Source organism: Gossypium raimondii, chromosome 4, assembly GCF_025698545.1.
Source record: "Gossypium raimondii isolate GPD5lz chromosome 4, ASM2569854v1, whole genome shotgun sequence".
Classification (NCBI taxonomy): domain Eukaryota; kingdom Viridiplantae; phylum Streptophyta; class Magnoliopsida; order Malvales; family Malvaceae; genus Gossypium; species Gossypium raimondii.
In genome coordinates this window covers 44868132-44928161 of record NC_068568.1, presented here as the reverse complement: position 1 = coordinate 44928161, position 60030 = coordinate 44868132, and the positions used below count along the sequence as shown (strand labels likewise).

At 31.4% G+C, this 60030-nt stretch overlaps 4 protein-coding genes across 6 annotated transcripts; 2 read left to right on the top strand and 2 right to left on the bottom strand.

Annotated features, from left to right (window-relative positions):
• Positions 1-11080: 11080 nt before the first annotated feature.
• LOC105778882 (uncharacterized) lies at positions 11081-11857 on the bottom strand. Its single transcript, XM_012602634.1, has one exon. It carries the CDS (start codon positions 11855-11857, stop codon positions 11081-11083), a length of 777 nt encoding a protein of 258 aa, XP_012458088.1.
• Positions 11858-18065: 6208 nt separating this feature from the next.
• Positions 18066-27365, top strand: LOC105779977 (ferrochelatase-2, chloroplastic). 2 transcript variants are annotated; one of them, XM_012604015.2, is made up of 10 exons: positions 18067-18379; positions 18480-18753; positions 19334-19477; positions 20202-20303; positions 21790-21893; positions 21987-22113; positions 24428-24580; positions 25998-26098; positions 26486-26687; positions 26807-27365. In XM_012604015.2, the coding sequence occupies exons 1-10, from the start codon at positions 18267-18269 to the stop codon at positions 27029-27031; spliced, it is 1545 nt and encodes a 514-aa protein (XP_012459469.1). In that variant the 5' UTR covers positions 18067-18266; the 3' UTR covers positions 27032-27365. The 2 variants fall into 2 exon arrangements, with proteins under 2 accessions (XP_012459470.1, XP_012459469.1); XM_012604016.2 differs by lacking the exons at positions 21790-21893; positions 21987-22113 and having other exon boundaries at positions 18066-18379.
• Positions 27366-39111: 11746 nt separating this feature from the next.
• On the top strand, positions 39112-39574 carry LOC105781007 (defensin-like protein 1). Its single transcript, XM_012605573.2, has 2 exons — positions 39112-39235; positions 39328-39574. Exons 1-2 carry the CDS (start codon positions 39142-39144, stop codon positions 39489-39491), a joined length of 258 nt encoding a protein of 85 aa, XP_012461027.1. The 5' UTR covers positions 39112-39141; the 3' UTR covers positions 39492-39574.
• A 606-nt stretch (positions 39575-40180) lies between these two features.
• On the bottom strand, positions 40181-54699 carry LOC105780658 (uncharacterized). Of its 2 annotated transcripts, XR_008195373.1 has the most exons (16): positions 54551-54699; positions 53676-53826; positions 53053-53150; positions 49924-49985; positions 49724-49815; positions 49517-49640; positions 48827-48913; positions 48073-48181; positions 45488-45595; positions 43361-43461; positions 42712-42777; positions 42541-42628; positions 41297-41357; positions 40793-40857; positions 40633-40696; positions 40449-40534 (listed from the first exon to the last, which is right to left on the bottom strand). XR_008195373.1 is itself a non-coding variant. In XM_012605114.2 (15 exons), exons 1-15 carry the CDS (start codon positions 54627-54629, stop codon positions 40409-40411), a joined length of 1416 nt encoding a protein of 471 aa, XP_012460568.1. In that variant the 5' UTR covers positions 54630-54699; the 3' UTR covers positions 40181-40408. The 2 variants fall into 2 exon arrangements, 1 of the variants encoding a protein (XP_012460568.1); XM_012605114.2 differs by lacking the exon at positions 40793-40857 and having other exon boundaries at positions 40181-40534.
• Between the last annotated feature and the right edge of the window lie 5331 nt (positions 54700-60030).

The window sequence follows — 60030 nt, the reverse complement described above, 5'->3', positions numbered from 1 at the left end:
TTTTATCTCAATTCGGTACCTGAGTTTGTTGTCTCAATTTAGCACCTAAATTTAACTTCAATGTTCAATTTGGTGACTGTAATTTTTTTTTCAATTTAATACTTGAGTTTTTTATCCCAATTAAGTATCTAAATTTAACATCAATATTCAATTTGACACTAAAGGGTATATTAAACCTAACCTAACCATAAAAAATGATACAAGCCAATAATGTTAGCTCGATTAATCAATCCAAAATCGCTAAGAGGGAATGAATTCACTTTTAAAAAAATTGTGGAAGCTTGAAAGAAAAAATAGAACAATTGAACACAACGATTTAGAGTGGTTCAACCCCAATTGCCTACTCTCATATCTTACCTTTGAAGACAAGGTTTAACCTTACAACTTCTTAAGTTTTCTACCCAAACCTTAAGATATAACTCTCTCAAAGAGTGAAACAAATAAACAAACTAAAAATTAACCCTTACAAGATTGGATTGTTTGCCAATCGAGCACAAATGAAACAAGAAAACACTTGAGCTAAATGAATAACAATGAAAGCTCACAAGTGTGTACAAGAAAAAGTATGAAAAGTTAAGCACAAAGGTTGTTTGATTGAAATCTGAGCTTGGATAATCTCTCTTGTTGTTGTAGAACTTTTTGAAAATGGTATTTATACTACTAAATTGATTTCCAATCGTTGTGATTGTTGGAATATTGAATAGAGTAGTTAAGGATGAAATAACTTGTGCATTAATGTCACCTGCAAAAATAAGTATCAATATTTTTTCTACAAGTATCGATATTATTAGTATCCAATGCCCAATTTAGTGATCGTTAGAGCCATTAATATCGATACCAAGAGAAATTTATCGATACCAAATAGAATATATCGATACTTGATAAATACTTTGAAAGTCAAAATGTCAATTTCGTATCGATACCAAAAAAGGTATCGTTAAAAGTGTACCACTATCGATACTTGAAGAAATTTATTGATACCAAGCAAAAGGTATCGATATTGTATCGATACTTGATAAATACTTTGAAAGACAAAATGTCATTTTCGTATCGATACTGAAAAAGTTATTGATAAAACTATGAATCTATCGATACTCAACTAAAATTTATTGATACTTGACAAAAAGTATCGATACCAAATCAATACTTTTTGGCCTAGAGCATTTTTAACTTATTTGAAAATTTGAAAGTTTGTTTAACTAACTCGGCCTTAAAAGATTTTTCTAGTATAAATTCAACAATTTTTCTTTTAGATATCACTTAAAATAAAAATTTTACCAAGTTTTGTTTAAAATGATGTTTTGTATATCAAAATAATTTGTCGAATAAAGCTTGGTTCACCAAATACCTTAAATTCAATTGGATTTATTATATGTATTATTCATGCCTTAAATTATTATTAATTAGTTTGAACCATACATTTCATTATTTATTATATGTTATTTTTAAACACATATATAAGTGTTCTAAATAGTGGTTTACACGTGCATACTTGTATGATAAAATTTCTAATATTGAAAATGTTGTTAATTGAATTGGTGTCACAAGTCAACTTTGACACTAACTCAATATCGATGACAATACAATAATAAAAATTGTAGTATATTTAGCATTCTTAATATAATGTATTTACACACTTAAATTTCATTTTACTCACAATTTAATCTAAACTTTTTATTTCAATATCGTAACCATTCCATGTGTTGTTATTAATTAATTAGTTTCAAGCCATATGTTTCATTTTTATTGTATGTTATTTTAAATTTTAAATTTATATTTTAAATACATTTTTTCAAACGCTTACAAGTGTGATAATATTTCTAATATGAATTATTAATTACTTTATTTTTCTATTTTAAAATAATTTTAATATTTTTCCTTTTGTTTTATTTTATGATTCTTGGTCATATTTTTATACATTTCTTTTATCATATTAAGAATTGTAAGTATTATTGTAGGAGAATTGAATTATAGTTTGTTTTAATATTATGCTTCCTATATACCTACTAAAGTTCTTAACAAAATTCTCATTCTCATTCTCTTGCCCAAAGTTTGTAGGTATTACTTTTTTCAGCAATATTAATGTTAATTAGTTATTTTTATATTTGTTAAGTTTATATATTTCTATACAATTAAATTTCTTGTGTTTATATTTGTTAGGTTTACACATATTTTATATATTTTTAATTATAATATTTTATATAAATATTGTTAATTGGTAAGGTGAACAAGGGAAGGAGATGATGATTTAATGGAGGAGAATAGAGTGTAGGTTAAGGAGAATTATTTGTTTGGAGAGTTATGGGGTTCTAGAAGCGGAGTGTTTATGCAAGTGTATGTGAGTTGTTTGCATGGCTCTTTTATAGTGGGGGACAAATATGGATATGTTTCTTAAGGCTGCTGACGTGGAAGTCTGATTTGATAATATTGGTAGTGATGGTGATGTTACGTTCAACTAGCAACCAATTACTTTGGTTCTCCATGTGGTCCTCACGTAATCTTGACAAAGATGCCCTATTCCGAAGTTCGTCAAGCAAAGGTTCACGAACTAGCCATGAGGTTTGGAGATAACTTTGGGTTTGCAATATTGTTGGTTTTATCGGAGAACACGTGCCAAGCTCTTCTACGGGTATCTTATGATATTTGAGAGGTATCCTATGAGGTTCACAAGGTTTGTTGCCTAAGGTATAATAATTGCCTCCCTCCTTCTCAGGTGAATAAAAGTTATAAAGAGACCTTCAGGAGCCTGTTAGGAGGTTCATAATAGTATTGAAGTCTATGTTTAAGTATTAGATATTTTATAAGTGTATTTATTTTGTACGTGAATATACTATTGCAAAACAAACTAGTTAGCATTGACAGAATAAATAAATTGAGCATAAACAAATGAAATAATCGTTGTACCATAGAAGAACCACTACCTTAGAAGAAAATCAGCCATAATTGGTGTAATCATGTAGTAGACGTCACCCCCTAAGGTTAACACAATACTTCAATATTCGTACGCCCGAATACGAATGTTGAGAACGAGTTCTTCTACTCTATCATGCAATGGGGGCCTGCCTCTCAAAGAATTGTGGAAATCTCCTGAGGTTCGTGCATTAGTTTATTGCCCTTGCACTTTAGCTTTCTCTGACTCATCACTTTCAACAAAAATGTGAGCCTTCTCATATAATGATGAGAAGTTTGCTGGAGGTTTATCAGTCAAATTATATTTCAAAAACTGGTAATTTGTTCCGGACATGAAAGCTTGAACAACAAATTCCCCAGCAACATCTTTTGTGACCATAGTTGTCGCATACCTTTTCACAAAATCTCTCAAAAGCTTAACCTCACATTTCTTGATAGGCATGAGGCATGTGGGAGATTGCTTTAATGTCTTATTTGTAAGAACCTGCTTATAAATAGGTCTGCCAAATGTTCAAAATTCATGATGGAATGTTGTGGCAGTTCTAGATATCACACTTGAGTTGAGTTTTTTAATGTCATTGAAAATGCCTTACATTTAACTTCATTTAAAACCCCGCATATATTCATATGATTTACATAATGGGTCAAATGGTCTTGAAGGTCTCATTGACCATCATACATTATTTTGGGGAATTTAAAACATGATGTCGTAATACTTTTTTAGCTATAGGCTAATTTTTATACTTCTTCACAAATCCAGAAGATTCTAATTTTTGAAAATCCTATAAATGTTTCTCTAACTTTTCTACTTTTTGCTCCAAGGTATTTTGACTAGAGCAACTATAATTATCATCATAGTCCTCATCATAACTATCATCTCTATTATCCATATCAAGATCCTCATCTAATAAATTTTCATTACCTTGACTTGCATGCTGACGATCGTGTTCAGAATGGATGAACTCTTCATTTTTACGCTTGAGATTTTGCTCTTGGTTCATCCTATTTGCTTTGAGCTCCTTAATGAGCTTTTCATTTATTTCATCTGCTTTTTGCCTATCCATCTGCTCCTGGATAAACTTTTGTTGCTCTTCGCATCTCTTTTTCAAAAAGGACACTTGCTCCTCAATAACTCTTATTCTCTCTTGCATGTCTAGATAATGTTGATTATTGGACTGATGATGTTGAGACCCTTGGTTTATTAGTGATGCTCTGGTGTGGTGTAGGTTTTAGGGGTTGTAATACCATGGGGATATTGGTAAAACTAGTGGTGTGGATTTTTTTTGGTAAGGGTTTTGTTGATTTTGGTTTTGTGAGGGATATTGCTAACTAACATACAATGGGTCTTGGTTTGATTTCCTAGTTTATTCCGTATTTTTTATGATTTTATGACCAATGGGGTTCATAACTTGATCATTGAGAGGATCAAACTCAGTGTTAGGAGGATCACTACTACCTAGATACGCCATGTCTCTCCACACTCATTGTACCAATTGTTAACCAGTGAGGTGAACAAGGGAACGAGATGATGATTGAACGGAGGAGAATGGAGTGTAGGTTGGGGAGAATTCTCTACTTTTGGGAGATTTATGGGGTTCAAAAATGGAGTGTTTACATCTGCATGGTTATTTTATATTAGGGGACAATTTTGGATACGTGTCTTAAGGCTGTTGACGTGGAAGTTTGATTTGATAATCTTAGCAGTGATGGCAATGTTACATCCTAAAGTGAGATATCTTAAGGCGACTGGCAATCAATTACTTTGGTTCTCTACGTGGCCTTCACGTAATCTCGATGGAGATGCCCTATTTTGAAGTTCGCTAAGCAAAAGTTCGTAAACTAAATCTATGGCTTGGGTTAACTTTGGGTTCGTAGTATTATTGGTTTCATTAAAGGTCGCGTGTCAAACTCTTCTATAAATATGTTATGATATCTGCAAAGTACAATATGAGGTTCACAATAGCTACCTAAAATATAACACATACTATTATAAAATGCTTTATTGAGTAAAGAATGTGAAAAAAATCAATTTATAAAATAAATAATAATGTTATGTTAATGATTTGATTTTTCAAATAAAAATATTATCTCTTGTTAACCTACTCCTATCATTTTCACTCTCTTGTAAAATTCTAAAACCACTACAAGATATTTTTTTCTTATTTTAATTTTCATTCTTTTACTAATATATAAAGTATCATAAAGATAGTCGGATTCCATTTTATCCACTCTATTTAAAAAATGGACAAGTTCATTTTGTATGTCCGATTAGAGAGTAAACTAGTTTTCTTGTTTTAAAATTTTCATCCATTATATCTATTAAAAATTGGTCCATGTACGTCACTATGAGGTACATGTTGTACATCATGTGTAATTGTTTAGTTATTCTATTACCCACATTGGTTTTAACAATAGAAATAAATGAAATTTTTAATGAAATAATCAATTTACTCTTTAATCATCATACAAAAATTATTTTACCCACTTTTTAAGTAAATGAAATAAAATATAATTTAACTTTTAATATAAAAATTATGAAATTTTTTACCAATAATATTGAATATAACGTAATTAATAAATAAAAATAAAAACATTTCAGAAAGAAAAAGACATGTATGACAAACTAAAGGTGTTCATGGGTCGGGCCTGAAATTTTGTCCAGGCCCGGCCTGAGAAAAAATTCCTAAGCCCAAGCCCGGCCTGGCCAGGCCCATTTTTTTAATAAACACTAAAAATTTATTTTAAAAATAAAAAATAAAAAAAGCATTTTAAAAATATTTTAAAATTAAAAATATATATTTATTATATTTGGGCCGGGCTCGGGCCAAAAAAATGGTGCCCGAGGCCCGACCCGTTTTCTAAACGGACCTCGTTTTTTGCCCAAACCCATATTTCGGGCCTATATTTTTACCCGAACCCTCCCATATTTCGGGCGGGCCGTCGGGCCGAGCCGCCCAGCCCATGAGCACCTCTATGACAAACACATGATTATTACCAAATCCTTTTTAACATACTTTGTGAACCTTTCAAACATATATGTATATATCTAAAACATATATAAAAACAAAAGTGTAACACCCTAAATTCGGCCTAGACATTATGGCTGAATTTGGAGTTGCTATATAGAACGATTGATAATTTAATTTTCATATAATTTCAAAATCGACAGTAACTCTTAAAATTTTGAATCTTTCAAAACTATATCTTCTTTAACAATTTTACTGAAAGCATTGTTTATTTATGTTTTAAAAAAACTTATTATTTTGCAGTGGATCTTTAAAAATATTTAAACAGTATAATACAGAAACGATAAATAATGTCAAAAACCCCAAACAGTCGAAAACGTCCAAAATTTACAAAACACTTAAATCCCAAATTAAAATAATTAAAATAAAAAGCTAAATTTATATAACCGAGCTCCTGTTGCACCGACCCGCCTAAGTCTGAGAATTACCTGAAAATATCAGTCAAACAGAAAATGAGTTTTTCAAAACTCAGTGCATAACAAATAACTTAAAACAGTTAATACATATTAAGCAAATTTATCAGAAACATATACTTAAAGAAGCAGAACAAATACATATATAATCCTACCCCCAACCGCTACACACCAACACTGACCATTCCAACACACCATATGAGTATAAAACACCCATCCAGCCCTACACATCACTTAGTGTCGGTATGACACTTTACAGAATAGTTGCAGCTGGGCTGCTAGATAAATAGACGAGTTATCGCCTTTTACAAAAGCACTTTCTCACATATCATAACCCATCCCAAATATAGATACAGATTATAACAGATGTCAGACATGTTTCCAGAATACATGCATAAGATAACATATATTGAGCATATATAACAGTTTCTCAAATTTCACATTGCTAATGTTTACAAATTATATACCATTTCAAATACTCAACAGATAACAGACTTAGTGCTAAAAAATGATCGAATTTCATGTTTTATAGCTTATCAGATCACAAATGGACCCCATGGAATGCCAACGATTGATCGGAACGTCATATATGACCATAGGGGAAAATTCATAATTTTGGACCCACACGGATCAAATATCTTAGATTGTGTGTGGCACACGGTTCGTCACACGGTCGATAATAAACTTTTTTGGCTTTTATCGATTACTATTTTTCATGTTTTTCGATACATATCTGATTCGATTTTGACGTGAATGCAACCACCAGACTTCTCGAACCTAAAAGCAAGATTTACTCAACTAATTAAGCCACAATTCCTCAATTATTCTAAGAACTCACTTGAACAAAATGTGAGTAATGACGTTACTAAAATGAGATTTAACCCTTCGAATGATCGAATACTAACTCAAAAATCAATAATAGTCCTTACACAACTATATCACAAGAGGAAAGTCTCGAGTTCCTTAATCACCACCTAACCACCAAAAATCCGCAAGATTAATCCATATTTTAAAAACAAGAAACATCATTCATAAGCTTAATAAAAAAGACTAACCAACCCACTTACTCTCAAATACCCCTAAAATCATATTTGTAAAAGCAACAGCAATTGCACCACAGACCACCCACGAGAGAAAGAATAAATCAATTGGAACAAAAGCAAACACCAATTGAAACAAAAGTCAAAATTAAAAAAAGGGAAGGAGCATTTCCTTTATTTTTCTTTACTGTTGAATAAGACAACTGCACAAGGGAAAAGAAACTCAAAACAGCCTTTAAAAATAAGAGATGGTAAAAGATTTCTAAGAGTGATTTTATCAAACAGGTTATGGACACAAATAAGCTATAATATATTTGGGAAAAACTGATGCCTTTATTCAACTAAAGACTAGCCTCTTATATAGGCTTTACACAGCAACAAATCTCAATAGAAGAAACAAAAAAATCTGGCACTAAATCATATCTCAACAAAAAATAGAAAAATAAGGAAAATAACAAACTAAGTACAACTCAACCAAATCTAAATTTAGAAAAAAAACTAACTTTGAATCATTCTCCAACACTCCCCCTTGATTCAAACTTGCACACACCAAGTAAGGCTCTAAAATAACAAAACTTCTCTTTGGACAATGACTTGGTCAGCACATCTGCCAGCTGATTTTGAGTACTGCAATATTCTAATGTTATCTCCTCCTTTGCAACCAGATCACATATAAAATGATAGCAAATGTCTATATGTTTCATTCTACTATGGAATGTTGGATTTTTTGTCATGGTAATAGTTGCTTTATTGTCACAAAATATTTTCGTTGCTCCTTTTTGCTCATGTTGAAGATCTGCTAACAGTCTTCTTAGCCAAATTGCTTGACAAGCTGTTGAGGTTGCTGCTATATACTCAGCTTTTGAAGTTGACAGTGCTGCTGCAGCTTGCTTTTTCGAACTCCAAGTGATCACTCCCGAACCTATAGTGAAAACAATTGCTGAAACACTTCGTCTATCATCTAACGAACTTGCCCAATCATTGTCTGTGAACCCACACAATCTGAAATTTGAAGTTTTGAAGTACCAAACACCATACTCCAAAGTTCATACAATATAACGCAAGACTCTTTTTGTTGCTCCATAATGAACTGTTGAAGGTTATTGCATAAACTTGAAAATAACACCAACAGGGAATGCAATATCGGGCCTGATGTGCGTCAAGTAAATTAAACCACCTACCAAGCTTCTGAACCTGTTTACATCTGCCATTTCTTCTCTATCTTCTTGCTGCAATTTCTGATTGATATTCATAGGTGTAGTTGCAGGCTTACAATTAAGCATGCCAAACTTACTGAGAAAGTTCTTGGCATATTTTCTTTGAGAGATAAAAATACCATCTTCAGCCTGATGAACTTCAAGACCAAGGAAATAATGCAGTAGACTCATATCCGACATCTTAAATTTATTCATCATTTGAGATTTAAACTCATCCACAAGAAAGGTAGAAGAACTAGTATAAATGATATCATCAACATAAAGACAGACAATGATGAAATCATTACCTTCTTTTTTCACATATAAGGTGGGCTCGTTCTCACTTCTCACGTACCATTTTTTCTAGAAATACCTATCAATCTTGTTGTATCATGCTCGAGGGGCTTGCTTCAGTCCGTATAACACATTTTTCAGCTTGTACACATTCGTTTCATTGCCCTTCTTTATAAAACCTTCCGGCTGTGCTACATAAACCTCTTCTTGTAAATCTCCATTAAGGAATGTAGACTTAACATCAAATTGATAAGCAGGCCATTGCAATTGTGCAGCCAATGCTAGAACAAGCCTCATTGTTTCAAACCGAGCTACTGGAGAGAAAGTTTCTTCGAAATCAACACCATGTTGTTGTGTATAACCTTTCGCCACAAGACGAGCTTTGTGTTTCTGTAAGCTTCCATCAGTAGCAAACTTTGTTTTGGACACCCACTTCAAGCCAATTGTACTTTTGTCTTTCGGTAAGTCCACCATTTCTTATGTTCCATTCTTCGCAATAGCTTTCATCTCTTCCTCCATTGCCTTTTGCCACTCTTCTTTTTCAACAGATTCTTCATAGTATATAGGATCTCAAACAACAAGAACAAACTGATAAGATGCATAAGTGTTATCAGTATATTTCAGATTCAGCTTTTTGGCCATTGCCGATCTTCTAAGCGAGAGTTGCTCAGCTAAAGGCTCTTCAGAAATTGTAGCTCTTGGTGAGTTATGAGGTGAACTTGCTGAATTTAACTCTTGTCTTTCATCTTGTGAAACTTCAATGGGCATAGAGATTTGCTGATGTACCTGCTCTTCATTCCAATCCCAGCTTGCATTCTCATTAAAAACAACATTCATGCTAATAATCATCTTGCCACTCAAAAGATTGTAAAGCCAATATGCTTTGGATTGAGAACAATAACCAACAAAGATGCATTTCACAAACTTTTTATCAAGCTTGCTTCGATTGTGTAAATCTACCAAAGAATAGGCAATACAACCAAATATTTTCAAATGGCTTACCGAAGGTCTCCTAGCACTTTACGCTTCATAAGGTGTTCGGTTGAGAACTGCCCTTGTTAGAGACAAATTCAGCAAATAAACAGCAACAACAACACTTTCAGCCTAAAACTTATCTGGCAGCCCCTTAAATCTCAGCAAACTTCTTGCCATTTCGACAATCATTCGGTTATTACGTTCAGCTACACCGTTTTACCGCAATGTATAAGATGGTGTCAACTCTCTATGTATGCCATGTTTTTCACAAAACTGGTTAAATTCATTAGACAAAAATTATCATCATCAATCAGTGCGTAAAGCCTTGATACTTCTTCTGCTTTACTTTTCAACGAGCTTCTTAAACTTCTAAAAAATCTTGAATGTTTCTGATTTGGAGTGAAGAAAATACACCCAACTCATGCGGCTGCAATCATCTGTAAATAACAAAAAAATAGCGACTTCCACCTAAGGATTCTGTTTTCATGGGGCCACAAATATCAGCATGTACAAGCCCAAGACACTTAGACGCCCTTCTAGAGTTTCCTACAGGAAATGGTTTTTTACATTGTTTCCCAAATATACACCCTTCGCACAAATCTAAAGACTCAATTTTTGGCAGCTCGAACACCATTTCCTTTTGACTCAACAATTTTAGACCCTTTACATTCAAATGCCCATACCGTAAATGTCACAACAAGAGCCTGACTTTCTACATTAGAGACTTCAAGAGGAAAAAGCTTGTTTGATGCCATCTGAACATCAACAATAATTTTTTTTAATTTTTTGTCTCTAATCACACAAAACATATCATCAAACATGACAGAGTATCCACTACCCATAAGTTGCCCAATGCTCAATAAATTTTGAAATAAAGTAGAAATAAAATAGACATTATAAAGGAGCTTTATGTTACCATGACCATTACTTATCGCCACAGTGCCTTTGCCCTCAACTTGCATCTGCTTGTCATTACCAAGTCTCACATTCACCTTGTATGACTCATCTAACTCATTGAACAAATATTTTATCCCCGTCATATGATTTGAACAGCTGCTGTCCAAAAACCATATGTCTTTTGAAGCTATAACATCATCTTGATAAGCCATGAATAGCTTAATCTCTTCGTCACCTTCTGCATAGTTGGTTTGTCTTTCCCTTTTCTAGCAATCTGCCATCACATGCCCATATTTCTTACAATAATAGAATTGAACATTGCTCCTATATTACTTTTGTTTTTCTGTCATCTGTATTTGTTCATCATGTTCAACACCTCTACCTCTGCCACGATAACCACCTCTGCCATGATAACCTCTTCTATATGTGGCATTTCTTGAATCGTCTTGCTGCTTGGAAGGCTCTTCCATCACTTGGAATGCCTTTTCGTCAGACTTTTCATTTGTGCGGTTCAATCTCGCTTCGTGGGACTGCAAAGATCCCTGTAGTTCATCAAATGAGTAAGTAGCTAAGTCTTTAGACTCCTTAATAGCTGCAACGACATGATCAAACTTTGGAGTTAAACTCCGCAACACTTTTTCAATAGTAGTTTGATTCGTAACTTGCTCTCCATAATACTTCATTTGATTGACAACCACTGCTGCCCTTGTAAGATAATCTTGCACGGATTCTCCACTTTTCATTTGCAACGTCTCAAAGTCAGGATGAAGAGTCTGAAGCTTCATTGTAACAACTTTCGAAGTGCCTTGATACGCCATGTGCAATGTTGTCCAAGCTTCTTTTACAGTTTCTACTCCTGCAATTTTTGAAAAAATTGACTCGTGAACAGCTTGTTGAATGAAAAATAATGCTTTGTTGTCTTTTTTCTGGTTTTCTCTCAACTTAGCCTCCCCATCGTCATCAGGATACCCATTCTCAACTAAGTCCCACAATTCTTGAGACTTAAACAGTGTCTTCATTTTGATGCTCCAAAACTTATAGTTGTTTCTATTGAAAACGGGAATTGCCGATTGAGAAACACTCACGGTATTGTTGTTTGCCGCCATGAGAAATACACCTAATAACAATTGAACCTAGCTCTGATACCAAAAAATGTTGAAGAAGACAGTTGCACAAGGGAAAAGAAACTCAAAACAACCTTTAAAAATAAGAGATGGTAAAAGATTTCTAAGAGTAATTTTATCAAACAGGTTATGGACACAAATAAGCTATAGTATATTTGGGAAAAATTGATGCCTTTATTCAACTAAAGACCAGCCTCTTATATAGGCTTTACATAGCAACAAATTTCAATAGAAGAAACAAAAAAATTTGGCACTAAATCATATCTCAACAAAAAACAGAAAAATAAGGAAAATAACAAACTAAGCACAACTCAACCAAATCTAAATTTAGAAAAAAACTAACTTTGAATCATTCTCCAACATTTACTGGAAGTGCCAAAAATCATAGTAATGAGAGCAATGGACCGTGAAAAAAAAAGGTGAAAAGTGGGAAAGAAAAACCTTTTAATATTTTTTTAAGATAAAATAAAATAAAACAAAAATAAAGTCCCAATTAATCCACTATTATCAACATTTTTTTTCAAGTATTTAAATCTACTCAAAACTCAATCACTTAAACGACACAAACATAAAAAAAAATATTGTCATATCACTCACGAAGGAACTTAAACCTCAAACCCACAACACACACTCAACACCCTTAACCATTAAAGTAGGTACTAAATTATATGACAAAATCTAACAAATCACGTATACAAATTTTGGGGTATTACAAAAAGTAATTATTGTAGATTTTCTATCCTTTGAAGTTAAAACATGGGTTCGTTTATTATTCATTATTTTTATTTAGGTGAGATAAGTGGTGGAGCAAAGATCCAACGGCCATGCTCCTAAAATGATAAAATTTTAATTTAAGTCATTTATAATTTATAAAATTTTAATTTAGAAATAATAAAATTGTATTTTGTTCTCAAAATTGATACAATTTTAATTTGACTCTTTAAAAATTATAATTTAATTTTTACTATCGTAAAAATATATAATTTAATTTCGGCCTCCCATAAAAATTTCAAACTCGACCACCGGGTGAGATTGAAAGAAAAAAATAAAGAGGAGAATGAAAGAAGGGAGAAAGGAAGGATAAAAAAACAAAAAGGGATGTTTGTTTTTATTTGAATTTGTTGAGTTTAAAAGTATTGTAAATTTATATAATTTTTTATGTATATCTTGACATGTTTATTTATTTATTCATATTAAATTTATGTTATTTTTGGATATCACATTTTATGTTTTTGTTGCAATATTAATTCATTTAATATTTTCATAGTTTTCTCATTAAAATTAAATTAGATAAAAGTTTGCGTTTATATTCATGATTTTTATTGTATTTAACCATAAATTCACTGAAGATATTAAAATATTAAAAATATTTAAAATCTTTATTTTCATTTTAGTTAAAATAGTGTATTTAAAATGGTTAAACTACTGGTTCACTTGCAAGTTTTTTGAAATAAGTATTAGATTTACTTATATTTTGAAATAAAAAAATTAGTGAGCTGATTTTTCTATCAAAGTCAATAAGATTATATATACCATACTTGTGGTTCGATTTATTTATTTATTGTATTTAATAGAGTATATTTAAGAGCCGTGATCATTCTTTCCAATAATATTGTCTTCAAAGAATAAATTTTTACATTTAATTTTATACTAACTTGAACAATATTTTTATTATAGGGTAAACTATGAAAATAGTCACTTTTGTTTACCTCGGTTACATTTTAGTCACTTACGTTATCAAGTTGTATCATTTTAGTCACCAAGTCACTTACGTTATGTTAAATAATCATTTCAAACAAAAATTTTAGGTTACTTTATACGATCGGTCTTCTTATTTGTTCGTTTTGAGTAATTTAAATTTTTTCTTTTATGTTTTTAACTTTACTTTTTTCCTTTTTTTCCATTATCTTCTGTTTTCCTCCATTCTCCATTTCTTTTAACGTAGTTTTTCTATGCTTTCCATTTGTTAAAACTAGTCCTTATACTTTCATTTTTTTGAACAATTTAATTTTTTAAGTGAGGCGAGCTTGTGGACTAGTTTTAACAAATGAAAAACATAGAAAAACTACGTTAAAAGAAATGAAAAAGGGAGGAAAACAGAAGGAGAAGCAGAAGAGAATGGGAAAAAAAAGAAAGTTAAAAGAACATAAAATAAAAATTTAAATTGCTCAAAATGAAAAAAATATAGGGACCAATTGTAGAATTTAACCTAAAATTTTCTTTTGAAATAATGATTTAATATGTCACACCAGCTTACCATTACACTGTTAATGGCAATTAACGGCTTAGTGACTAAAATGTTACAACGCGATAACGTAAGTAACTAAGACGTAACATTTCAAACATAAACGACTAAAATATAACCTGAGACAAATAAAAGTGACTATTTTGATAGTTTACCCTTTATTATATTTATAAATGATATATCTAAAAAAACTTATTCATATATTAACTTGCATACTAATTTAATATTAGTACCGCTCTTAAAAATTATATTAAACTTAATTTTTTATACAAAATCTTACATTTAATTTTTAAAACCAATAAAAAATAATTAATAATATATTAATAAAATTATTACATTCGTCGAGGACTAACCAGAGACAACCACTTATTAAGGCAATGCAATTCACGCATTCTTCGACTATCTCATAGTTTCCATCATCTCAATCATAGCAACACGACGGCGTTTGGGGGTGCCGCCACAATCACGGGACCTGTCCCCTCCCCTCTAATTATGGCTACATCCTACATGGGACTCTCCAAACTCCATTGCGAACTTCCCCTAACCCGACGCTCCCAAACATTGACTATCGTTCGCAATTGAAATGGGAAAAACTGTTTCGAGGAAGTCTACACGGTCATTGGAAACTTGCACCCATACTAGTGCGGGCCGAGATTTACTTAACCAGTTCGCTATCTCCACATTAGACCTGTTTATGGATCAGGTTATCCGTACAGATCTGAAGGTTCGTTCAAGAATTGAGATGATTTTAGTAAAAATATTAAGCTCGAAAAAAGGACTTGGGCAAAAAAAATTATACCCATTTAAAATATGAGTCGAGCTCAGGCTTGAACCTATACTAAATAGGAATAAATTATATTATGATGATCCTAAAAAGCAAAGTTTTTAGGCACTAATAAAATAGTGTCACATCATTAAATTTTAAAAATAACAAAGTATTATTATACACTCATCTATATTTAATATATTCTCTAACTTAATTTAACTTTAATTAAATTATTTAAAATAATTAATTTTTAAAATTATAAACAAACATTTTCTTTTTTACAAATTTTAATCATTTTGTTTTTCATTTTCATAAATTAATTTTTAAAATTTTGTGCAACCAATTATAAAAAAATTAGTAATTTTTATGCAATTTTTTATATGCCATTAACACATAATTTTGGTAATTATTTTACTCTAAACCTCAAACATAGAACCCTGAATCTTGAACTTGAACCTTGAACCTTAATTCTTGAACCTTGAGGTTTAGGGTTTGGATTTAAGGTTTGAGGTTTAAAGTTCAAGGTTCGGAATTTAAGGTTTAGAGTTTATGTTTAAGGGTTTAGGGTTATTGTTTATGAGTTTGAGGTTCGTTGTTTAAAGATTTGAGGTTTTGGGTTCGGGTTTAGGGTTTTAAGTTTTTTATTTAAGGTTTGAGATTTTATATTCAGGGTTCAGGGTAAAAAAATTACCAAAATTATATGTCAATGTCATGAAAATTTTGATGAAATGTGATTAAATAATTGAAAAAGACCATGAATAATATGGTGAGAAATGTCTATAAAATAATTTCTCTATGGATGAGTGTATAATAATTTCATATATTTAAAATTTGATGATGTGGCAAATTTTTATTGCTGCCTAAAACCTTAATTTTAGGATCATTCTTGTTTAAGTTATTCCCATACTAAATATATAATACTATTATGATATAAATATTAAAATAATATTAAGATGATTATAAAAAATTTAATAAATAAAAATAAAATTACTAAATATTAAAATAATATAATATAAATATATTTTTAAAAAATTTAAATTTAATATAGATAGATTTAAAATAAATTTAAATTCAAACCTAGTCAAACTTAAACAAATATAAAATATATTTATATTATACTTAAATTCGATCCGAACAGTGAACAGCTTTATTCTCGACAAACGCTGTATCCAGAGCTCTACAATTTGGCTTGTCACATGGCTATTACTAAATCCTATAGAGAATGGCAGCAGTCTACTAATACCATTATTACACTAGTACACCGCTATACTAATCTACTGTATTTTGGTTGTATTATGCTTTGGTTACATTTATCCCCCAAAAGATAACATTATTACATGTTACTTTATTTAATTATATCTAATAAAATTTAGTTTAATTTTTTTTTTACTTCTAATATGTTATAAATATAAAACACTTTAAAGTTTTGTTACACATAGCTCAAAGTATCTATTTAAGAGAAAACGTATTGTCAAGTTTAGATGAACAGTACGTTTATTTGTAGTTAGTATAAACATAACGATAATAGTGAAATCAAATATTGTAACGTGAGACAAAAATAAACTAAACACACTGTATTACCCATTCAAACCTCACTTATATCAAGAAAAGTGCTTCGTCAAGCATTATGCTAATTTAAGTTCAGTCTCTTTAATAAATCTATCATCGCATCGTTATTTACCGATTGAATCTTAATTTAATTTATATAAATATTGTTACAATATAAAAAAGTAAATTTAAATATATTAAAACGTATTATTTTTATATTTATGAATTGAAAAATAATTATAAGTAATTCTAAAACTTATAATAATTTCACCCATCTGTAATGATGCAATTAATATATAAGTAAGTATACATTTAATGACGCAGACACCTTTTCATGCATTTAAGGCTCTGCTTCAACTTCAAGCTAAACAACAAAGCTTAACCCAACAACGTGTGCGCCCTTCTAACCAACCAAAATAACACAAGAAAACTTAAGTTTTTTTTTAAATAATTTTTCATATAAAAACAAATTTAAAATTATCATTGTGGGCCAAGATTCTTTTTCAGATGATACATTCTATATCTATTTTATTATATATTTTTTTGAATTAATATCACCATTATATATAATTTAATTAAAAATTTTTAAAAATAATCTGAATTGAAGTATTTATACCATTTTTTTGAATACAACATTTTTACTTTTAAAAAATTAAATATTATTGTAATCTTTTTTGAAATATAGTAGTCCTACTGTATCTAACAGAGTTGTACTTAGAGACTTAGATGCAAATTGGCTATGTGATTACTCGTTGGCATTTTTGGTAAGGATTTTTTGTTTTTAAAGTTGAGGCAAGAGCAGTTTTGAAAGACCTTTTCATAATTTGGGAAAGCATATTCAGAGAGGTAGAAATAGATTATGATAGTACACTTCCGGTGGAATCGCTTTTGACTGGTGGAGACGCTAATAGCAGTTTAGTGGAGCTACGTTTGTTACACCAATTTCTGGCCATATACTGAAGAATCATAATGGATTGTTGATCATATGACTAAGTATAATATAACTGAAAATTTAAATTTATAATTACTTGAAAAATCCCGATTTGGTTATTACTTACTGATCATAATGTGTCCATACCAAATATTAATTTTAGCTGGTTGATATATTCGTTTTATGCTTTCAATTTAAAGAAACCCTAAAATGTAATTCCAATAGAAAAAAAGTCACAAATAAACTAACGCATGGTCCACACATCTAATATAATCTAATCCTTACACCAATATTTTTGAAGCTACGCCCAATTTTGACTTGGTGGGAGATTTTAATTTTAATTCAATTGATTTTATTTATATTTTCTTTTAAAATAAACATCTTTAATTTTAATCCTTTTAAAATTTTGACTACGTAATTTATATTATATATTAATAAAAAATTGATAGCAATAGATAATAATTAAAGTTGATAATGAAGTCTATTTTAATAAAACAAACTTAGAAAAATATAAAATTCTATGATATTTCATCTTATCCAAAATAAATATATAAAAGTGAAAATTTATATAAATATTTTAATTTTAATTGATTATGTTGTTAAATTTTTTAACATGCAAAAAAAAAAAAAGAAGAAAAGAAGAAAAAAATGGTAGGCAGTGAATAAAAGTGAAGGATGAGGATGAAAACGATAGAAGATTTTATAGTGTGGTTGTTCCATTCAGTTCTCAAGTGTCTCTCTCCGAATTCCTTACCCACACCTTTCCTTCGCTTCGATTAAAAATGGAGGACTAGACTCAGCATAATTATTACTATTTGTTAAATAAAACTGTTTTCATCTCTGGTTGCTCAGAATTATCGATTGTTTTGGTTTGGGTTTTCATTTACTTCAACAGAAAGCAATGAGAAGTGGCAGAATTCAGAGTTCTGCTTCCTGCTCAGCCTCATCTTCTTCCACATTTCCTCATCCTCCATGCCTCTCCTCTGCTTCTCGCCATTGCAAGTTCCCTCGTCTGTATGTTCTTATCCACTTACGCTGCCTTTTGTTTTTTTCTTTCTTTTCTTTTTCTTTACCCTTAGTCTTTGTTTTCTTTGATACTTTGGAATGTTCCCAGACTGTCGCCTCGAGCTCTGTCTCTCTCTCAAAGGGTGTCCAGAAATTGCCTCGTCCCTGAGACAACTCAGTTTTCATTTTCTAAACAGTCCAGTACCAATAGGAAACGTTTGTTTCCCGTGAACGTGGGAGCTTTGGTGACTTCAAACACTGAAGCTATCTCCACTGGGCCTCTTGTTGCCGAGGAAAAGATTGGAGTGTTGTTGTTGAACCTTGGAGGTCCCGAGACCCTTGATGATGTGCAGCCCTTCTTGTTTAACCTTTTTGCCGACCCGGTTCGTTGCATTATTTTGCTTCAATTTCTTCTTCTTTAGTAATTATTTTGACCCTTCTTCAATATGATAACTAGTATATTACTCCCTTTCACACAGACAAATACAATTGAGCTTATCATGTGAATGAAAAGAACATAGTTATACAAAAGAACCTCAGAATCAATTGGAAGTGTTGGAGAGATCCATCTTTAAAGCCACAACAAATCCTAAATGGCTGCATAGCAGCACTTTTCGATTTGGGTATCATATTAAAAGTTTAGATCCTTTGTTTCAAGTTTTACTTGCTTTGCAGTGCTACTAAGTTCATCACGAGCCAAAAAAATGTAGTTATATTAAGGCTGTGGTTTCTTAGTATGGTGGATCAAGTACTGCAGCACTTCTTAAAAGAACTTGAACAGCCCTAGATTCTTGTTATCATATGTAAAAGAAGAGATTAATACAGTTATCCCATAACCTCTATTTACAAGAAGATCCTTAGCTATTTCCATGTCTAGTTACCAAAAAATTGAATTTGGTAATATCTTTTCCCTCTAATTAAAGTTACTTAGACAATTTTTTCATTCCGTTCTGTTTCGGACAGGATATTATACGGCTACCGAGGTTGTTCCGTTTTTTGCAAAAGCCGTTGGCACAATTTATATCTGTTCTTAGAGCTCCTAAGAGCAAGGAAGGCTATGCTTCGATTGGTGGTGGTTCTCCTCTTCGACGAATAACTGATGATCAGGCACGATTGCTTTTGTTATCATTACAGTTTCTTATGGACACATTTATATGTTATAAAACCTACCATTTTCAGTTTACTACGATGCTCATTAAGTAATGCGGAAGAGAAAAAATCAAAATAGCACCTGAACTATTCTGAAGAAATTTTGAGGCATTTGAGTACGTCACCATGCACAGACATGTGCCATGAACATTAACTTTTTGCTGATTCTTTTATGCTGTTATCTGATGTTACCTTTAATGGTAATGTTTTATTCCCTTTCCCCCTCAATAAGTTCTGTCAGAGACGTGTATCCTTTATCTTGCAACCTTGACTCAAAGAGTTTTAGAAAATTTAAAATGAAATTAATTAAACATTGGAACTGGTAATGGAAACTATCAACTTAGAGGGTACTGCTTCTAGTTTTGACTTTTTATAGCTCTGTTCATTGTGACAGCCAATTAATTTTTTAAAATATATTGTTTTATATGTAACTGAAAAAATTGACAAGTCCAAATTGTGGAAATCGATTAATTGTCATTTCTAGAGTTTATTTGTTTATGGTTGGATTTTAACTTCTTCCTTAATAGAGTAGATATATAATTGGCATTGTTTTGGCTGATGGTTTGGATGATTCCTAGGCTATCAAAACGGAAATATATAGCTTAAGCAATCCTGATCTGCTTCATGTTAGTATCTCTTCTGCCAGTCTTTAATATGTATCGCCTATCATGATTCATTTCAGGCTGAAGAATTAAGAAAGTCACTTTGGGCGAAGGATGTCCCTGCAAAAGTGTACGTTGGTATGCGTTACTGGCATCCATTCACTGAAGAAGCAATTGAGCAGGTATTTGGTTAGTTTTAGTCTTTTTTTTGGATGGCTGAAACTCTGATGTGTCTGCCTTCTCTTATTTTATTAATCCACTTCTATTTCTTTTCCACTTGACTTTGGGCATGTCAATAATATTTGAAACTTTGTACTTGACAGAACTTCATTCTGATGGTAATTTACAATCAGAATGTGATGTATCATATATTTTATCCTACCCTTTTTGTTAGTGGTTCAAAGTTCCTTATGTTTCTCATTCATCCTATTCTTTGCCGTTTTACAAGCGTATCCTAGCATAGCAGAATTTTGTTCTCTTATCACAAGTCTTGTGATATAGTGTGATATATTGTGATATATATATGATATAAGTAGAAATCTCTTGAGCAAGGAATACCTATTTGAATGATTCATAATACATATGATTACTCATATGGAATTTACAAAGTCTTCCTTTTGAAGATCCAAGAAATTCCTGTTCGAGACTTTTAATTTAATGCTTTTTCGTTTTATTTGTTTTCATTTTTAATTGACATAGACCCAAGTCATCTAGTATTATGAGGATAATGCATCGGTAATGGTCGGGATAGCTCAGTTGGTATATATATTCAAATAAACAATCACATGGGTCTTTGGAAATTTGAAGGCTCTTCCTAGATCCTCCACATGGTGTTTTGTATCCCAAATTAATGTTAGTTCATATTGGCTAACACATGTCAGAAAACTAGCTTTTGATGTTCTTCTGTCTATTGCCACCTGCTAATATTGGGACGGAACAGTGAAAAGTAATTATTGGATTTATTTGTGTAAGTAATGAATTTGAAGTTTGAACTATATTTAAGGATGGCCCAATATGCGTGTTTCCTTGTGTTGTTTTCGTGCTTGCTTGATGAGGACTGAAGAAGGATGGTGTATATGCAGTTGCTGTATGTCTCCTGAAGCAGTTAACTTTAGTCTCTGATTTGAAATCATTTGAACTTGTTGGATGAGGGTATTGCTTTACATTTTTGAAGTTTCATGATGAACTTTTTTCAATCTTGATTCGATATGAAATTTCTTTAATATTTTTCCCGATGCAGAAGTAAGTGAAAAATCACCAAAGTATTGTTTAAGTATTGTAATGTTTCAACTGTAAGTTATTATTTCTATGTGCACATTTTAAACCTTACTTTTAAAATTTATGGGTTGCTACTATATGAATGCTTTATAATTTGATTGAACTGACTTGAGGTTAGGTGTCTGCTTGTTTTCTTCTATTCCTAAAACGAGTCCACTTTTTCACAGATAATATTGCTTATATATATAAATATATATGTATATAGTTTCATTCAGGTATTACTTATAATGATCTGCTTGTTTCTTTTGGTAATTCTGCTGTCTATCTGGTGGCCTCTGAATGCATAAATCTCGTTTAAAAGAAAATCATTTTTCCCTCTGCCTTTTCTTATTTGAACATGGATTCTGGTGATACATAATTATTTTTACTTTCCTCCTAACAATAATGTAGATAAAAAGGGATGGAATTACAAAGCTTGTTGTACTACCACTTTATCCTCAATTTTCAATATCAACTAGCGGTTCAAGCCTTCGACTCTTGGAAAGTATATTTCGGTGAGGAAGAAGGACACTTTTCTTACACTGCTTGATGTAATCTTAAAATATAATCTTAAACTCCTCTGACCATGTAATCAATTGGTTCATCAGCGATGATGAGTATCTAGTGAACATGCAGCATACAGTCATACCTTCTTGGTATCAACGTGAAGGATATATAAAATCTATGGCAAATTTAATTGAAAAAGAGTTGCAAAAGTTTGACCGTCCTGAAAAGGTATGTCCTTAAAACCTTTTTTGTAATCTTGTTGACTGAGTTTTGGCAATTTTTTCTTTCATGGTTGGTCATTATCTGAATTAATACGTGAGGTAGTTGTGCTATTTACTTTTTGATTTTCACGTGAGAAGAAAGGTTGTTGAACCTAAATTTTGTATGGAACTGATGCAGTGTTCCTAAGTGAGTTTCTAATTCTCTTGTCAAGTTTTGCTTCACCATGTAGTACTTGAAACTTGGAAGCTACCTCATGACAATCCTGAATGGATGTGGTTGACTTCCTTCCTCTTGATCTTCAGAAAACTAGTGACCTTTAAAAATGGTTTTCAAACTATTGACCTTTTGCATTATTGGATTTTAGTATTATTACTCATGGGAATTGCCTGGTTATTGTTGGTTTGTAAATATCTTACATGGTTAGCTTTATTTGTACCAAAAAAGGAGAAAAAAGAAGAGCTTGGTTTATTACTTGTGCAATATAAGGAGGAGAAATAAGTCCCCGGCAATTAAATCTATCTTTTGTCTAAGAATGTAGTCTATTTTGCCAAAACTGCCTATTGCAGAAATTTAACGAATGTTGGAAATTTTAGCTCAAGCAGTTGGATTTGTTATTTCTGTTTTATAATATGGCCACATAGCAAGAACATTGGTTAGTAGTTGATTGCTAAAAGCACACATATTAAGTTTTGGAGTGTTTGATTCGCTTGCTTGAAATAAAACTTCCATGCAGCAGTGAGATAGATATTGTTGCCTAGGTGCTCAGGCTAAGCCTTTGGGTGATGGGGGTTAAAGTTACTAGTTTCTATTTATTTTAAGACAGATCAAGAAAACAAAGTGGATCATATATTTTGTATATGTTCTCAGCCTAAGTGAGTTTATCATAGCTTTGAAATTTCTTGTGTTTATTAAAAGAGTAGTTATACTGTTAAATACAAACAGTTTTTTTTCTTTAGCACTTTTATGCCTTTTGTTAATACTAGCGGAAATTAGCTTAAGCAATCTGTTATAAAGTAATTGTTTGGGAATATATAACTAAAATCTTGAATGTGGCTGAATGAACAAGGATTACTATCAAAAATTTGCATGTTGTCTGTTGATGGTGAAAAATGAAATCTCCAAAATTTATGTAGCCCAGTACGAAATGTCTAGTGAATAGCTTGTCTGCAATAATGCAGGAAAGCGGCTACTGTGGTTAAAAGGAACCTGAGGTAAATGTTGGAGAGGTCAAGCTTATTGATTTGTAAATAATGCGTAGGAAATCTTAAGGTATAGTTCTGGGTAAAGAAGATTTCTTATTCTTGGGATGTTGTGGGGTCAATTTCTGAAAATCTTCTTACCAACAGTCTTTTCTAGTGGCGGGGTTTCAAAGGGTTTTCATTGAGAATCTGATGCTACATGTTAAATTATAAATTTTCGAAATATGTTACTGACCTTTACTGTGGTAAGTCTGTCATAGGAGCCATTACTGCTACGCATGTTCAGTTTTTTAGAGTTAAATATGTCATCTCCAAGGACAAGTCGAATTGCAATGGCTGGGTCTTTTGTATTTGTAGAAGGTATCAATCATCTTGAAGGCCTGGAGAATCGGAAACTCTGATGACCATTTGATTAGGATATTATAGTGTCCCTCTTGATCTCTCCAGCAATAGCCCTCACTCATAATCTCTGCCAGAGCTACGGTTTATTAGTTATTAAAATATCTTCAGAAATTTGTACATTAAGACTGTAAGCAGCATAATAATACATGAAAAAGTTCCTGTTTCTGATTACTAAAGTTTGATTTTGGTCTTGATTGACTAGTCAAAATCATGAACTCTTTGAAATGTTGAACATGTCTTGTTGTCATCTGAATTTGAACGGGTAGATGGCAGTTTTGCATTTGATTCCTGCCTTTTTGGCTTCTTAGCTTTGGCCTTTCTATTGTGCCTATTTTTTAGAATATTTGAGAACCAGATTTTAAATTGCAAGTTAGTTTGAAATCATTATGTATTTATTGGGGTGTCTAGTGACCTCTTCCTTTTATTTTTGTTGTCTATTTATTTACATTTAAAGAATCCTGTACCACGAAATAAGAAACTGTGTTTCTCTTGATATTATTCTCTATTAAACCTCTTGAACTTTTAGTGATCACGTGGGAAGTTTCTTTGGCTGTGTGTGGTGAAGAGGGCCTTGGCTATTATCCTGTTGCAAGATGCAATTTTTTCTTAGATTTGTGCTTCCTTGATTTTCTAGTTATTTAGGTGCTTTTGCCTATCCAAAATTTAAAATTTGTCACCTTACAATAAATCTGCATATTAAATGAGAGTACATGTTACAGGTGGTAATATTTTTTAGTGCACACGGGGTGCCACTTGCGTATGTAGAAGAGGCAGGTGATCCTTACAAGGCAGAGATGGAAGAATGTGTGGACTTGATAATAGAGGAGTTAGAGAAGAGGAAGATCACTAATGCATACACTCTTGCTTATCAGGTACTTCTTGTTGGCATATTACTCCTGACTCATGTATTTCACTTCTTAATTTTCAAGTTATGGGTTTTTGATAAGTGCGAAGTCTGGATTCTGGAATTATGTGGATGGGTAGTAAAGTCCCAATGTAAATGCTTACGGAGATTCTAATTTTCTCTTCAGAAGATGCCTGTGCTGTTGGGATAATGCTGTGGCTAAATATAATTTTCACTTGTTGCAATATTATTTACTTTGATGAGGGCTAATACTCAGTATAAATAAGCCTCTACCGTACTTATATTGACATTTTTCCATGTATTCAGCTATCAGTCATTGCTGTTTTTGTAATTAATCTAGATTTACAGAAATGGTTGCATTTTATCCTTGGTAAGATGTCTAACCTTTTCCAAAAGCACTTTGAAGAGCTAGTTAAATGGTGTTCAACAATTTTGAATATGATGGAGGACAACACTTCATAAAAGCTTATAATGAGTGGATAAAAGGGTAGACTAGCATTTGTTTGCAGCAATGAGAGGATAAAGGATTAATGATGAACTGTGTTCTCTGGGGATTCAAACACACTTCCTTTTTGCTTACATGTCTGGAAAGCCTTAATAGGATTTTTTTTTTTTTTTTGGGACTTAACAATTGAAATTGAGTCTTATTTGGGAAAGGAAGAAAGAATTCTACTATTAACAATTGAAATTGAGTCTTATTTGGGAAAGGAAGAAAGAATTCTACTATTCTTTTGGAAATTGATTGCCACAACTCATAACAATACTTAAAGCATATATGAAATTTATCATCCATAGTCTTCTAGATACTTGAGAAATACTACAATCTGAAACTTCTAGTGTCAGAAAAAAAAAAAAAACCTGAAGACAATGTACCCTATAACTATATTTGACTTTGAAGTTAATTAAAGTTGAGATTCTTTGTCAGCTACAGGTTGTTTCCGTTACATTTCTACTTTATATGAGTATAGGTATTTTTAGATTTTGAGCAGTTGTTGTTCCTCTTTAGAGGGGTTTTGGTTTTAGGTTCAAACCTTTACTCCCCTTCAGACTTCCTCTCTGTGTTTCAAAAACTATAGAAATCTATTTGTTGAACTAACGATAAATTTTAGGTTGTTTTGAATGAGTCACTTTGTGTATTGGTAGTAACCTTCTTTTGGTGGATCCATGTTGGGTCTCGCTGAATTAGTGAAGCTGGTCAGGTTGGGATTCTCAGGTTTTATGGTTGCAAAAAATATTTATTGTTCCATATATACGAATTAGGTTAGGTTGGAGTTTATGATGATCAAGGGTTTCCACCCCCGACTTAATGTATGTTTTATATCTCCTAACCAGCATCTTTTCCCACATGATTTTACTTGTAACATATCTTGAACAAGTTTTCTATGGTGCCTTCTTTTCTTAAAGGTTGGTTAATGTTCCTGCAGAGCAGAGTTGGGCCTGTGGAATGGTTGAAGCCCTACACTGATGACACAATAGTTGACCTAGGGCGAAAAGGAGTTAAAGGTCTTCTGGCTGTACCAATTAGGTACTATGATTATCACAATGGTGATATACGAAATCCAATAGCTTCTAGTTACAATTTTTCTAGCTATGTGTATGTTGCATTTTACTTCAGTCATAACTTCTCTGGCTTTTGAAGCTGTAGTATTGATTATCCAAGCAAAATTTGAAGTCATAGTGTCTTTTCAAAATTTTGAGGTTTGACTCACTGCTTCTTAGGCCAGTAATTGAAACTCTTGAAGAGATTAATGTTGAGTACAAAGAGTTGGATTCACAAGGGAACTAGGATCTCATAATAATGTAATGACATCACATAGCTCCTATTTCACTTCTTCTAGCCATAAGTGTTGCATATTTTGTTGAATCAGCATTTCCGCCATGGCCTGCTAAAACTTTGATATTTGATTCACAGCTTTGTCAGCGAGCATATTGAAACTCTTGAAGAGATAGATGTTGAGTATAAAGAATTGGCTTTAGAATCCGGTATACAAAATTGGGGTCGTGTTCCTGCATTAGGATGTGAACCAATGTTCATTTCAGACTTGGCAGATGCTGTAATTGAGAGTCTTCCATATGTTGGAGCTATGGCAGTTTCAAATCTTGAAGCTAGACAGGTACCTCGAAGCTTTCCAGTTTCCACCAATGTTGTTGTGTTGTTTCACTTGCATAACACCACCATAGTTTACCAATCATTGTTTTGGTTGAGTGGGAGATGTGTTTGTTTTCTGTGCAGTCATTAGTTCCACTTGGAAGTGTGGAAGAGTTATTGGCAACTTATGATTCGCAACGAAGGGAGCTTCCAGCACCGGTGACCGTTTGGGAATGGGGTTGGACGAAAAGTGCTGAAACTTGGAATGGCAGAGCAGCCATGCTGGCAGTGCTTGTGCTGCTGCTACTGGAGGTCACAACTGGAGAGGGATTTCTGCACCAGTGGGGAATATTGCCGTTGTTCCACTAAATCCGACACACTCTCTCTCTCTCTGCCTGAAAAGTGTAAATTTTGATAAGCAACAAAGCTATATAGCATTCTAATAGAGCATATTTTAATAGGGAAAGTATATTGGGATTGGATGCTGAGATTTTAATATTTAATTAAATCCATTGGCCACACACTGATTCGGGGAATAGTTTTAAGACTTTACTTGAGACACAAGTAGCCGTGCATGGTAATTTGTTGCGACTTTACCTGTTGTGGAGTTTGCATTCCTTATTATGGCAGTAGTAATATAATCGATGTATTGTAATGATCTTTACTTGTTATGGCAATAAAATAGTTTGCTTTTCTTCTATCATATTATTATTATTATTATTATCTGAATCATTTAACTTTTATTTAATATCTATGCTATCCCAATTTTTTCCCTTAAAGCTTTTAATTCATCATTCGAAAATAAATATGAATTAATAATGTCAAAACTGTAGTTAAAAATTTAAAAGAAATATTTGGACCAGTAAAAGAGATGGAACAAACAAACAACGAACACATTTGCTTGACCCAATTTACAATCCATTCAAAGTTCTAACCTTGAAATTTCAAAATGTTTTAATTAAATCTTTAAAGTAAGAGTATTCTGTCAATTAAATTTTACAGCCACCTAATCATTAATTTAGACATTAAATACTTGTTCAAATATAATAGGAAATACATTTAAAACGCGTTAATTAAATTAGAAATACACATATGTTTATCGTATGAACAATTTAAATGTCACATTAAATTGAAGCTAACATAAAAAACTCTTCAAACTCCTCAATCAACATATGAAGATAGTATTTTATGAAACATTCCATCAAAATTTTATGCATGCAAACTTACATTTTTATGGGAAGAACAAAAAATCATGCAATTATCCATGAAGACCACGTACCACAAGGGTCTTGATGAGGAAGCAATTAGGTTTTCTTGTAGAGGTTAAGCATTAATGAGGAATCCATAATGGAATGTCGAAGGGGTGGACTTTTTTTTATGATTAATCACTAGTGGTTCATCTTAGTATTAAGCTTTATGGGTACTAAATAAAATTTCAAAATTTTTGGATTTAATGAAATTTTTAAAAAGTATGATTTAATTAAAATTTGGGTAAATTACACCAACAGTCACTCAACTTTGATGTAGCTGACAAGACAATCACTCTGATTTCAATTCAATTTCTCAACTTTCGAAAAATAATAAATCAACCGTTTTAATCATTTTCCATTACAGATGTAACGGAAAAGTGACATGGCATTTAACAGAGTCCTTATTGTCATTAATCGGCTAGTTAGACGGTTAACATCAGTTTAAATAGCCCCATTTAAGAGTTTAGGGTTTAGATAGTAAAAGAAAAAGAAGAGGAGGAGAAGAAGAAGAAGAAAAGAAAAATAAGAGAAGAAATAGAGATACTGGCTGTGATTCTGGTGTGCTATTGTAGAAACCCAGCCAATTTAAAGACGTCTTGGTCCAATGACAACCGAGGTAGAAGGTTTTTAGAGTGTAAGAAGAATGGGAGTGGGTTTTGAAATCCATTTTTTTCGCTTGATTTGATCCACCATTGATGCCTCGTTCACGAATTGTGTTTTTGGGTCTTCTGAAAAAAGTGAGGACATTGGAGGATGCAATGAGGAGGGGGAGAAAAACATGGTGTTTGGTGCAGTTATTTGTAATATTATTATTGTTGTTTAAATAAAAAACCAGCTATGTGATAGCTGGTGTTGCTGTTGTTGTTGAAATGGAAAACTAGCTTATATGGCTATTGGTATTGGAAGAGTATTCTTTCGTAGTGAGTGGAAGCTTACAGATCTAAATGTCATGGTCTGTAAAAGGTATTAGTTTGCTTGTATTTTTTAGTTGAGACTTGAAAGTTGAAAGACTAATGCCAATCTCATACGTTTGTATTTCATTTGATTTGATTTTCTGAATACCATGTGGAATGTTTAATCTTCTTTTAAGACTTGAAAAAATATTTGGTTATTGTTTATCATTTTCTTACATTGCATGGATCAATGCTCAGAATGGTAGAAGAGACAAAACAGATGAAAAAAAGCATAAAACATTGGTCAGCATTAAACTTTCATTCATAAATTAAGGCCAAACTATTTACAAAAAGAATGGCTAACAATTAAGTACAATTGAACACATTTGAATTGTAGGCAATTTTTTAAAAACTTTCAGTAACTGTATGCCTAAGTTTAGATAACATTACCAATTATAGGCAAATTTACAAAAACTAATTTGCCTAGATTAAGAAATCAATAGCAGTAATAGAAAAATTTACACAAGCTTAAAAAGTTAACAAAATAAACGCTCGGTTCACAATGTCATCGATGGGTCTGACACAAATGACTCTTGAGTAGAAGACATTCATCTAACAGTGATTGGTTTCCTCTTGAGTAAAAGCTTTTCTCTTGGGCCAGCAACTTGTTGGTAAGTTGGGGTAGATTGTTGATGAGTTGGGGCAGCTTTTTGCTGAATTGGAGTAGCTTATTGCTGAGTTGGGGCAGCTTCTTGCTGAATCGGGGCAACCTTGATTATGAACACCAACTTTGTGTCTTTTGACCTATAAGTACAAGTGAAATCCATCAAACGCATTGCATATATAAGTAATCTAATGAAGCCAAGGCAGATGACTTACTAAAATGTTTTAACAGATTTCCCCTTTGCAACTCTCTTATTGTGGCCTAATTTCTTGCATTTACTGCACCTCATTTCCACCCCTCTCTTGGTCAACCTTTATGTTGTTTGTGGTTCATTAGATTCTTTCCTTCTCACCTTAATAGGTTTGCTAGGTGGCTTTCTTAATGTAGGAGGCAATATTAGCAGCATGTCTGGTACAGACTCCCATTGCTTAGGACCCCTTACCGGTCTTATGAAGTTGGAGTAAATGGCAAGCTGAGTTTGCTTGGTGTACTAGGTTTTTGCATAAGTTTCAGGGTATTCATCTTTTTTATGAATGACAACCACTACATGCATGCAAGGGATGCCAGTGAGATCCCAATTCCTGCAAGAGCAGGAATTCTCAACTAGGTCCACCACATGCTGATTGCTTGGACCACATTCAACCTGATATCTATCCCCTACCAGCATGCGATGGAACACACCTAAAAAACAATCACTAAAACATATCATATTATATTCAAGTAAAGTGATGGCAGAATAAAGGCATACATATATTAAAAACAACATGTGGTTAGCCCCACTAGCATGTGATGGCAGAATAAAGGCATAAATATATTTAAAAAGTATCTATTTACCTTAGTGAATTTTTAATATTGACATCTAGCTTTTTCTTGATTTTTGGAGGCAAGATTCCTTTAATTTTTTCAGCTTTTTCTTTCTTCTTGACAATCAACAATATAATCTTGGTCTTAATTGTTTCCATTATGGTCAAAATGGAATTCCCTCTTACTTCCAGTATCACCTACTAGCAAGTAACATAAATGATTAGTGAGACCAGGTCCTTAATGAACTGCATGTAGAAAATAAATAAGGGTTTACCTTGTTAAAGTATTCAGAAAGATTATTCACCAACATGTCAGACTGGTTCCTAATTGACAAGTGAGACCTTGACCAGTGAGTAGAGTTCTTTTCCTTCAACCAATCATAAGCATGTTGATTGGTATTCTTCAGTTCAACCATTACATTCTCAAAATCCCTTTGAGTGCTTGCTCTGGCAACTTTCTAAAGAAAATCTTTCAATTTCTTTGTTCGAAAACTAGCTTTCTTGAAATTGGCATGTAGGTGTTTAACACAATGTCTTGTTTCTGCATTAAGAAACAACATAGATATTGCTTTTACAAGTCCCTGCAAATAGAACAAAAATAATTTAATTATAACGCCCTCAACCAGATCTAATTCACTGGATTCAGATCTTGGGTGTTATAACACAAATACAAACTTGTGCTTATATACTCATACCCGACTTTCATACCTAATACAACTTAATTAAAATAATCTCTCAACCAAAATTCCAATTGAATATACATTGGATAATTATTATTGTACAAGAATTTCTACTTCGAGGACTTTTAGACAAGGCTCATAACTTAATTACATTATCTCAAAGTGTAAATCTTAAATAATGTTATTGACTACATTTATGCTACCAACTCGTTCTGTATGCATAATAGCTAGCCCTGCCACTTTTTTGGCTTAGCCCTGGTGTAGAACTAAATCAACTTACCTGCAACATAAGGCACAGAGGTAAGTTCATGAGAACTCAGTGAGATAAACACCCATTTACTAAATCATTTTTATATTTCGCATTGGGTAATTTAATTCATCATCTCATTCTTCTTTGTTCTTTAACTTGTTTCTAGCGAATACCTTTTTAGAATGTCATTCCTCGTACCTTAGATGTCACCCTTGACTTTGAGATCATGCATTACTTTCCGCATCTTTGATACATTACTCTTGTTCTTAACTTAGCACTTTTGTGATTTCTTAACCTTACCCATTCCAGAGGCTCATAGGGACAAAATATTGTTATTCTTACATACATACTCTAAGTCATCATTTCTTCGCAATCCATGAATGATTTTGTATTTAGATAAAAGATACATTCTTTAATTATATGATTTGATCCTTTGTGGAAAATACCATTTTTCTTCTGATAATTACAGAAAAATAACCATCTTCAATTTACTAGACATAGCCCTAACTCAAATTTGCTCTTCAAGTCTAATTAACCCATACTCTGAATTCACTACATGCTCTGGCGCATTACAGTTTCTTTTCTCTTATCTTAAGACCATGTAGGATATGCCATAACAGTTTATACGAAGCTCGCCACAAAAGAAACTTATTAGAATAATCTCATCAAATGTATAACATGATACGCCACATCGGTTTTTCCTTTTGAGTTCATTACAACTATTGTTCCTTCAAAGTTCAACGTGAATGCCATTTCTTTCCCTTAGAGTCCACCATAGAGGCATTTCCTTCACAGTTCACCATGAATACAATTATTCAAAGTGCGCCAAAAGGGCATTCTCTTCATAAATCGCCCAAAGGCTTTCTTTTCATAGATAGCTATAAAGGCTGTCTTTTCAAAGATAACCATAAAGGCTTCCTTTTCATAGATCACCACAAAGGCTTCCTTTTCTAGCGTGTTTACGATAGGGATTCGTGTAGACTCACATTTCGTGAGGTTTGCCTCTCATCGTCCTAGGTCATGGAGAGAACCCCTTTTCGGTAATAATATTCCTTTAGTTCTTTTCCATAAAATGCCATAGCCCAGCTATGGTATTACTCAATATGGTGCCATGGCCATATACTTTTCCTTTCAGATATCGTGTTTAAAGTCTCAATGGACCTCTTTTAGACTCCACCGCGGTGAACAGACACAAACTCACGTAACAGACCTTTCATGCATTAGCACCAAACTTAACATACTTCTTAGACATGCTCTTACAGTTATATTTTTGAATCTAGATCTCTTATCACATACTCTATACTTTTCAGATTCATGCAAACTATACATGCAAATCTTATCCAACGTTCATATATCAACATACTCATCGTACCATCATTTTTTAATCTCAGTTCATAGTTCATACGATTATTCACAGAAGTATCTAGACTAAACCAATTTACATACATAAGAGTCAGCTTAGGGACTCACCTTACACCTACGAACAACAGCTTAATCTCCAGATCCAAACACCTACCATGAAATCTCAGCAATTCATTGCTATAAGACATTGGGATACCATTAAAACTCATTCGTATAACTTCTATCGTCATCCGAAACCCAAATAACCTCTATGCAACACCTCACTTCCTCATCTTACTATTTACACATATAAAATAAACTTACTCTTTCAAAAGTCAACATGCAAGTCCATAATACTTACGTAGGATATGAATAACCTTCTGCATGAGCTTCGATCCTTAGTTTCAGCCTAGCAAGAAAGATCATTGATCAACTTTGAAACAAGTTAACAATGGTGTTTTCAATTAGAAGGAAGAAGATAACTCCCCCTTTCTTATAAAGCTCACATCAATATATATGTAAAACCTATGTTCTCATAGTGGAACTTGACACGTGTCACCAACTTTTAAAATTATCCTTATTAGTGACTTACATATGTAGAGAAATGTATACAAGAATCCAAAATCTTTACGTATCGTTGATTTATCCCTTTGTTCACTTATGATCGTATCACTAAAATGTCACTTGCACCATAATTAGACAAACTCGGCATACCTTACCTTTGGCGATAACCTCATTACCCAGGAACCCTTGACACACTTATCAATCTATTATTTTATACATATTTACACATTTTCGAGAGCAATTCTTACATTATATTCTAACATTAGCTATGCGCCCTCCGTATATGCCAAAGTTTCAATTGGACGAATAGGACCACATCATTCAGATTCTTTCGGGTTACTCGACTAGACTCAAGACCTGTCAATATTGGGTGTTACATTAATTCTTTGACATACCATCCTAAATGAAAACAACATAAAACATAGCAGACAAATAGAGTTTTACCTTCTGTTTGTCAAACATGAAAGATATCTGATATGAACTCACAATTTTCAAGTCTAATGTAAACAACTCAAAGAACTAGAGCCATGATGCTTGGTTTCACTTTCAACAGTAGCATATGCAATAGGATAGATGCTATTATTTGAATTTATTCCAACAACTTCCAATAGGTACTTAGCCCTTTAAGAAACATCCATCTAAACCTATTATCCTCTTACAACCAATCCTATACCCATCTTTGCATACTTGTAGACAGACATACATCCTTTGAAACAACCTGCTATCCATATAACAAATTATTGTTGTTCCAACGTTTTGGGTCCTAACCTCCAACAGATACTCATAAATCTTCTCATATTGAGCCTTATAAGCTCCTTCAAGTAAATTTTAATACCCTAATTTTAGCCTTCCTACATTTGGTTAATGAGACAAGGCAAAGGAAATCTCTTTTGACATATTGTTGCAACGATGTCAAAGAATAATTAGGATCAACAATGAACTTGTCTTTATAATGTTGACCTATCCAAGCTGAGATTATATTCTTAGTTTTATAGGCTTTAGAGCAAGTATGCTTAGGGTTTGAACTCCTGATTTGCCAAGTCTAGTCAGTAGGGCCATTAGGGTGTAGTCTAGAGGCCCATATGTACCAAGAACATTTTGAACTGCAAACTGCCTTTAACCTCTTTAGATCATTTTTTGGGAGCTTAATAAAATAATTATTCAACTTACCATACTGCTTGGCAGCTTCTTTTAGATTGTCTTTGGACCTAAATAACATTCCAACATGAAGTTTTAGATTACTTATGTCATTGTCCGGGTTGAACTCAGGCTAATTTTGGCCATCTGAGTTAGATTCATGTACATTATTTAACCTCACAGAATCATCACTATAACACAGTTCCCCTACTTCTATATCATCCATGTTTAAACCATCTAGATTAACCCTAATCCTACTAGACATATCACTATCATACACATCAAAATCAAACATTTCTTCTTCACTCTCATTAACATCAATAAAGGTAGTGGAAGACAATAAACAAACATTTTAATACAACCTAGGCAATGACATACAATAATCAATACAAAAACAATTTAATACAAACACATTCATTTATATCATGTACAATAACCAAATAATTTAATAAAAACAAATCTATTTTTTTTCATACACATGGCAGACAATAACCAAAAACTTTAATACAACCTAGGCAATGGCAAACAATAACCAATCCAAAAATAATTTAACAAAAAAAAAATCCATTTCTGTCATGTACAATAGCCAAACAATAATCATGCACTTTAATCCAAAACAGTATCATGTACATGGTAGACAATAACCAAACAATAATCATGCACTTTAATCCAAATCATATTTGAAACTAAAGAAGCTTGATACTATTAGTCATAAAAATAGGAACTGATTTGTCTCTTTCCTAAGGCAATTAGTATGCACGTTACATGACATGCAATTAGTATTCACATTTTGATTTATTTTTATAAGAGTAAGTGCTTATGGGAATTTTATTAAATTGACTTATTTCATAAAGCGTTAAAAATAACCTCCCTAAAAAGAAATCACATTTGTTGATAAATAGGTGACTTATCGATTAGATCCAAGTGTGAGCGTTCTTTAGAAGGGTAATTTGTTTTGGATCTACTATCAGGTGTGGGTCTAATCTAAAATAAAAATTGATATACATTAATTCTAGTATTTAAATAAATATTATTATTTATATTGTGTTTTATGCAAATACATAAAGTATTCCAAAAGGGGAGCTTAAACCCATCAATGTGTATTGTACCAAGTGACCCAAACCAACTAGCTTATGAAAAGTATGTTGTGTGGTTATGATTTTCATTGTTTGAAAAGTATGTTATTCTCATTCTCATGTTATGTGATATTATACCATAATCGATTTTACATGACAAATAAATTGTGATATTTCGATATATTAAATAATATGTGAAACACATGTTAAACATACCTTACATGATATTATATATTGAGAAATTTGATTTGCATGTTGCAATGTGCCAATGTGACAAGTGATATCTTGAAATGAAAAATATGTATACATATGTTTATTATGGCTATATCACATACCTGGGGTGGGCCATTGTAAGGAAGGAAGAATTAGTGGCTTCGTCCACAACCTACATGACAGCTTGTCTATGAATATTAGTGGCTTCATCCACAACCTACATAGCAACTTGTTTGTGAATATTAGTGGTTTATCCACAACCTACATAGTAGCTTATCTATAAATTTGGAGTGATTGGATGGATGAGTTCTAGGGAACTCAATTTTAAAGTGTAGCGGTGATAGGTAAGATGTTTTAAAAAGATTTGCATAATTGTTTTACAAAAACTGCATTGCCATGGTCATGTGCATAAATATTGGATATTTTGAATTATGAGTAAATTCTTATTGTTATATGTTTTGTATATTGAATTCCTACTTAATACTTGAATTAAGACTCGCACTGAGCTTTATAGCTCACCTCCTTTAGTTTTCTAATTTTACAGATAACTTCGAGGTTAGGATTCAATGATGACATTTGCAGGAGTTTCTCGGAATTCTTTTTAAATTAAAGTAATTAAAGTATTTTTAATTTTTTGTTATTTTGGGATTGTAATAAGTTTGAGTATAGACTGTGGCATGAGACTTTACTTTAGGGATTTTTCATTTTGATATGCATGAGTTGATTGCATGACATTAAGTTTTAAAATTGCATAAATTAATATTTGATAAGAATATGCATGTAACTTGGTTTCTATTAAAACTTGACAAAATTGCTATTTTTCGCTTCGACAATGAAAATGAGTTTTAGACAAAAATACGACCTGGTTTTTTAGGTTTTAAATTGTCTATTGATGTTTTATAGAATTTACATTAAATATTGATTTTTAACAAAATATGGTTTTAGTAAACTTTTTGTTGCGATTCTTATAAAAATATGTCAATATTACATTTTTCCATTGCAATTCGAGAAACGAGTTTTTAATAAAATTAGACTTAGTTTTCAAAATTACTAATATTTACAAATGAGATTTCTTAATACATTTAATTCGAAGTTAATGTGTTTTTCCGAATAACGATGAATAACCAAGGTATTTAATTTTGAATAAATAAACGAATGATTTTGAAATATGATTGAAATTATGAAAGTTTTGAATAGTGATCAAACTTTTACAAATACCAGAATGATTGTGATTGATTTCTATAATTTTCATATTTTTTGTGAAATTAAGTTAAATATTTTATTTCCTAGTTTTGAACGATTTACACAAATGGTTTAAAAAATATGTTTAAAAACTAAGAAGGTTTTTCTAGGCCATTCCGGTGGCCAATGTAGCTTTCCTAATTTGGCTATAATGATTGGGTCGGGTTTGGGGAGTTACATGTTCTCTTTTTGCTGATTTGATTTTGGATGCTTATAACTATTTGGTATTTTTATTTTTGGTTGGGATTTCACGGGTCTAGAATGTTTAGGGGTTGAGATTTGGTGGTTATGGTGGTGGTGTCTTGGCAAAGGAGTGACAGTGAGTGATGCTGGTGTGGTGATTAAATAATAGTGGGCTTGTGGAGGTGGTTAACATCGAACGTGGTGAAAAGGCCCCCCTTTTCTCTTTCTATTTTTATTATTTAATGGTGGCGTGTGAGAGGGACGATAGGAAAATGTCCAACATGGATTTTTTATAATTTATTTTTTTGAAAATTTTTAATATATTATGTAATTCATATCATATAAATTTTATTTTACTTAAATCAAACGAAAGAAGGGTTCTTTTTATGCCACCCTTTTAGCAAAATATTGAATTGAAGGTGAAGTTAACAAAATATTTCATTATGAATTAAATGAGAGCATTTTTGTAGGTCTTGATTACAAATATTAAAATTTACGTGTAATTATTTTTATTCTTTTAAGGTATCCATTGAAACTATCATATTGATAGCATGCATGCATTGAATGAATTGTATCCAATGAACCATTTCCCAATGTGAATTAGTTCACATTTATTTTATTTAATGCAATATAGAAATTTCTCTCTTGGAAATATTCATTTTGCTCTGTTACTATTATTATGGATACTGTCTATGAATGCAATTTTAATATATCTAAAGCCTTGAATGATAGTGGAATTGACATATATTTTAAGTTTTAATTCATCCTTAAATTTCTAAATGTTTTAATTAAGCCTTCAAAGTATTAATGTTCTAATAATTAGGTCCTTTAGTTAGCTTCATCATAGTTTAGGTGTTGAATGCTTGTTCAAATGTAACATGGAATATATTTAAAGCGCGCGAATCAAATTATAAATATGTCTTTTCTCCTTTTAACATTTTATTATACTCTTATAGAACACTTGTGAAAAAGTTTGGACTTTACCTCTTAAAAAACTAAAAAAATTTGAATCTAGGGGAAAAACTGTTCAAACTCCTTTATCAACATTTTATGCAAACATCCCGTAAAAAAAGCATGCATGCAAGCTTACATTTTATTATTGGATGAACTTTTCAAAATTTTTTTAAAAGAAATTGTATTTATGAGATGAACTTGGTAATTAATGGTGATTGAACTTCTCAAAACAATGGGGTTGGAGTGGGAAAGCTGAAAAGTCAGCTGATTGCTTTTGTTCCTTATAAATACGTCTTTTTTGAAAATGATCAAATCAGTCCACCCTTTTGAGCAGGCAGATCTGAGTAGTGAAGCAAAGCAAAATGTTTGGTATTTTTGTTTCGTTCATAAATTGCATTATGGCTGTGGTTTCGGCTGTGATCATGGTCGCTCAGTTTGTTTCTCTCTTTTGGGAGATTTTCTAAGAAGAATGATGGATAGATTGTAATCATCTTATCTTTACTTGAATAAAAGATTGCCTTTTCTTCTATAATTGCAAACATTCCAATCATTTAGCTTCTATTTTACATTTATATGTTTGAGCAATGGTAGATGTATAGCTTTCTTTTTATTTGAGTGTTCTAGTAGTTGTTGATCTCTCTATCGCTTAATGGGCCTAGAGAATGTGGAGTATTAGTTACTGAACTCGTTTCAGTAGATATCTTAAGAAATAAGAAGAATATTTATCCCTAAAAATAATAATTATATTTCATGTACCATCCCTTATTCACCAATAAATGATAAATTAAATAAAAAAATATGAATTTTTAAATTTAAAATCCTAAATTTTAACATTTATTTATAGTTAATTATTTAATTATATTTAAATAAAATTATTGATATTTTATACTTTTATTATTATTTAATGATAAATTGTTTATTAATGGTGCTTGTATCAAATATTTTCTAAAGGAACTCATTGAAATTTATATAAAACGAATTAAAACTGTATTTATAGTATTTTGAACCCACAAAAGCAAAAGTAAATATTTTGTCTGTACGTACACACACGAGCAAACCGCGAGTGAGAAAAGAAGACGAAGGTTGCAGGTCGATTGAGGTGACAACTGTGGCGTTTCTCCTAACACGTAACGAAGCAGGTTGCACCGCATCGACCCACTTGTCAACCACAAGCTAACCTGCTGCCACTTCCCTACACCACCAACTTGTATATATATACACATTATTCGATGGAGAAAGTACCTGAGCTAGCCGTTGAGATGGGGACGAAGAAGCTGTTTGGGATGTTGTTCATGTTGCTGCTCCTCGTTGCTTTGGCTTCTCGTAAATCTCTTCAATTTTTCTATATCTGTTATTGTTTTTTTTTTAAATATATTATAGGTAGCATATGTGATGATATAGATGTGGTATTGCAGATGGGGGGATGGTGGAGGGCAGAATATGCGAATCGAAGAGCCATAGATTTAAGGGAGTGTGCCTGAGTGATCACAACTGCGGGCTGGTGTGTAGGAACGAAGGTTTCTTGGATGGGTGGTGCCGAGGGTTCCGCCACCGTTGCTTCTGTACTAGGAACTGTTAGAACTTGGAAGTATATGCATGACAATGGCTGCTTTCGCCCTTTGTTTCCATACAAATAAATATTAATAAATGTCCCTTAGCACATCTTTTGTTTGGTTTTTTATTTTTGTATTTGGTTTGAAAATACAATGGAGCATCAGCATGCAGTGCCGACTTCTACATTATCCGCCAGGTTCGGGTTCACCTAAAATTTTAGTTCTATTTTTTAAGCTTGGGTCTCGCTTAATCTAAAAATAGTTTAAAATTTTGTCTAAATCTAATAAATAAAATAAAATTTTATATTTTATATAAAAATAAATTTAAAAATTTTAAGTAATTTAGATAGCATTAAAATAATTGTAATTTAGTAAACAAATAAAAATTATATATTATTTATATAATAACAATAAAATATTAACAATATAATGACATAATGACAATAAAGTCAATATTTTTACCCAAACCATCTAATATTAAGTAAGCAACACCTTTTAACCAATATTGAAATTCTTAAAAATCTATAAAAGTTTTCAAAATGAAGCTTATTTTTCCTTTTTCTATTTTATTTTTATTTTATCATCAGGATCTCACATCATCAGTTTTAAAAGTACTTTCAACTTTGGGAGCATTTCATGGTACATTGTTTCTTTACTTAAAAGAACACAATGCAGACATGAAAAAGTGACAAATCTGAACATTAATGGAACAATATTTTGACTACTAATTTGATTTCTTTCATATTATTTTAATTTTTTTAAAAATCGTCACATCATCATCTTTTCGATGGCTAACAGCCAATGACGTATGAGTGGGTAAAAAAGGAAACTAGGTGAAAGTATAACATAGCCAAATAAATGACAGGACTGTTTTTGCAGCAAAATGAAAATAGAGAGTTGATTAAATGTAGCAGTAAGATTACATCATCTCTTTTAACATGATTTAAGCGCCCCTAGTTGGACGACAAACATGGTTCCTTTTCCGAGCATGTTCTTCATTGTGGTGTTGTGTTCGACATGCATATCCATACCAGCAATCCTCCCTTTGTGATGCATCCGAGGGCAGATGCTATTACATTATGTCAAATTATACATACATATTATCTAAGCGAACTCAACTTCAGCTTATAATGCAATAATTATCCATGAATAAATAGAAGAGCTTACATATTTGGGCAGTGAAATCCGGAACCAATACAACAGAAAGGAGACCAACTTTTCATAACAAGTGCTGCATTCAAAATAGATTACTATAAATTCACCATTTTCCACATAAAAAATGATACTACCAGCTAAGGAAAACCAAGCAGACACAAGACACTCCCACCTTCATTGTAAGGGTTCTTTTGGTAATGTTCACAATGGAGGGTTTGGGACCACAAATATAATCATCTATAAACCATCATAGCATTTCGTTAAGGGTTAGGACCATGAGTAAAATGACTCAGCCTCTCAATGTGGAATGACTCAAATCTGTTTAAAGAAATGAAGTAATCTGAACTTATAGGGCAGGGTTGTTTTATATACCACTTCAAAATAGCAATTCTGCTTAGCAAATTGTATTTAGAATATTACTGTACCTTTGCCCCACAACACACGGAACTGCACCTGCTTTGGCACATTACTCCCTTACAGAGGATAGAAAAAGTTTTGACATGGTATATATAAAAAAAAAAAAAAATAGTAGTAACCACCAATTATTGAACATGGGAAGCCAGCATATTATCAGACCTATAGAAACCCTAAATTAGTTGGTTTAGGGTTTCATTAGCCAACCCAAAGAAAGAGAAGGCATAGAAGATAAAAGCTTCAAACAAAAGAAAAAAACAACCTGCAAACATGAGTTGCTGCAGTTATCCTCTCAGCATGATTGAGCGGCATCCTTGTTCGGTCTGCAAAAAAGCATCAGAAACTATCCTCACAAACAAAACTGTGCATAAGTTTACTACTGTTTTGGTAGCGGTTTTACAAGCAGATGAAAACAGTACATTATAAACTTAATTTTGTTTAATACTCTACCGCTAGGACCAGTTAATCTTATAGGCAGTTTCAGTCTATTTGAAGCAATTTGTATTCAAATACATTGAAAGTGCTCAGAGAAAAACCACCCTCACATTCTTCTCTTGGTTTTTCCTTGTAAAAGGCATTTCTTTCCCCTCATCAATGTGCAAAAGCCATGATAGACGCTCCAAGTTTTAGTGGTGACCATAATGATAGTTATCAACAATTTCAAAGATCAGAGGCTTTTTCAGAAGAGCGTAGTAGAGTTCTACATTAGCTTTGAAGTCTCCACTGAAATCAGAGAGGAAAGTAGAGAACTGAAGAGGGCCATAGAGGCAGGTGGTGTGACGATAATTTTAGGGGAGAAATGCTCCAGTATTATCTTTTGGTGTGATTGTGGGTATGCGTAAAACATGAAAGTATTCAATTCTAGTAGGCAGCTAAAAATTGGTAATAAGAAATCTAAAATCATTCTGTTAATTGAACTCACCCAATATGGGAACTTTTTCCTTTATCTTTCATTTTAATATTCAAATTTTCTTCATATTGTTCTTAATTACGTATAACATGCTGCATATAAAGATGCTATTGAAATATATAAGCTGCATTAATGATAAATCATCTCCACCAATGAAATGAAATCAATAGAACATACTGTTTTAAGAAAAACAGAAACAGTTAGCACAAAGGTACAGATTATTTTGGTCCTATGTTTAGTTAAGCAAATGTGCTCTACTAAAGCATCCAACAGAGATAAAATGAATGAGACACATTTTGTGCACAGATGAAATAAGCTCTAGATGCAACACTATTTAATTAAAGAGAGAGAGAGAGAGAGAACAGATGAAACTAAGATGATGTACCAATAGAACCTTTGTTACTCAGTGTCAGAATCAAACACGAGTATATTAAACACAGCTGCATTCTATTTTTCCGAAGTTGCAACCCCCATTCCCGTGCTGGCTTTGAAATATTAAATTTGATCAATGGGTTTTAGGAACTAGAGTTCAAACACACAAGACAATTACTTACCCAATTTTGGAGCAAAAAGAATATGTTAAAATATCAACATACCAATTTCCCTATTGTTTAGCTTTCTAATCCATTCTGCAACAACTTCTTGCAGGGTTCTGCCAGACTGACTAATACACCTTTCTGTAATCTATGAAAAAAGGTGCACGAAATCAGAATTTTACTAGTAATGTAGTATAATATAATAACAATATGTTGAAGAGACAACCATACATCTTGTTCATGCCTGTTCATTTCATGTGCCAAGAAAGGAATCCTAGTGATAGTGTGCTCAGAAATCTGCACAACGTATTTATCAGTAAAAGTTGTAAATTTTTGTACGTCAAAACATTGGAGCCCAAATAGAGTTTTGGCAACATGAAATTGTACAGCAGTCTTGCAAACAGAGATAAAGAGGAACTTTTCAAGAAATAAAAATTCAGAAACTATAGTGGGGAATGAGAGATCGAAAATAATAATACTCAAGAACCAGTAATCTGCTCAAGAATACCACTTATTTCTATGAAATGGAAGGCATAATAAGCAGGGGTCCAAGAGAGAGGGAGATTACAGAAAATGAGGGAGTGCTGAGCAATTTCATAGAAGACCTTTCTCTAAAGAGGAGGGGTACTGTGAAACCAAATCGCTCATGCAGCCACCTTTTTATTTCCATAGTGTGTGAAATTTGAAAGACTGGAGGACAGAACATCAAGGTAGGCTTGCTTGTAGTGAAAGGAATGTTTAATGAAATGTGCAACATTGGTCATATGTAAACAAATACCACATGCTAAGAGAACAAAGAAAACAGTGACACATTGGGAAACTTGTCTACAAACAATAGACATGGATGTTAGATCAATATGTTTTAACTAGCAGCGTATACCGGTCTAAATGTCTCATGATTGCACACAGGATGATATTCACTTCTGGTAACCCTTTGAGCATGCCAATATGCACCACAAAATGACCCGTCACATCCTGAACCTGCAAAAGTGAATCAAAAATTGCTAAGAAAAGAAAGCGGCTTGATTTGGAATGTTATGTGACATTCCCAAGAGGTTCAGACTAGAAATTCCAAATTTCAAAGTATGCATACAGCTGGACAGGGACTAAATTGAGATTTTAATAAATTCTGAGCGATGGAATGGTATTTAAACCATGCACCCAATCAATTACTTCCCAGGGTTGGATAAGGAAAAAAATTGTAGCGAGAAAATGCAAGGTAGAGAAAATAAACTAGAGAGGAACAGCAGCAATTGGAGGGAAATAAGGGGGAAATTTTGAGGGTAAACCAGAAAGAGACAAAATTCAACACTAAAAATAACAGATATTCATACATCTAACCTTCTGAAAACTGAAATAACAAACTTATAAACAAGCCATAAACCCCAAAAATACCAAACATCACTCTCGATAAAACTAACTTCAGGAAGTTCAGTTCTTCATTTTCAAATGTTTGGATGGCAGAAAATATACCGGTCAGCAGAAAAAATAATAATAAAAAAAGAGGCCAGAACACAAAAGTTGTCTCTTTTAATTGGGAGTAAAACAACTTTGAAACATATCAAAGCATTCACCCTTCACTTCCACCATAGGAACCCATGAGTCGTCAAGACCCGAACTCAGCACCGAGCCAACCATCGCACTTTTCTCGTTGCCAGCTCAGATCCCCCTTTTCTCTTTTCTTTCAAGCCTCAACCCAGCAGCTACATTCCCCTTCCCCTTTTTTCATCATTAATATCTATTCTTTTTCTATAACCAGTGCTTAACATCCCAAAATAGCCTTTGATTTCAGTTTTCTTTTTCTTGTTCTTGTCATATATTATATATATATAATAAAAACTTTCCAAACACAAAATTTGTCCAAGTTCATGAGGTTATTGTCTGTTTTCCTTCTTTATTTATCTGAAATTGAGTTAATGGGATATCATATTTATTTAAAGCGTTTTATAGTTCTAAATGAGAATAATGAAAATTTGTTTGGTGATTTTTCTTGAACAAAAAATAAAAATAGCAATACACTAGGAGGACCATTGTTGTGTTCTAAGTTTTGACGGAAAATAAAAAATTGGGTTGTATCGTATTATAAGCATTTATGTTGGTAAATCTTGATAAAATTTTCACTGCATTACAAACACCAGAAACTATTTTGGTCAATTTAAGCTACTAGACCATGTACTTTGAGTAAGTTGTGGATTTAGTACTTGTACTTTAAATCTAATTTAGTCATTCAGTCCCTGTACTTTTAGAATTTCAAAATTTTAGTCTAGACCAAATGGCAACTATTAAATTCATTAAGTTTTGTTATTTTCAAAATTTGATGCGTCAAACATATTATCACATGCATAATGCCATGTCAGCTTGACATCTCTACATATTACTAACAAAAAAATCAGTTAATATATTTAACGACTATCGTTTACATTAAGACTAAAATTTCAAATTCAAAAATATAGCAATTAAAATGATCTACTTGGAGAAAATGGACTAAATCTCTAAATAGTATAATTTAACCAAACAGATTTAACAGCTACTGTTTGGTCATGACTAACTCTTCCAATTTTGAGAAGTACAGGGACTAAAATTGATCAAATTAAACTACAAGTACTAAATGTACAACTTATGCAAAGAACATGGTCTAATAACAGAATTTGACCAAATATTTTCATATGAATAACCCAAAATCAAAAGATATTCTTATTTCAGGAAGTTAGTTTAAATAGAAATATATATATATCTTGTAGAAAATAAATTTCTTGACCAATCCTAAGGATGATTACATGGGATTAATTGTGGACCTAGGAAAAAATTTGAGTTGCGTCCAGACTTATTTTTGTATATATCACATTTAAGGTCATGTATATCTAGATATCAAAGGAGTGAAATTAACACAAAGCATCCTAAAGAATGATAACAATTGAACTCATAAAACATAACAGTGTTGATAAATAAAGTATTTAGACAAGTATGTATTTTTTATTCCCCATCAATCCCACAATCCAATACTTACAGTGTTGTGGTACATCCATATCAGCTCTAGAAGGCATCATTCCACCACAATTTTGACATTGTATATGGATGGTCTGCTGGTTGCACTGAAATCCACCAATTGCGGAGCCTGAAAGTTGCAATTGAAAGGTCATCAATTAGAGAACACGAAACAAGAACTAGGCAAAAAGTACTTAAAAAGAGCTAACGTAATGTTTGGTCAGGGCATAACCATTCCATTCCCCAACATTCAATCTCCAATCCTGATGCAGATGTTCACTTCACATCATGGTTAATCAATGGAATAGCCTTACAACCTCATTACCGAGGCTGTAATAGCTATTATTGGTTGAGAGCAAAAAATACTTGCTACTCATGCCTACTCCATTCAGTAAGGAATAGGCCTGAAAATAATCTTCCCATTTTGCCCTTCTAAAACAAGAGTAGATACTAGAGAAAGGAGGAATGGAAGGAAAAAGGTGAAATGGAGAAGGGAATGGGAGAAGGAAATGATGCCGGACCATGCAGGCAGAGCTTCTTTTCTCCTAAGGCATTGTTAAGAGAATTTTTCAGTCTTAGGGCTTCATACTTGGGGAGGCTGAAGAGGACATTCAAGAGATGGGCATATCATTTGGCACAGTTTTTTGTAGGTCTAGGCTTTTCCAGTCATCTTTATTAAAAACAAAAGGGAAGGTTCATGTCGATCGTGGATCATCTCTGGATTAGTAGTCAATGTTGGACAGAGACTAGATACTAGGTTTCAGCTGCCAGAATCTGGGTCTATTGAAGATTCATGTAATCAGAATTCAGAAGGTGGTTGCTTAAATTTAAGATAGAAAGAGAGGTTTAGGCGAAGTTAGAGTGATAGAGGAGAAAATAAAATAAAGCTACTTACAAGTTATAATATGCATAAGAAATTATATCAAATTATTTTTATATAATTTATATTAAATACTATATATTATATATAAATATATTTTAAAATTATATTTCTAAATATTATTTCCAAAATAATTTAAATATAATTCTTAAAAAATTTATTAAAATAAACTTTCATATACTACATTTCTTAAAAATATTTTTAAAATAATTTTATTATTTTTATTTGATAATTTATTACTATTGTAGCATGTTTAATTGTATTTTATATGTTATGTTAATAATATTTTATGATATTATTATACATATTATAGTGTTTATGGTACTATTATCTATTACTAATATTATAAATAAAATATTATTATTTAATTCATGGGAAAATGGTCATTTTACACACATTCCTTATCTATAAATTCAAACAATTAAACAATGTAATAGTAGTATTCTTTTATAATATTCGACAAACCAAATTATGTAATACTTAATTCTCCTCTATTCAATTCCTATCAAATATATATTCGATTCCTCATGTTTTCCTTTCAACGAACCAAAAATGCTGTAAGCTTATTATCCAAAGCATCTATGATTATATATAAGAGTTGGATACAAAAATTTATAGTAAATATTAGGCCTTAAGATTTTGTCATCTGCCCTTTCTTATTTTAGTTGGGGACATTGGATGGAAGGTTAATTAGAAATAGGAGCGAAAATGGGGAGAAAGAATGAGGAAAGAGAAAAAAAAAAAAAAAGAAATGGGAGAGAAAAGGGAGGAAAGATAGAGGGAAAAAAAGAAATGGGAAGGAAAAAAAAGGAAAGAGATCTTTTCTGTGATTTTTAGTTATTTTAATATATTTAAAATATTATAGATTTATTACTATACAATATGATTTTTTATATACATTAATAATTCATATATCTTTTCACATGTTATTTATTCATATTTGTGTTCATTTTATTTTATTGTTGCTTTATAATTGTTTATGTTTTGTTTATGTCATATTCTAATCACTTAATGTTGCACATAGTTTGTTATCCTAATTCAATTTACAAAAATATTGTGTTCATAATCACAATGATTTGATTTTAAATTATTTAAATAATTTATCTTAGTAATTAAATTTAGAAAATTATTTTATTACTTCTTTTTATATGAAGCTTACTTCTACCCATAACCCGTCATCATTCTTAAACCGGAGTAAAGGACGCACCTAAACATGCTCTAACCCACATCTTCCTAATTATTATAATAGCAACGGTATCAACTGAGCTAACACTCGGTCAGCTTTTATTTTTAAATCATGTTATTTAAACAGATTGATCCATATATTGAATGACATGTCATGTTTTAGTACTACTATCATATTGTATTTTTGTCTATCTAATTCATATCATATTTTATATAATTTATCAGAATTATTATTAAATTTTAAATTATGTATGTATAATATAAAAATATTTAAATATGTAAATAATAGATATTTAATATAATTAAAATTAAAATTTTTGTAATTAATTACTTAAATCTCCTGCCTTGCAGGGAATAAAATCTAGTGCAAGTAAGAAACACTAACTAAAGGTAGGAAAAGAAACAGAGAGATATTGATGTTATCCCCTTTTTTATTTGAACAATAGAACTATTAAAGACAGAGAAAGAGAAATTGGCACTGCATAATATAAAGAGAGAAAAGAATCAAGAATTCGGAAAAATAGGGAAAAAAAAATTCTCACCACATTGAGGGCATTGAGGTCCTACGCCATCACTCTCCTCACTAGCATATTCGTCACCATCATACGCCCAACCCCTTTTCCTTCGCGAACCTCTTTCAGACCTAATGGCCTAGAAAAAGTACAAACAATAACCAACAATAGGAGAAAAAAGAGAAACATCACAAATAGATGATAGCTAAATAATTTATGTGATACAATAAATATGGCTTACCTCTAAGGCTGGATGTTATAAGAAAGAAATTAATTCTAGGGGGACATCAACTAAAATGAATATTTTGTAACACATACATTCTAGTGCTTTAGAATTTATAATTATTATCTGGGGATAATCTTGAAGGCATCGCTTAGTGCTTTCCCAAATAAAATGAAGACCTGATAAGGTGAAGTGGGTACAAATTAAACACAATGTTTGCTCTGTTTTCAGCTGGAAGAACTCCTAGACGTCCAGCAATTAATTATACACCAAAACTACATTTAATCTTGTGCAAGACATTTAACCTTGGAAATTTTACCCTCCTGTTATTACACAACATAACAAAACAAAAGCTAACTTACAAGGATTGGGTGCTAGCAATAGGTTAGGATGCACAACCAATATATGCATGTTAATCATTAGATGTCACAGTTGCCTAACCTGGACCATTAATACTCGAGGCAATTTATCTTAGTAAAGATCTCTTGTTGACATCATAAAAAATAAAAGATAAAAGAAGCAAACATACAAATTACAACAAGACAGAGTGCAACTACTCACAAGATTTGATCTTATCGTTGCGTAAGAGTCTATAAGTGCAATTTCTTCATCTGAACGTTTTAAAGAAGGATCAGCTTGCAGGATCTCCTGAACAAAAAAGAAGTTGATTCAATAAAATTGATAAGATAAAAATAATATCACACACTACTCTAGGATGATGATACGGGTTTCAAACCCTTAAAGTGCTCACAAATTGAAATACCAAAAAAAAAAAAAACACCATGATGTGATAAGGAGACCTCAATACATACAGAAGAGGCCCAAACAACAAATATCAACAAGTAGCTCTCAGGACAAGAGCAATAAACTGTTAACACAAAAGGGATTCGTCAATAAAAGTTATCCTGCTATAGATGGCAAATGAGAAAGTTTAAGTCAAGTTGTCTTCGGATTCAAACAGTTTCAGATTTGGTTCAGAGGTTCATGTCTTTCTAGATTCAAATCCATTTCAACTCTTCAAAGCCCAGGTCATCCTTGGTCGGGCAAGTTTAGGGTAATTTAGGATTTCAAGTAACCTTTTTTACAAAATAAGAGCAATAATTTCTCTTCCTTCAAACAAGGTGTCAAGTCGATACCTTTGATTAAATTAATAATTTGTGATTTACTTTATAGGGTGCTCTAGTCATAGGGAGATGATTCAAGCCATATTACCCAAATAGTTATAAAATAAGAAGAAATTCAGAATTTTACCTCCTCGATATTGCGCAGAAATGGGTTTCTTCCAGCAAATTGTACAACAGCTCTACACTGGGGACATAGCACACCTGAATGTTTCTTCTGTGACCTCTTTAACCACTCAGAAAAGCATCCGTTGCTGAAGGCAATAGAAGGAATCTAGAATTAAAATCAATTATGGCAATCTATAATACTGAATTAAGCAAGAAATAAATTACAAACCAGAAATTATGAAGGCAAGGAGCAATAGTGATAACATCATGCCATATATTCAAGCAGATGCTGCATTTTGCATGTTCAACATCTACAGAGATCTGAAAAAATACCAGGAAAAGAAAATAAATGTATATATATGCTATAAGCATACCAATAGATATAATAGTCAACATGAGAGAAAAATATTAATGATATCTTTGTTTCACCTTCAATTTCTTTTTGCAGGTTTCTTGACTGGGCATCAGTTTAAATATGTAGCTCAAGTATTCTGGAAGAAACAAGAGCAAATAATGCCATAAACCAACCAGAACATGTTACATCACTTAAAAAACTACTACTACTATTATTTAATGTAATAATAACAAAATACCAAGTTTTGTAGTACCAAAGATGAGTTCCTTCGGACAAAAGAAGGATTCAAATTGACATGTATTGGCTCATGGACAACTTGAATTATATGTTTATCTTTTAACAGAAAAACTCAGACTATTGTCCATTTTGGTTAAACTCAGGAAAGCAGCACAGTAATAGAAAACATAACAATGATATTGCTTAAAGAGGAGGGTAATAGGAAAAAGAAAATATGGTGATAAGGTAAGCAGGAGAAAATAAAGAAAGATATAGTCTAATAGAGGCCATAACATCCTTCAACCATAGCTTCAAAACCAGTTATTTAAAAGCCATCTGAGTATGACCATGATTTTTCAGTTAAAAATGGTCCTTAAATGTGGCATATATAAAGCAATATAAAACTTAGGCTTAATATATAGATTGGCTCCTAAACTTGGCAACTTTTCTCAAATTAGCTCCTAAACTTTTTTTTGGATCACATCTGTCCCTAAGGTTGGCATCCGTTACACAAATTGGTCCCTATAGTTAACACCGTTAGTTTTAAGGTTTAATATACAGATTGGCCCCTAAACTTGGCAGCTTTTCTCACATTGTCCCCTAAACTCTTTTTTTGGGTCATAGTGGTCCCTAAGGTTGGCATCCATTGCATAAATTAGTCCCTACACTAACACAGTTTGTTTTTGAAGATTTTGCTGCTGTGGACAAGTATGGGGGTGACACGTGGAGAAATAAGGGGATGACACATGGATTCATCTTCAATCATTCTTAAAAAATTAAAAAAAAAACCCTTAAAACTTTGAAAAAAATTTAAATTTTTTAAGAGAGATTATAAATTATAAAAATTCAAAAAGTAAATATACAAAAAAATAAAAAAATAAAGTTAAAATTTAACATTTAAAAGCTTACTCTTCAAATATTCAACTTAAAAAAAATTAAATCTAAAACTATATAACAAATAAAATTAAAATATACAAATAAATAAAAGTAAATTTTTTTAGAAATTTACAAAAAGTAAAAAAGAAAACAAAAAATAATGAAAAATTGATCAAGCATTGACCAAAGTTAACCGGGCTTGACTAGCATTGACCGATGTCAACCAGTCAATTTTTGTTTCGTTAATGTTTAAAATATTTTTAATTTTATATTTTTACAATTTCTTGTAATTTACTAAAAATTTAACCAAATTTATTTATTTTTAAACTTTTTTTTGAATTTTTTGAAATTTTAACTAAATTTGATATTTTTATTTTCAATTTATACATATTCTTTTTTATTTTTTTATTTTCAATTTATATACATATATATTCTTTTTTTAAAGTTTTATAACTTATATATTTCTTATATTTTTTAACAAATTTTAAATTTTTTTATGAATGGTTAAATATGAATCCATGTGTCATCCCCTTATTTCTCCACTTGTCAGCCCCATGCTTGTCCACATCAACAAATTCTTAAAAAAAAACGTGTAGAGACCAATTTGGGTAATGCCAATCTTAGGTAGTGGTGAGCAAAACTCGATTCGATTAAAAAAATCAAATTTTTAGTTAATCGAATCGTGTTATTCAAATTATTTGATTTTTTCGAGTCAACTCGAATAAGTAATTCAAGTTTCAAGTTCAAGTCAAGTTGAATTTTACAATTCGAATAACTCGAATAATTCGAATAACAAATTGATGTAAATACCCCTTTAGTCCTTACCAATTTTGAAAATGAGCAAATTGGTCTCTCTCTCAACAAAAATTACAAAATAATTCAAAATAATTTTCAAAATTCAAAATAAGTTTTAAAATTCAAAATATTTATAAAATTCTAAAATTATATTTTTAAAAAATTATAAAATTTAAAAATAAATTCTAAAGAATATTTGAACAAGTTAAAATTTTAAAATTTTCTAAAATAATAATTTTGGAACCTAAATAAGTTAATTAATAATTCAATTTTATCATATTAATAATTAAAATGTCTTTCTTTTCTTATTTTGCTTTGAAAAAGTTTTCAAAGATATATGGTTTCAAATTTATGTGCTCTAACATGAAATTAGTTATACTGTAACAAAATTTTAATTTGACATGTTTAATTTTTTAATTTAACTCGAACAATTCACTCGATTCGAGTCGACTTGAATTTCATTTCACTCAATTCAAAAATTTTCAATTCGAGTTAGAATGATAAAATAGGACTCATCAACTAGATTAACTCGAAATTTTTTCACTCAATTCGATCAAACGCTCACCCCTAACCTTAAGGACCAATATGATCCAAAAAAAAGTTTAGGGGCCAATGCGAGAAAAGTTGCCAAGTTCAGGGGTCAATCTATTTATTAAGCCTAAAACTTACACAACACATTTGTTGTCAGTATTGTGCTAACTGGTAGGGTTCATTTTGCCATAGTGTTTTTGGAGTAACCAGCAAGACTTAACTTGCTCATAAGCAGAAAAATGCAAATAATAAAATGGTTTGTATTTGATTAAGATGTATTAGTGATAACTTCTGTTAATAAAAATATGTAGCAGCAGGGTATGAACCAAACAGTAAAGTCCAAAAAGCAATAGCATATTATTCACAATGATGTTCCCCATTCATATAAATTTCCATCACTCCAAACAATATTAAACCAAACTATCACCTTTTGTGGAGTGAGAGAAGCCCTTGATAGATGAGAACAATGTCTACCTCCCACCAGTCCAAGGATAAAAATTTAAGAAAATGATAGTGTACTTAATTTCAATAGATACTAAACTCTTAACTTCCCTTTGATTTGAAAAAAACAAATCAGAAAACAATCTTAACACTTTACAATCCAACCACTGATATTTATTAGCAATTTTAATCAATGAGAAACAGTTTGCATAAATTACTATCTAACATAAACAATTAAAAGAACGAGTTACTGAGTGATCTATTAAAATTATTCAACAGGTGTAATTTTAAGTCATAAAAGGTCAGTTATGGAAACATAACAATCAAATAAAATTAAAGCTGACCTTCTCTATTAGGACCCAAAACCATTTCAGTTCCACATTTGATTTCAACAACATCTTCTCTTCGGACAACAGCATCATCAACAAGAATATCATTTGAACTGCAGTAGCTCAAAGCATAAGTAGAAAAGAAATAAAGTAAAAATAAATATAAGTTGTAGTATTTTGCATAATAGAATACAATATTTAAAACGGGGACCGTGTTCCACTACACCAGAGCTACTGAAACCCTGATCTTATTGTTACTTTGATGTTTCACTTCTATCAATATCCTTTGTTAATGCTAATTTATCTCTGTAACTACTTTGTTGCATCATATAAACTTTGAAGGGTCAAGAAATCTATAGCATTCACAAATAACTTCAGCAAAATCTTCTAAAAGAAAAGGCAGGTAGAATTATATCTTGATCCTATACATTATCGAACAATATTATGGAGGAGGCTGGTAGTAATTGTGCATGCACATTTTTCTTTCATAATGACAGTAAGACCAACATCTAGAGATCAGAACAGGTAACTTGATCAAGACAACCTATTATTAATGACATAAGATGTAAGCTTCTACTAAACCTCATTAGCTACCGAAAAAGAAAGCACACACGGGCACGTCAATGGTTTGTAGATACCTTTTATTTTGCATCATTGCAGTTAACATATCTGCATTCCTTGTTATTTTGCACCAGTCATGCTTCACTTGGGAAGAAGATGTGATCTGAGAACTTACTATCATCTCATCTGAACATACCTCAATATCCGACTGTTGCGCTTGTAAGGGAACTGCAAAAGTAAGAATTTGATGAATATCCAAAGCCTTAACAGTAAATAAATCACCAAAAATCTACAGAAAAATCTTCCTTCATGTATTCAATATCGCAAGCAAAAGAATTTTCATGTCAAAATCAGGCATTTGATTCTTTGAGAACTCCTCATATCAGAAATCATCCCAATTGCACTAAAATTTGTAGCAATAGGAGTTGCAAAATATCCGACAACAATGGTACATTTTAGTAATAAGTCAAGAATTAAAGGTAATGAAGATACAAGACCTGTTTGTTTGCAGTGAAATCAAAGAACGGCCAAGGACTTGCCTAAATTAATGAATTGCTTAAAGAATAGACACTCATCAGAATAGCTTCTAACTGGGTGATCGAATGGATATTCCAGAGATACAAAAGTTACCATTTTTCCGTTTCTGTGATAGAAACTACGCTCTTTAAAGCATGCCCTTGAAATTATTCGATTAAAAAAATTCAAGAATGAAATAGCATGCTCTCAATTCATGATTTTAGTCCTTGGGGTGATGCCAGAGATAAATCTTTTCACGTTTCAGGTACAATATGCCTTTTGAATAAATGCAGCTATTGCAATAAAAGAACCTAACTAAGAAATCCCAATTGAATTTTGTGGAAAAATAAGTGATAAATGACAGCATAAAGGGCAAAATACAAGTCAGAAGACTGACGACTGAAGAATGGGAAATTGGGAGGGGAAAAGGTAATACCAAGCTTAGCCCAAATTTGGGAGGATGATTGTGAACCAGAGGATTCCCCAACTTCTGCCATGAATGGATGTTCTTTCATGTATCTTCTATGAAGCCTGGGGCTAGGATGGGGTTTTAGTTTCAGAGAAACAGTGAAACTATATATACACTCTTGTTTCTTTAATGGTTAAAATGTGCTTATAGTTCCTGTTATTTTCGAAAATTAAGAATTTAGTCTCTGTACTTGTATCTCCAGGAATTTAGTCCCCCTACAATAGTTGGACTCAGGAGCGATTGGCCACCAAAATGGAAAACTTTCTGTGCAGGCCCTTTAAAAATTGTTTAAATTATAAATAGTATATGGTCAAACTACACTTTGGGCCCTCAAAAATGTAAATAATTCTATGAAGTCCCTTTAGAAAATAATGAAATCATAAAATAATACATAATAAAATTATATTTTAACCTCTCGAAAAATTATAACTCAATTCTGGCCCCCCTTAAAAAATTTCTGGATCCGCCCCTTGGTTAGACTTAAATTTTTGAAATCGCAAAAGTAGAAGGATTAAATTCCTAGAAATACAAGTACAATGACTAAATTCTTAATTCTCAAAAAGTACAGGGACTATAGCCATATTTTAACCTTCTTTAAATACACTGTTTTTCATTAAACATACCATGCTTTATTGTGAGTTGGTCCCTGAATTATATCCAATTTGCATATCGGTCTTTAAACTAAACGATCAATTTATCTCATCTATTCAAAAATCATACGGACTAATCTAAAAATTGAGGTATGATTCAAAAATCGTATGGTATTTAATAAGAACTTATAATGTGTCTCATTTCTAATGTAACAAAATCATTAGTTTAGATCAATTTTGAAGAACTTTAAGGACTAATCTAAAAATTGAGGTATAATTTAAGGTCCAATTTTCGAATAAAACCGACAGAATAAAGCTTGCTGTGGAAGAGAATAGAGTAACGACTGAAGCGAAACGTACGAAGTCAAAGGCCTCACCCAAATGTCGTATCGGCGACGGATTGCAAACTTGGGAGGTACGATTTTCCAATTTATCATTTAAGTATTTATTAAAATTTATTAATTTTAGAACTCGCGGTGAACATTACTCCTTAATAGGTCTATAAAATGTAAAAAATTAGTTATAGGACTCACACTTCAGTAGATACTTAAGAAATCAAAAAATTTTATTAATTTTAATTTTCTTTTATAAGAAGGAATACATACTATTTGGTAATTCAAATTTTATTCTAATTCCTACAAAATAATTGATTAAATCGAGAATTTACATTTTTTAATTGATTCAAAAGTATAGTAAAATCAATAAATTAATATAAAATTAGTTGAATCATTAAAAATTAATTAAAATCATTCAAATCGACTTTAAGTTGTTATTAGGATTAATAAAATGAACGTTTATGTTAATAATTTTGTTCAATTTTTAAAAAATTTAGTTTGTATGTTTTCTTATAATGATTGAACCGAAAATTAGTGATTTGATTGGTTCGACTACCAATGCAATTTTTACAACATTACTTTTATCACAATATCGGGTAAAAGGAGGGAGCGAACTCCTCTTTTAGTGTAAATATTTGTTTTGATATTTTTGAGTAATCTCATTATAGATTCTAATTTTATTTGTATTTTTACACAATAACTAGAATTACTCATAGCCTCTCTTAATGCGCTTTAATGTAATCGAACCCACATTCTCCTATTTTAATAATAATGTTCATGTCAATCGAACTAAAATCTTGTTTGCTTGTGCTTCCAAAAAACACTTTTCATTCAAAAAGTATTTTTCCCTTAAATTATTTACTGAACAAACTTCAGTTTAACTTAAAAAGCTATTTAAAAGGTCTTTTTTGGGTTTTTTACACAAATGGTATAGAAAAAAAAAATACTGAAATAAGATGTCAGAAAAAAATTTACCAAAATAGGTTATTTTTTCATTGGAGCCTATTAGGTAGGCGCCAATGAATAAAAAATAATAATTTTTTTTGAATAAAACATTTTTTATATTTTTTAATATTTTTTTTAAAAAAAATACAAGTCAAAATACGGTCAACGGGTCGGGTGGCGCCTATCAGGTAGGCGCCAATGAAGGTGCCTCACAGAGAGGCGCCAATGAAGGCGCCTCATAGAGAGGCGCCAATGAATATTGTAATTTTGTATTAATAATGTAATTATTTTATAATTAAATTTGTATTTATAGTTTTGGATTAGTATTTTGTATGAATATTGCAATTTTTATATGAATATTGTAATTTTGTGTTTGTAATTTTGTAATCAAAAAAATGAATTCAGTTAATTTGTTTCAAAAATCAATAAATCTTGTTAAATAAATACAAAATCAAATAAAATTTAATTATATAAAAGTTACATTATATAAAAATTAAATTAGTTAACAACAACTATTTGATTAAAAAGTCAGTTATAATTAAACTTTTAATAAAATGATTTTTAATTTTTTATAATTAAACTTTTAATAAGATGATTTTTAATTTTTTTATAAACTTTATATGTAAACTCACCAAATATTAAACTAAACACAACAACTTATAGCTTAATCCTAAATTACTAATAAATTAAATTTTAAATAATTACAAACACAAAATTTATAGCATAGTCCTAAATTACTAACAAATTATTTATAAAATAATTACAATATTCATACAAAAATTACAATATTACAATATATCCCGACATTACAATATTCATACAAAATTACAATATTACAATATTCATACAAAATTATAAAATTACAATATTCATATAAAAAATTACAATATTCATACAAGATACTAATCCAAAACTATAAATACAAATTTAATTATAAAATAATTACAATATTAATACAAAATTACAATATTCATTGGCGCCTCTCTATGAGGCACCTTCATTGGCGCCTCTCTGTGAGGCACCTTCATTGGCGCCTCTCTGTGAGGCACCTTCATTGGCACCTACCTGATAGGCGCCACCCGACCTAACCCGACCTGTTGACTGTATTTTGACTCGTATTTTTAAAAAAAATATTAAAAAAATAAAAAATATATTTTATTCAAAAAAATTATTATTTTTTTATTCATTGGCGCCTACCTAATAGGCTTCAATGAAAAAGTAACCTATTTTGGTAAAAAAAAATTCTGACATCCTATTTCAGTATTTTTTTTTCTATACCATTTGTGTAAAAAACCCGTCTTTTTTCTTCCGTTGAAAAAGTTGAAAATTTAAACTTTTTCTAAGCCAAAAGTGTTTTTGGCTAATTAATTACCTTTTTGTCCTCGTCATTTTTTACAGTAACAATTTCTTCTTCATTTCTTCTTCACTATGGTTATTTTTATTTTCCTTCCATTTTCAAGATCTTAAAAATATATTTTAAAAATAATACACTTGTTTAATATCTAATTAAAAATATTTAATAATTATATTTAAATATTTAAAATATAGTTTATATATTCTAATTAATATTTAATATTAATTACTTAGAAATATTTAATATTAATATTTTATATATTAAAATATTAACAATAAGTTATAATAAATTATTCTTCATATTCTTTCTAAAATATCATAATATTAACTAATTTAAACATTATTTAAATGTATATTTATTATTTTATAATATAATATCTAAAATAAACATTTTATTTTTAAAAACATTTTTAACAAGTAATATTAAACACTCAAATCTTAAATTAAAATTTTTAAAAGTATTTTTAAAAATAATTTTTAAGCAATGTTAAATTAGCCCCGAGAATATCCCGTGAGGAGTCTCAAAAACTAAATAAGCTTCCTTGGTAGCGGTACATTTGAAAAAATTCACTAAATTACTGAGGGTCAACTCTAGAAAAGATCGCATTAAGGCCAACTTCTTGTCGTCACTCGTCCAAGTCAATTCAAGCTTAAGAGTCTTTACCACGAGAGTCAGTTCCGTACCAAACGGAACGCTCTGTTTCAGTGCTCAACCGGGACGATTAGGGTTAAATTCCATTTTCCTCTAATATTAGTGGGGATAGTTAAGTTAGACATGGAAACGGTACTACATGAGATGAAATATAATTTTATCTTGTGGTAATGAATTAAATTTGGAATCATGTAACGGTTTGAAATTTTTTAGTGTCAAAAAATTCGATTTTGGGTCGAAATGGGTAATTTGAAAGATTTGAAGAATTTAAATCAAGAGGTTTCTAAAAATAGGTATCGAGTTGATTTTATAATTATTTATTTGTGGGTAATAATTAGCTTTTGAACTTTATTTGGTTAGTATTAAAGAAACTAGAATTTGAAGTATGAATTATTTTGTAAGAAAAACAAAATCGGTGAGGCAAATGTCATAAGGTGAAACCTTGGATTAGTATTAGTAAGAGGTTTTAAAGGGTAAGTAGCTCAAGGGCATAAGACCCAAAGAACCATTTGATAGATGCCAAAAGAGGGGACATTTGAGTTGGTTTTCATTTCATGATAGATCTTCATTCTAATTCATTTATTTCAGTTTGGTAAGTCAATCTCTTACTAATTTCTTCTCGGAAAATCAATTTCATCATCTTCTCCATTCTTTCTTCGATCGGTGAGAATAGAGAAAGTTTGATCTTAACCCGTTAAATTCATTGAGGTAAATAGGATTTCTACTCCTTAATTTATCAATTTAATTCTTGAATTTGAGATTTCATCATTTTCTTCTCTTCCTTTCAATTTACCTTAGTAAGGATGTAGAGAGAGAAAGCACTCGACTTTGATGTGCTCTTAGTGATTTTAGATTAGATTTGGAGTATTCTTAAGTTTAGAATAAATTTAAAACAAAGAAATATCAAATTTAGTAAGTATTTTTTAAATTTTTGAATCAATGTGTATATATAGAGAGAAAGAAAGAGAGTAGAGATCCTTGGTGTTCTTACAAGTAACTAAGAGAGGTTTAGAGTGATTATGAGTTTTAAACCATTAGCAAACTATTAGATTTCAATTTGAGGTTGGTTTAAATTGAAGTTCTCTTAGGTGGTCCAATAAGTGAAATTAGTGTTTCACTATATCGAATTGCATTATTTCATTAGATTTGGGATTTTTTAGTTGTTTATTTTGATATTCTAACTTGCTTTATTGTTTTTGTATTGAAAAGCAAAGGAAGTTGGTGAAAGTTAGAAAGCGAAAGAGAATGAAAATGAGAAAGTAACAGAAGCTTAGTTGGTTTTTGTTTGTATATTTTAATTTTTATATGTTTTATATTTTTGCCTAAATTGCTTGCTTAGAGAATTGTTTTTATGGTGTTAGTGTGATATGAGTCTCAAGACTCAATTTCAGGCCCATAGATGTGATGGGCTTACACTACCTCAAGGCCCAACAACAAAGTCAAAGGTCAAGCAAATCAAATCAAGATTCGACCAAAGCCAATATGTGAGGATGAATTTTTTCCAGGAAACCAAGAATGATACATGCACAGAATGGGTGAAATATAGTAAAGTCAATTCAACCAAACTGTTAA

What these genes read in the sequence shown, in the direction of transcription:
- LOC105781007 (XM_012605573.2), top strand. Translation starts at nt 39,142, where the DNA reads ATGGAGAAAGTACCTGAGCTAGCCGTTGAGATGGGGACGAAGAAGCTG. An exon ending in CCTCGTTGCTTTGGCTTCTC is followed by an intron (nt 39,236 to 39,327) that starts GTAAATCTCTTC and finishes GTGGTATTGCAG; the next exon opens with ATGGGGGGATGGTGGAGGGC.
- LOC105779977 (XM_012604015.2), top strand. Translation starts at nt 18,267, where the DNA reads ATGAGAAGTGGCAGAATTCAGAGTTCTGCTTCCTGCTCAGCCTCATCT. An exon ending in AGTTTGACCGTCCTGAAAAG is followed by an intron (nt 22,114 to 24,427) that starts GTATGTCCTTAA and finishes TACATGTTACAG; the next exon opens with GTGGTAATATTTTTTAGTGC. An exon ending in CAAATCTTGAAGCTAGACAG is followed by an intron (nt 26,688 to 26,806) that starts GTACCTCGAAGC and finishes TTTTCTGTGCAG; the next exon opens with TCATTAGTTCCACTTGGAAG.
- LOC105778882 (XM_012602634.1), bottom strand. Translation starts at nt 11,857, where the DNA reads ATGGCGGCAAACAACAATACCGTGAGTGTTTCTCAATCGGCAATTCCC.
- LOC105780658 (XM_012605114.2), bottom strand. Translation starts at nt 54,629, where the DNA reads ATGAAAGAACATCCATTCATGGCAGAAGTTGGGGAATCCTCTGGTTCA. An exon ending in CCTGCAAAAAGAAATTGAAG is followed by an intron (nt 49,816 to 49,923) that starts GTGAAACAAAGA and finishes GTATTTTTTCAG; the next exon opens with ATCTCTGTAGATGTTGAACA. An exon ending in CCTTGCCTTCATAATTTCTG is followed by an intron (nt 49,641 to 49,723) that starts GTTTGTAATTTA and finishes TATTGCCTTCAG; the next exon opens with CAACGGATGCTTTTCTGAGT.